A 72,089-nucleotide genomic window follows, 5' to 3' on the forward strand; every position below is an offset into this window, starting at 1 on the left:
GGTTAAACCCAGTTTTTATATTTCTTCCTTTTTAAAAAAGTAACTCATAAAGCAGGGGTGGGGAATTTTGTTCAGCCCGAGGGTCACATAACCTCATGGGCAACCTTCCAGGGGCCACATCCCATCGATGAACAGGTCCTAAGGAAACAGAGAGCAAAACAATGGATGTGACTCTTACATTTCAACCCCCCACAAAAACAGAGGGTTCAATACACACACACACCTTTCTCCATCTTCCGTTCAGGCAAGCGAGAGGCATTGCCACAGTTCGACACATTCTGGTCAGTAGAATCAATGAGAGGTGTGGCTTGGGGAGAGTAGTGGCGTGACTCCTGAGAGCCAGATAGAGCCGTGCTAAGGGTCACATTTGGCCCCCGGGATCCATGGTTCACCACCTTGCTGTAAAGGAGATGGAGAGACACAGCCCCCAATCAATTCTTCTCTCATTGACCTGATTCCCACAGTGGACACTGAATGCATTTTGAAGATGGAACACAGAAGCCAGCCTGTGTATGGAGCTCTCTCTATGGTCCTCTCTCTCTATGGAGTTCACCCCACCTAGTTTACACCTGCTACAGCAGAGCTTTTGTTCACATCTTGGATACTTAGCTTCTGAAAGGTGATAAGGAAATCAAGTAAACATGATAAACAACTGCAGGTTGAAAGAACTCTGAGAGCTGGTGGTAGCAAATTGCTGCTGCATTCAGTTCTCTTTTCCTCCCTGCTACGGCACAAAGGTAAAGAGCCTCCAACATACAATCATGTCTGTTTACTTACGAACTAATGTAAGTCAACTGGAAAATGGAGGAAAGCATCCTCAGCAATTGCAGGTAAAAGACATTTCTCATTTAGATGTATCCATAATGTTCTTTTCCAACAAATTGCTTGTCAGGCTTTCTTCAACATAATTAAGCTAAGCTAGTCAGACAAAGTTACTGTTATTTTTCAGAGTCTTTGTTGGTTGCCTACTCCTTGACTTAATTTTTCAGGATGGTTAAGCACAGTTGCCTGAGGCATCTGCTACAAGGAGTTTAACCCTGCTTGTCAAAACCTCTGAATTGCTCAGAGGTGGGTTCCACCCCCCACCCCACCCCAAAGCTATGTGCTGCTTATCATTTTTGACTAGGCAGAGCTGCCACAACATCAAAGGAATCCATTGGAAACCTTCACTACAGAACCTCTCTAATTGTGTTTATTTTTTTTTAAAAAAAATGGTCATGTGACCAGTTGAATCTTCCACTTCTCATAGATGAAGCTTAAAACAAGAACCTTTGTGGGAGCAGTGATTTAATCTGCCTGTGCTTGTTTTGCTTCCAACAGTTGCAGTGACACAGTGCATGTCTTTGTCCGTGCCAATCCATGTAGGTGGGTTGAGTATAATTACCCATACTGGAATCTGGCCAGGACATTGGTTTGAACATTCCTATTTTCACACACTTTACAGAGAGAGCTTGAATATATCAAAGCTGCCAAGGGTCCAATTTCACAGTTTATTCAAAACAGCCCCACCGGCACTAAACTTTCCACCACCACCATGTGACTGTATTGACTGGGATGGAAAAAGTGCTACTCCTGAATTGCCAATATGATTTTCAGTGGTAAAGTTTAACACTCTCTGTGTACAACCTATTGTATTCTATAATAGGGGCTGATCTCATCACATCTCAAAGCTGGATCTGTAGGAAATAAGGTAATTTTCTGAACAATTCATTACGAACCCGGTATATAGGTTAACCACGGTTGGTTAGCGTCTTCATTTACTGCTGTTCTTGCAATAAGTAGCAGAAGAAGAGGTGATGGATCTTATACCTCAGTCCTAAGTGATTTCAGTTTGCAATAAGCCTCTTTGAGTTTGCTGAAATTTATTTCTGTATAAGCAGATTTTAGTAGTGAAGACGAGCAATGGGGAGAATCTAGTGTACTTTCATTTGTCACAGGCCAGTTGGGCTAAAGATTGGTTCCCTAAGGCAGGTGTGTTTAAGTATGTACAGTTAAGATGACTTTATATGAATTAGTTACCCTTTAACATCCTTTATAGCCATCTTGTTATAGTCAAGAATGGTTTATTAATTAATTAATTAATTAATTTGTATCCCACCCTTTCTCTTAGCAGGAGCCCAGGGCGGCAAACAAAGCACTAAAAACACTTTAAAACATCGTAAAAACAAATCTTAAAATACATTAAAACAAAACAGTGTTAAAAACATTTTTTAAAAAAAAAAACTTTAAAAAAGGGTTAAATATTATTAAAAAACATATTAAGCAATTCTAACACAGACGCAGACTGGGATAGGTCTCAACCTAAAAGGCTTGTTGAAAGAGGAAAGTCTTCAAAAGGCGCCGAAAAGATAGCAAAGATGGCGCCTGCCTAATATTCAAAGGGAGGGAATTCCACAGGGTAGGTGCCGCCACACTAAAGGTCCATTTCCTATATTGTGCAGAATGAACCTCCTGATAAGATGGTATCTGCAGGAGGCCCTCACCTGCAGAGCGCAGTCATCGACTGGGCATATAAGGGGTAAGACGGTCTTTCTGGTATCCTGGTCCCGAGCTGTATAGGGCTTTGTACACCAAAACTAGATCCTTGAACTTGGCCCGGTAGCAAATGGGCAGCCAGGGTTGTGAAAGAGTACTTTGTCAATCTTCTGTGATTGTATGGAGACATGAATGAATGAACAAATCTTTATTTTTACCCCGCCCTTTTTCCAAAGCTGGAACTCAGGGCGGCTTACAGATAAAACAACATATGATTAAAAGCATACAAAAATATACAATTAAAATACAATTAAACTATTCACGACATGCAATAGTAGTACTTCCTCCAGCAGTCATGTGGTGATAATCCTCTATCAGTTCAAAGGTCAAGTAGGATATGAAATACCTTGGCCTGAGACCCTGGAGTGCTGCTGCCAGTCAGAGTAGACAATACTGGGCCAGATCTGGCCTGGTATAAGGCACATATACCTGGATCTGCTGCACTGTCTGCACAACAGCAGGTGGTGTGCCTATAGCTGCATTGATGGAAGCAACCTGATTTCCCCAGCTGGTAGGCGAGAGCACATTCTAGGCGGCATCCACATCACCCTCTTGTCTATTACCTGTTTGGAGGAGGGAGAAAAGTTGGACTATGACAATTAGTGTATAAGAGAGTAGTGTCACACAGACATACTTTACATCTGCAGTCCAGCAGCACTTCCAGTGAGCAGCAAAAGTGGATATTAATCTCCACCTTGTTTGCAGTACAGTAGTGATAGGATGTTTTCAGGCTTCTGGTAAGAGTAGTCACTGCTACTTATTTATTTATTTATTATTTGATTTATATCCCACCCTTCATCCCAGCAGGAGCTGGGACGTACCTGTTCATTTTAAGATAAAACACAGTTGAGGCTTAGAGGGCTGCCCTTAAGGTTGGTCTGGAAGCTGCAGCTAACACAGAATGTTGAGGCTAGGCTGTTATTAGGAGTGACCTACCGCCAGTATGTAATACTGTTTGTTAAGGGATATGCTACACTGTCTGCCAATTAGCTACTTGGCCAAGTTTAAGGTTTTAAAGTTCCTATATAAAGGCATAAACAGGCTAGACCAGTTTACCTAAAATTATTTCCCTTTATCATCCTGCCTGAATTTTTTGGTCATCAAGCGAGGCCTTCTTGTGGGTGCCACACACACGCTGGGAGTTTAAGGAGTCCTGGAACAGAACTTTTAGCGCAGTAGCATTCACACTTTGCACAGAACTATCTCAGGAGAGCTGGACAGGTGATGGACGCCTCCAACAATGCTTGTTGGTCAGTTGTAGCAATGGATTTGGAATGGAAAGGCCAGCTGTCTCCAGTTCAAAAGTCTGGTTCACACACACAAAAAAGAATGAAATAAAACAGAATGGTAGAAGAAGAGCTAACCTACATTTTTCTGCCATTTGCCTATCCTTGGAGTGATTTGGAGGAAATATACTACTTGTTCTTCCTGTGCCAGATGATTGGGTTTTGGTGGATGATCTACACATGCAGTCTATGGGCTCATCTGTTTTTCTTTAGTTTGCATTATGATGTTACGCTGTCCCTTACAGGCTTCTAGATGCTTGCCAAAATATCAGATGCATATAACTATGGATTCACTAATAGGCAAAAAAAACCTTGCAGTTTAAGAATGTACCTATAGCCAACAGATATTTCTATCAAACTTTAAAAAGCAGGGAAATGGGGCGGCTATAGTGAATGCACCAGGGAAGCAGGAGACCTGACCTCCTCTCTGAGATACTGCCCTACAAATTTGTAAAAATGAAAACACAATTGGGGTTGGTCTTTCACAGTCTAATCCACTTCCTGTGTAGCTTGGAAGAATTTGGTAATGTGCCTCTGAGCATATGGTGAGTGGTGGCAATCTGCCATCTCCAAAGATAGAGAATTACATTTTGTATGTTTGTTGGTGTTGCTTTGCTTGGTCTTACTTTGTTTGTTGGTCTTACTTTGCTTCTTTTCTGTGTTACGACAGTTTATACAGAAAATCTAACCTAGAAAAAATATTTCTCTCATTATTCAACCTGTGTCAAATTTATTTTTATTAATTTCAAAGCCTTTTTATTGGTCAATGTCATATGATGGTGAAAATAGCCTTTTGTTTTTCATACTGGAGGTTATATCCTATTTCTATTTTGGGTCCATTAACAATTGAATCTGAAATTGCAGTTTGATGTAAAATTAGACTGGTTATAATATGTTACTACTTATTTATTTATTATTTATTATTATATCCCGCCCTTCCTCCCAGCAGGATTCCAGGGCGGCAAACAGAAACGCTAAAAGCACTTTAAAACATCGTAGAAAGACATTAAAATGCATTAAAACAAAACAATGTTAAAAGCATTTTTAAAAAAGGTTTAAAAACATCTTTTTTAAAAAAAATGGTAATGACTCTAGCTGTTGGAAAAAACAAACTTGTCCTGCTCAAGATGCATGTTTTCAGATTGCTATGCTTAAACCACTCCATTTAAGGAAAGGCAGGCATGGTCAATTAAAAATATAGAGCATACCTAGAATTTTGCTAGAATATATTTCACCTCCCACTGTTTTATCTTGTGCAATCTGAGACACTCCTCATGTCCATTGGAAACTATTCTGCAAAATAGTCAGTGCCATTATTCCACAATTGTTTCTAGAGTTTTCTTAGTGTTGCCAAGTGTTGCTATACTTCACATATTCACAGAAACAGAAGCAAAAGAAAATGATTTCGTATAGGAAACTTCACTAACATTCCAAAGTAAATCAAACATATTTAAAGTGACTATCTGAACTATATCAACTGTCTTAATATTGTTGCTTCCTCCCTGCTAAAACAAGATCAGCACAGCACGTTTTGTTTCTGTTATTTGGGCTGATTGCAGATGTTGCACCATTCCCCATATTCTCAGAGGCACATGTTACCAAATTCTTCCAAGCTACACAGGAAATGGATTGGTCTGTGAAAGACCAACCCAAATTGTGTTTACATTTTGACAACTTTGTAGGGCAGTACAATATCTCAGAGAGGAGGTCATGTCTCCTGCTCCCCCAGTGCATTTACTATAGCTGCCCAATTTCCCTGCTTTTTAAAGTTTGATAGAAATATATGTTGGCTATAGGTACATTCCTAAGCAGTTAGGGTTTTTTTTTTGCCTATTACTGAATTTCTCTGCTTTTTAATCCAGGAAGTAAGAAATGGGATCCTGTGCAAGTTTGCTGAGAATGGATTGATCATTTGCATGCTTATTGAGTTCAGTGGGATTTACTCCTCTGCAATCATGCTTAGTATAGGTAACCATAAAACTGACCATGGGGGAGAGAAGAAAAGGGAGGGAGGACTGGAGTGGGCAGGGGAGGAGGAAGAAGGAAGAGGGGAGGAAAGGAAGAAGGGAGGAGGAAGGGAGAGGAGAGGGGAAGGAGGGGAAGGGCAGGTCTGATCATTCATTCATTCATTCATTCATTCATTCATTCATTCATTTATTGCATTTGTATACAGCCCCACAGCCGAAGCTCTCTGGGCAGTTTACAACAATTAAAAATATTAAAAACAAACATACAAATTTAAAAACACATTTTTTAAAAAGCAATTTAAAAACACATGCTAAAATGCCTGGGAGAAGAGGAAAGTCTTGACCTGGTGCTGAAAAGATAACAGTGTTGGCACCAGGCATACCTCGTCAGGGAGTTCATTCCATAATTTGGGGGTCACCACTGAGAAAGCCCTCTCCCTTGTGGCCATCCTACGAACTTCCCTCGGAGTAGGCACCCGGAGGAGGGCCTTGGATGTGGAGCGTAGTGTACGGGTGGGTTCATGTTGGGTGAGGCGGTCCATCAGGTATTGTGGTCCTGAGCGATGTAAGGCTTTATAGGTTAAAACCAGCACCTTGAATTGAGCTCGGAAACATACAAGCAGCCAATGCAAGTGGGCCAGAATCGGTTTTATAAGTTCAAACAATCTGGTCCCTGTTCCAATCAGGCCACTGCATTTTGCACAAGATGCAGCTTCCGAACCGTCTTCAAAGGCAGCCCCACATAGAGCGCATTGCAGTAATCTCACTTGGAGGTTACCAGAGCATGGACAATTGAAGCCAGGTTATCCCTGTTGAGATAGGGGCATAGCTGAGCCACCAAAGTTGGTAGAAGGCACTCCGTGCCACCGAGGCTACTTGAGCCTCAAGTGACAGAGATGGTTCTAGGATAAGCCCCAAGCTACGAACTTGCTCCTTCAGGGGGAGTGCAATCCCATCCAGGACAGGTTGGACATCCACCATTTGAATGCTTACTGAGTTTAGTGGGATTCATGATGGAGATTTTTTTATTTTCTCCTGTGGGATCTTTGCTGGGGGTCCTTTAAGTAAATTAAAGACACAGGCTTAAAGCAAAAAGGTAGGCCTTTATTTCTACATGCATATGCAGGGTCAGACCCCCTCCCCCCAGAAAGTCTGGAGAGGACTGCGAAGAGATACAGTCTGCATAGATCCTTTATACCTTATTGAATACACATGTGACATCAGTTTACCAATCCCCTAAGTTCTTCGTAACAGTTCTTCCCTCTTGAAATATTTGCAACAAACCAGATAGCTTTATTTTAATGAATTCATGGATATTCATAGTTTTACAGATACCTCCTATCTCACTGTGTTCACGTCTTGTTTAGATTGATGTTAATCTGTCCCCTTGACTGATATTGCCCCTATTCTACTGTCACATGTCATTACTGATGATCTTAAGAACATAAGAACATAAGAAGAGCCTGCTGGATCAGGCCAGTGGCCCATCTAGTCCAGCATCCTGTTCTCACAGTGGCCAACCAGGTGCCTGGGGGAAGCCCACAAGCAGGACCCGAGTGCAAGAACACTCTCCCCTCCTGAGTCTTCCGGCAACTGGTTTTCAGAAGCATGCTGCCTCTGACTAGGGTGGCGGAGCACAGCCATCATGGCTAGAAGCCATTGATAGCCCTGTCCTCCATGAATTTGTCTAATCTTCTTTTAAAGCCATCCAAGCTGGTGGCCATTACTAAATCTTATGGGAGCAAATTCCATAGTTTACCTATGCGCTGAGTAAAGAAGTACTTCCTTTTGTCTGTCCTGAATCTTCCAACATTCAGCTTCTTTGAATGTCCACGAGTTCTAGTATTATGAGAGAGGGAGAAGAACTTTTCTCTATCCACTTTCTCAACGCCATGCATAATTTTATACACTTCTATCATGTCTCCTCTGACCCGCCTTTTCTCTAAACTAAAAAGCCCCAAATGCTGCAACCTTTCCTCATAAGGGAGTCGCTCCATCCCCTTGATCATTCCGGTTGCCCTCTTCTGAACCTTTTCCAACTCCATAATATCCTTTTTGAGATGAGGCGACCAGAACTGTACACAGTATTCCAAATGTGGCCACACCATAGATTTATACAACGGCATTATGGTATCAGCTGTTTTATTTTCAATACCTTTCCTAATGATCTCTAGCATGGAATTTGCCTTTTTCACAGCTGCCGCACACTGGGTCGACATTTTCATCGTGCTGTCCACTACAACCCCAAGGTCTCTCTCCTGGTCGGTCACTGCCAGTTCAGACCCCATGAGCGTATATGTGAAATTAAGATTTTTTGCTCCAATAGGCATCATTTTACACTTGTTTATATTAAATTGCATTTGCCATTTTCCCTCCCATTCACTCAGTTTGGAGAGGTCCTTTTGGAGCTCTTCGCAATCCCTTTTTGTTTTAACAACCATGAACAATTTAGTGTCGTCAGCAAACTTGGCCACTTCACTGCTCACTCCTAATTCTAGGTCATTAATGAACAAGTTGAAAAGTACAGGTCCCAATACCGATCCTTGAGGGACTCCACTTTCTACAGCCCTCCATTGGGAGAACTGTCCATTTATTCCTACTCTCTGCTTTCTGCTTCTTAACCAATTCCTTATCCACAAGAGGACCTCTCCTCTTATTTCATGACTGCTAAGCTTCCTCAGAAGTCTTTGGTGAGGTACCTTGTCAAATGCTTTTTGAAAGTCTAAGTACACTATGTCCACTGGATCACCTCTATCTATATGCTTGCTGACACTCTCAAAGAATTCTAGTAGGTTACTGAGATGGGACTTTCCCTTGCAGAAGCCATGATGGCTCTGCTTCAGCAAGGCTTGTTCTTCTATGTGCTTAGTTAATCTAGCTTTAATCATACTTTCTACCAGTTTTCCAGGGAGAGAAGTTAAGCTAACTGGCCTGTAATTTCCAGGATCCCCCCTGGATCCCTTTTTGAAGATTGGCGTTACATTTGCCACTTTCCAGTCCTCAGGCACGGAGAAGGACCTGAGGGACAAGTTACATATTTTAGTTAGCAGATCAGCAATTTCACATTTGAGTTCTCTGAGAACTCTCGGGTGGATGCCATCCGGGCCCGGTGATTTGTCAGTTTTTATATTGTCTATTAAGCCTAGAACTTCCTCTCTCGTTACCACTATTTGTCTCAGTTCCTCAGAATCCCTTCCTGCAAATGTTCTATATCTTCCACTGTGAAGACAGATGCGAAAAATCAGTTAGCTTCTCTGCAATCTCCTGATCGTTCTTTAGTACACCTTTGACTCCCTTATCATCCAAGGGTCCAATTGTCTCCCTAGATGGTCTCCTGCTTTGAATGTATTTATAGAATTTTTTGTTGTTGGTTTTTATGTTCTTAGCAATGTGCTCCTCAAATTCTTTTTTAGCATCCCTTATTGTCTTCTTGCATTTCTTTTGCCAGATGCAAAGCAAAGATGCATCACTGAACACTAAAGTCAGGATCATTCAGACCATGGTATTCCCGATCTCTATGTATGGATGTGAAAGTTGGACAGTGAAAAAAGCGGATAAGAAAAATAAACTCATTTGAATTGTGGTGTTGGAGGAGAGCTTTGCGGATACCATGGACTGCGAAAAAGACCAATAATTGGTTGTTAGAACAAATTAAACCAGAACTATCACTAGAAGCTAAAATGATGAAACTGAGGTTATCCTACTTTGGACACATAATGCGAAGACATGATTTATTAGAAAAGATAATAATGCTGGGAAAAACAGAAGGGAGTAGAAAAAGCGGAAGGCCAAACAAGAGATGGCTTGATTCCTGCAAATGTTAGTTCAGGTTCAGGGATCTGCCCTATATCTTCTACTGTAAAGACAGATGCAAAGAATTCATTTAGCTTCTCTGCAATCTCCTGATCGTTCTTTAGTACACCTTTGACTCCCTTATCATCCAAGGGTCCAATCGCCTCCCTAGATGGTCTCCTGCTTTGAATGTATTGATAGATTTTTTTGTTGTTGGTTTTTATGTTCTTAGCAATGTGCTCCTCAAATTCTTTTTTAGCATCCCTTATTGTCTTCTTGAATTTCTTTTGCCAGAGTTTGTGTTCCTTTTTACTTTCTTCATTCGGACAAGATTTCCATTTTCTGAAGGAAGACTTTTTGCCTGTAAGAGCTTCCTTGACTTTGCTCGTTAACCATGCTGGCATCTTCTTGGCCCTGGTGGCACCTTTTCTGATTTGCAGTATGCACTCCAGTTGAGTTTCTAATATAGTGTTTTTAAATAACTTCCAAGCATTTTCGAGTTATGTGACCCTCTGGACTTTGTTTTTCAGCTTTCTTTTTACCAATCCCCTCATTTTTGTGAAGTTTCCTCTTTTGAAGTCAAATGTGACAAAACAAATCTTGTACTGTTTGAAACCAATGTATACCATACATTCAATTCTATCACAGCTCCTGACCAGTCAAGCTGGTCAAGAACATCTCTAGAATGTTACAACATGTTCCTTTTGAGTGATACCATGAGGCCAGGCCAAGTTTTTGGTTCACATAGAATGACTGGAAGTTTCCATGTGAAATTCTGCTTGCAACTACTTTGCTATAGAGAAAGATTAATTTTAAATCACTAGACTATAGCTGAAAGCCACACAATATAAAGGATGATTAGGGAACACAGTAAAGAGAAAGGGGTCATTCTGAGCCAGCCACTCTCCATTAAACACAGAGGGATAAGGAGGTGGCCCACACACTTATTACATTTATGGAATAAAATTATACATATCATGCTATTATAAAAATCAGTATCAAGCTAAAATTTTATCTCATTTCCACTTTGATTCTATTATGAAGACTTTTCCCATACGAAACCAGGACTCTCTAATAATCTGCTTTCCCAAGATCAAATAATAAAAAAGTATATTAATCAAGAGATTGTACGCATTGGCTTAACAATACCAAATTAATGTTCTGTGGTCATGCATTAACCATTCTTGGCACGGAAAGATGCTCAGGAATTTGTAGCAAGGTGGGCTTGACCTTTTTCTGTTTTCCCTACACACAGGCTTGCTTTAATGCCTGTTGTGTATGAATGAGGGGAAATAAATCAATTTTTCCATCATTTTTCAAGGGGCCAATTTGTTTGGAGCCAGGGTGCTTAAGGGGTCCTCCATCATTTACTCCTGTGCAATCAGTGCAACTTACTCCTGTGCAATTTACTCCTGGGCTCCTGGTGGGACAAAGAGTGGAATATAAATAAATAATAAATAAATAAATAAAATCATGGTTAGGATAGGTAAAACTGACCATGGGAGGAGGGGAGAGGGAAGGGGTGAAAGAAGGGGGTTGGAAGGGGCAAAAGGGAGGTGATGGGAGGAGGTGGGGAGGGAAGGTTTGATTATGTGCATGCTTATTGAGTTAAGTGGGATTTACTCCCATGTAATCATGCTTGATAGGTAAAACTGACCATGGGGGAGGAGGAGGGGGAGGAAGGAGGAGGAGGAGAAGGAGGGGATTGGAAGGGGATAGGGGAGGGTGAAGGAAGGGCAAAGGAAGGGAGAGAGAAGGGGCAAGAGGGAGGGGATAGGAGGGAGGAAGGGAGGGCAAGTTTGATCATTTGCATACTTTCTGAGTTCAATGGGAATGACTCCTGTGCAATCATGTTTAGGATAGGTGAAACTGACCTGCGGGAGGGGCAGGGAGGGGAGGAGGAGGGCGGAAAGGGAGAGGGAGAGGGATTGGGTGGGTGGGTACTGGGCAGAGGGGAAGCCCCTTAACTTTCCAAAACATTGTGAACAGTATCATTGTTTTTCAGGATTTCCCCAACCTTTTTATTCTACAGCAGGCACATGTAGTCTCCCACCCAAATTTAAACCAAAGCTGTCACTGGCCACATCCACACCAGACCTTTATTTCATTTTAGTCAGCCATGGCTTCTCCCAAAGAATCCTGGGAAGTGTAGTTAGTGAAGGGTGATGAAAGATGGTAGGATATTGCTCTGTTCACCTCACAGAGCTCCAGTGAGAGAGGCTGATGGTTCAACCCCTCTGGCCACTGGAGCTCTGTCATGTATGCACATGCATGTACAGGACACCTGCAAGGATAGATAAATGTTATGAATGGACCTTGGACTTCCTCATGAGCATAGCTCACTAGAAATTCAAGTTCCCCGATTGTGAGAGCAGCAAAACCTTTTAGGGGAGTCACCTGCACATCACCCCTAAAGCATATATATCTCTACCCTTAACCCAATAACACACAAATAAAGTAAAATAGTTGTTTTATTAAGAGAGAAAACAAGGAAAAATATTGCAGTTTACAATTACAATTAACAATGAGCAGCATTCTAACTATTATTCATTCATTCAGCAACACTAGATAGACTAAAGCGAAGAGACTAGCCCTATGAACTCTTTCAGAATTCAGTTCACCCACACAGAGAGAAAAAGGAAAGAAAGGAGCCCCAAAGTTTGTGTATACATTTCCTGAAGAGTTGCTGCGAGTCTAAGGCTGAGAGAGAGACTTTCATATCTAGCCCAATGAGCCAGAGCTCCGCCCTTTTATAACCACCACTAGATTTGAAATATCTCACCCAGATCCTTAGCTCTGAAGCTCAGTGGTTTGTCCCAATGATGCTAGAGTACTTTGATAAGTAAGGCGGCCATTGGAGCCCTCCAAAGAGAGGAACTGTTGACCCCTTCAAACCCCTCATGATTTATACCTTTTCTAACTGAACTATCCCCAATGTAATTGTGACCAGGAAGCTGCGGATGTGACAAATAAGAACAATGAAAGAATTTAGGATCACTGGTCAAGGAATCTAGTTTTTTTCAGAAACCATTCCTCGATGAATTCCCAGATAATGACTGCAATCTCCCTATTGTGAATTCTTGATGTTTCAGATAATCACTATTCTGTCGCATCCTAAAGGTTTAGATTATCATAAACATTATGCAGACTATTTCCTTGTTTGAAAGGAGTGCCTGCTTCTTACTGGGTGACATTCCCCAAATCTTCATAAGAGTCAGGAAGTCGGTATCCTCAGGCTTTCAAGATATTTAGCTACTCAGAGGTCACAGAGAGACTGTTTTTCCAGGAATCTTTGCAGCTTTTTCCAAACTCTGGTTCACTGAGGTGAATCAAAGATTAAAGATCCCAAATATTTTATTCCTCATTACAGAAGTTCCTAGCATATTGCAATAGAAACTTTATAAGGGAAAATATTAATATTCCTCCTTCATTAAACAGCTTATATGCAGTAGTAATAAAACTTGTGTGTGCTTGCGTGGTATTTTACAACTATGACCAAAGGAAGAGGCTGATGGATCAGCCCAATGGCCCCTCTAGTCCAGCATCTCACAGTGGCCAACCAGATGCCCATGGGAAGCCCTCAAGCAAGGCCTGAGCTGCAACAGCATCCTCTTTTTGATTGCACACAAACCAACACTTCCTATGTTTACACTGCAGTGAATGGTCCTTACGTGACTCCTAAACTATCTGCCTAATATTTTTCTCACTTGATTTCATTTCCTTCCTCTCCTTTATTGATTTTTACATCCATATAACCATTCCATTTGAGTTCTTCTTTCTTATTATCCTTAACTATGAGGTTAAAGTCCTATCATTAACCTTTAGTTTTCATCATCAGAAATCTGCATAGCTCCCTCAGCAAGTAATTTTAGACTTTGAACTTACAGTCTTTTTACAATCCTTTCTTATTATATGGCAATGTATATTACTTCATTCAATTCCAATGTGGCAAGCCAGTCCTGCTACATTTGGGGGCCTCTGCTACTCATTCTGGACTTCCACCCCAAAGTCCTGCCCCAATAGCACCACTGTCCATTGCCACACCATACATCCTTAGGTATTGCTGGCTTCTTTGCATTCCATTCTCTTCACTCTTCATAGAAACCGTTTGTTACTGAGTAACTGATAATATGAGGCAGTATGTTAAAAAAACTCCTCCATTGAGAATCAGATTCAACAGAGTGAGCGAAGATCAATTTATCATGCCAACTTAAGGGCTACAATCCTGTTGACACTTCTCTGGAAGAAAGTCCTATTTAGTGGCCCAGACTGTACATAACACTAGGCCAAACCATGGTTTAGTATAAATGCATGAGTGTGCGGACTCCTGAATAAGAGATCGTGGCCATTTTGCTCCTCCTCTGGTCCTGCTGCTGCTACAATGCTGTGAGCTAACCCATGTTTTGGCTTAGCATGTCATCCAAACCCTGGGCTCATGGGTTTTTTTTCCGGACAAGCCACAAACTGTAAACTAAGAACAAACCTTGGTTACAGCTCATGGTTTGTCTGGAGCTCACAGTAGCCCAGCAGGTTTGGTGGATCCTTGGGGTGAGAATGGTAGGCACTTGATGGCATCTGGCTCAGAGGCTGAAGTCTTTGTGGATCTCAATTCAGGGGTCTCTATTTCAGAGGTCCCTGGGCCCAGTATTAGGCTCAGTATCATGAACCTGATGCTCATAAAGTAGCCTTTACTACTGTCCTTACTTCCTCTGATTTAGTGTCCATGTTGCTGCTGGTAGTGGGTCAACATGACAACAAATGCATGATGACTGCAACATCAAGTGATGATTTTCATGTGTTACTGAGCATCACAGATAAAAGACCAAAGATGGAGCAGTCAAGTTGCTTCATATAACTTTCATATCTATTCACATGTGAATAAGCCATCACACAATGCTTTTCAGTGGAATTAGTTCACAGGAATTAGTTCACATGTTTATTGATTTGATTATTCATTTACAGTGCAATCCTTTGCATGTCTGCTCAGAAGTTCAATGAGTCTTGCTCCTAGGTAAGTGTGCAGGTAATACTGCAGCCTATACATATTTTTACCCCACCTTCCAATGGTGTGGTCTATGAGATAGCTTGTTTGAAACAACGTTGTCATAAAAACAAAATAGTCAACCTTAAATAGAAGCCTATAAACACAGTATGATTAAAAATAGCATAAAACATAGCACAACAGGAGGCAGGACAAATTAATCAAATGCCTTTAAAAGCTTGGTCAAAAAAATTATTATTTTTTACCTGGTGCATGAATGCAGGTGCCTGACACATAAAGGGAAAAGATATGGGGTCCATACCATTGTCATGCATCTTCCCAGCTGTGAATGAAAAACCAGCTTGTGTAGGGTTGTTTTGAGCTGGAAAATGACAGGAGGATAAAGGGTTAAGCAGCTTCTTGTGCTTAGTCACAGCCTGGCTATTTTGGGTTCAAATAAATACAAAGGAAAGAATCATGGAACACTACTTAGTGTGCGGTTTTCATGAGCTTCGCTTGTCAGTCATCATTAAGTTTATAGTACCCAAGTGTGGAGATGTCAACCCATTTACATTTAAGAAAGCAATTAGAAGTTAGAATATTTGAGTTGTTTCCATGAAGAGGAATTTTCCTCAAAGAAGCCAAGCATTCCCTTCTGTTTGTTTGGGCCACAAAGAGTGGAAGAAATTTGTTAGTTTATATAAGCTGCCCTTTTAGCTCAAGGAAAAGCAGGATCAAAATGAAGACAAAAAATAAATTTGATTTTATTGAGGTCCTGATCATTTGAGTTATCAGAACGAAGATGGAGGAGGATTCTTCGGGGGATATTCGGATTCCCGGGGGCAGCCGTTTTCTCTGTATAATTCTGTATAATTCCCTCCCCCCCCCGGAACGACAGAACATCATCAAGCCTCGTCACTCCCAGGGTGACTTGCTCTGTGTTCATTCAGTATGTGTGGTGGCAAGAAACCCTGTGTACTAGCTGCTCAGGTTGGGGAGTGGGGCTGGATACATGATTTCGGTTTAAAGGGAAAAATGGGTGGTGGTGGAGGCAGAGTCCAACTCTTGGACCATTTCATAAGTTCTTCTCAATGTATCTTTATAACATGTGTTTCTGGGTGGATTTTTAAGGATTTCCCCTTAAAAACCTGCCTGGAAACACAATAGGACAGACCTCTGAGAACTGGGATGGGGTAGACTCCAATGGGTACGTCTGCTCCTACATCAGGAGAGTTCCTTGCCCATTGTAAGAAAATAATCGGAAGCTATTTGCTTCACAATTTATAGGGCAGCCCAGATACAGCAGTGACCCAGCAGAAGTTGCTATGATGAAAACACATGGAATACCAAGTCGAGATGCATATCCCCAAAATTTGGAAACATGCACTAACCTGAGGAATCATGATTTGCCATGGCTCCCTGTTATGTGACTACTACACCCTTGGACTTTGGGGTCTCTTTCTCACATTCTGTCTGAATGCTGCTAGTGAAATAAAGGTACACCTAGGCTTGGACACAGTGTGAAAAGGCTTTTAACAGCAACATGCCACTAATTTTAAAAACATATTACTCAGTGGTATATATCAATAATATTGTAACCGCTCCATGTCCTAGTGAGTACTGGGCCTGGCAATTTCAGGATCCTCTTCTTCCAAATACTAATAAAACAGCAGTTAATATAGGTACCCTCTGTACTCCAGAAGAAAAACATGAAACTCCACAATAACAAATATGCAACAGCCCCATAGCAGCCTTGACATTTGACAAAAATGCTGTAAAATATCCAGATTCTGGTAGATGTAGTATTTAAGTGATTCTCTCCACCCTTGTTCTCTGGTTCTTGCCCTTTCCCCAGGCAGCCTGCCCAGCCATTTCTAATCTGCTTGGACATTGTGGCCCTAGCATGCACTCCAAATATTGGTAAAACATTGTTTCCCAACAATGATGTCACTATTATCTGGAGTTGCTGGGAAACAAGGATAACTATGGGCCAAATGGCATGTGACACTAAATGCATTACTTTCAAGTTGCATTATCAACATCATGATCATCATGATCAAGATCATCATGATCAAGATCATCATATTCAATTCTAAATAGCATGTGTGTGCATGCTGCATGCACATGTGTGCATGAAGAATCTGCATTGGGACAGTGGCATGCAGGAAAGGATTGGGGTAAACTGTTTTCTCTCCTCACCATAGTCCTTATGAAAATCTCCCTTCCTGAGTCTGCTACTGGTCTCAGGAGGGAAGATCTCAGTATTGGCGTTCCTTCTGAGGCTAATAGCATCTTGGTGAGGGAAATGCAGGTGGGCCATTTTCATTCTGGCCATGATAGGGGAGGAAAGGGGTGAAAAACCCCTCCCTGTCTGCTATGGTCCTCATCCTGATGGGCTTGCTATTTAAGAGCAGGGGGGGGAAATAGAACTTGAAATGGCATAACAGATGCATTTACTTGTAAGTAAAGAAGTAAACTTTTATTATAGCCGTCCAACAGGACAAACTCAGCAGCTAGGAAAGAGCAGAATCTAGTTCAGGTGGTCTTACGATGCAAGGGAGTAGCAACAATACTATAAATCCAGTCTGAGAGCAAAGGCCAAGGTCAAGAGTAGCAAGAGTTCCAAGGCTGCACGGGAGCTGAGAAGTTGTTCCAACAATTTTCCCTGCCTACCCATCAAGCTTTTAAGTACAGGCATATAAGGCTCAGGTACTTGTGAGAATCTCTGTCCCTGCAGGAATTCCTGGCCTGAAGGTGACATTTTTTCTCAGGGGTATGAGTCTCCTCCTTTCATTATGGAATACAAAGCTACAAAAGCCACAGATTGAAACAGTCTTTCACACATTTTAAGAGGCTTAACTTGAGGTAATTGAATCACAGTAGATCCCAGCTCCTGGACCTCTATGAGAGCTGGGATTTGAAGTTTTCCTGCACTTGGGTCTTTTCCAACTTGGATGGGCATGTTTTAACCAGATGCCCCGCCTTCCTGAATATAGGCACAGTCCTTCCTTCCAACAGTTCTCTTTCTCCGCCTCTGACCATGCCCCCCCCAGCTGCATGGGCTCCATCCCTGGCAGCATTGAGGTTCCCACTACGGGGGTGATGTGGGTGTGGGGGAGAAACATGAAAGGCAAGGTTCGAGCCACCTCAGGTTTACGCTCCTGGCAACAACCTTCAAGTCTGCTGTCTATCTGCAGGCACAGCTAGACTAGCTCTGGGAAAGTATTCGGCTGTGAGGTGTGTGCCAACTCATCCAGGACTTCTCCACTGAGACCACTGTGATATATGTACATTAAACTTAACTCATTAAAGTCCATCTCCTGGGCCAGGGTACAAAAGGTGTTTTTGTAAGTCACCACAGAGTTCTTCCCTTGCTTCAGGTTTCCCAGTTGACAGGAGACAGTGTCCTTTCTCTGGGGGTCTCAAAAGATTTTTGCCACGGCTTCAATGAAGTAGGTACACTGGGTCAACATGGGGTCATTCCAGAGCAACAACAGGGTGGCCCATTGGGCAGCCTCACTCTCTAGGAGGCTGATCACAAAGGCCACCTTCAACGAGTTGTTAGGGAATTCTGATTGCTACACTTGTATGTAGAGCTCGCACTGGGCTATGAACGTGGCAAACTGCTCTAACTTCCCACCATAGCAGACTGCCATCCCACTGGCGTCTTGACTCAGGGCGTGGCCATGGGAAGGACAGGGCCTTGACCTCGCTGGATAGTATTCATCTGAGCTCTCAACTGAGTCACTTGGCGATGCAAGGTCTGGTACTCAGTCCGAAGGACTGGGTTTTGGTTTGAAGGCTCTGTAGTTCCATTAACAAGGACTCAAACCTCTCTAGTAGCCCTCCTCTGCTCTGTCGCTCACTTCCACTCCTTCCAACATTGGGGTGTCGGTTGGAAGAGGTGGTGGCTGAGTCAAACTGTCCTGCCTGAAGTTGAGAGACTCAGACTCAACAGTGTTTTTTTTTTAATTAAAGTAATAGACAGCTACAATGCAGAGCGCCTCATGAAACTAGCTACTCTTTCTAGGAACTTAGCTTCTAACACTAGCTAAGCATGACTTTGTGACTACAAATGTTGACTCAGCAACTTGGTTCCCTCCCCCCCTCCCCCCGAGTCTGCTGATCCTCTTTAGTTGAGTCTGTTGAATTTCCCACTTCGAGCGTCTTTGAGAGCGGGGCAAAAGTGGAGCCTTGGCCAATTTATCATCTTCCTCCTCCAACGGAGGGGGCTGCTAACTGTCAGTTCAGGCATGGCAGATGGAGGTATTCCCAGCTAGGAAGCATCAGACAGGCCTGGCTGAGCTTCTGCACGGGGGTCTGGAGTTGCGGGAGCTGTGGAGTCCAAGTCCGTTCCACTGCCAGCCCCCTCCCCAAGTGATTTGTCCCAGTCCGCGTCCTCATCCTCTGACTTGCCCCTGCCCGACCACTCTCGCCCGGTGGGGGTCATAACATAGCCCTCCCCCCATTTGTCACCAGTCAGATATCCCCATCCTCCATGGGTCACAAGCCTTCTTTTCCTCCCTCCCTCCATGGCTCACCACCCAGCTCTCTCCCCCTGGGTCCTGTGTTCCTCCTCCCCTCCTACCATGGGTTCCCCTCCCTCCAGCTCACAGGCCCCCCTCCCTCCCATAGACCTCTCCCCTCACTCACGGGTCTCCTCCATGGGTTCCCCTTCCTCCCTCTCTCCCACTGACCAACCCACCAAGGGCCAGGGCCAGCTACCACAAGGCAGCTCACTTATCTCTGTCAATGCCCTACTAGCTCCCTGACCTGCTCACTGTTGCAGCTGCTGCCACCACTGGCCACCCTGGGTGTCGCTGCCACTGGGCGGTGGGTGCCAGGTGCCAGACACCTCCTGCACCACTGTTGCTGCTGCCATTAGGCACCTCACATGACTCATGCACCAGCTCCAGCAGGTACCTAGTGCGATTGGCATGCTGCCACCACCGCTGAGTGCCTCAAGCGAGCAGTGGCACCATCGCTGCCCCACCTTGCAGCATCATGCTATGTGTGAACGCTTATGAAACTATTACATAGGAAGAAATGTTTGTTGTCTGTGTTTTTTATTCAGTTCTCATTGCTAAGAATTATGATTAAAACTTGTGAGCATATTTAGCCACAGAATTCTGAATTCAGTATTATTACCATTATTCCACCTGCTACTCACAAACAATAATAAGCAAACTGCTTGTGTGGTTATACTTTACAATTACAATTTTTACTATTATTATTAGCCAGCCCACCCAACCATGTGTGCGCATTAGCCAGCATTCTGAGTTATGAATTATTATTATTATTATTTCCAACTGCTAACCACATTAAACATTAATGCTCTAACTTCCCACCTAACTTTGCCACGCCCTGAGTCAAGACGCCAGTGGGATGCCAGTCTGCTATGGTGGGAAGTTAGAGCACATTAACATTAAATAATATTTTATTTTTCCCTCCCTCATTACTGCTGTTGGCAATCTGCCCCCTATATGACAGGGTCTTTTTAAAAAAAACATTTCCTGGAAAAAGCAAATTTTAAAAGTGGCTGGCATAAAAACTCCTGGCGCTACATACCTGAAACAAAACTATTATGTCTGTTTTAATTTTAAAGTTTTTTAAAGGTGATTAGCATGAAAACCTCTGGAGGCATCCACCTGCAACATGGCAGCTTCAATTCCCAGTATAGTAGGCATCATGTCTCCAAATTTCATGTCTCTAGGTCAAATACTAAGAAAATTATGGCCATTTTGGTTTGGTAAGTCAATGGGATTTTCAGAGATTTGTAATATCTGGATTGTGATCTGGATTTAGATCTGAATCAGGTCTGAATCTATCCAGACTGGATTGGGCCTGAAAAGAGCGGGGGTGGGGGGTGGGGGGAATATATGCACAGCCCTAAAGAACAATCATACATCAAGATTCAACAGTAAGTCAGACAATACTATAAGCTTGGTATTAAAGGCTGGTAAATGCCTGATGTGTCATGGTCCTGGACCAGGACTCCTCAGGGGTAGAATCCTCTGGCAGCTGTGGCTCTGAGGAGGATATTGGTCCACTTCCTGATCTAACACATGCAGGTCTGTCATCATGGGTACTGCCTCCCCTCCCTTGAGCCCTGAGGAGAGATCCCCACAGCTGGAAACCCCAATACCCTAAAGGAGCCTGTTGCAGATGAGGGCACCAGCCTTTTAACTGGCCAGGAGGCAGTATTCAGGAGGTGGGGCCTCCAGTCAATGATGATCTGTCTCTGCTACAAAACTCAGGCCATATTCCAGGACCTTGCTGAGACAATTTTATATTTGGCCTCAGCTGCAGGAGTACTGAGTGTGGTCCTGAACCTACTGCTGCAATTTATAGGGCAGGGAGAGAGAAAAAGGACAGATATAAAGGCAATGCAATTAGGAAAGCGAAGAATTAAAGTGATGGAACCGATTCCTAGAGAGCAGAAACTAACCACATAGAAGGAAATGGTTCAAACAATTAATACAGACCATAACTAGTCAGAATAGCAGTGCAATAGGCTATCTGCACCTGGGGAAAGTTTACAGCTATTTTTCAGAGATAAAAAGTAGGATTTTCTGAGCATTGCAGAGAGGTTAAAAAAAGGATGTTGAATAGGGAAAATGTGGGAGGAAGATGTTTTGTTCACAAAACATCATTCAGATGCCCCATAAAAATGATTGAACAAAGCATGGGGATTCCAAAATAAATGCAGAAGCAGCCACAGTGAGCATTTTTTTTTAACCACCCCACCCCTGAAAAATAAATAAATAAAAAAATCAGGCAGTGCAGTCGTCACATTTCAAGTTTTTACTCAAAAAATACTAGCGAATGGTGCAGAGATAAACAAATACCTGAGCCATTTTTTCCTGGTCATTTCCCCCGCTGCTGCTCATGGTATCATTGATCAGACATCACAGTTCCCTCACTTTACTATCCATAACATTTTGAATAACCTGGTACTTTTTAATTGCTTTTCCCCTCTTCCCTTTTTCATTCCCTTTATACTATTTCAGTGCATGCCTCCTACCATAAAAACTAAACAGGATCACGTCATTTCCTCCTCACAGTATCCATCTGAGGTAAGTCACCTGAAGAGCATTTTTTAAGTTGTAAATTGAAAGGTGCAGTGAAGGTTAGGTTAGGCCTACAACAAAGGTTTCTTGAAAATGAAAGCTGTGTCCAATCCAGACTGAAGCTGTGAGCAGTTCACCAGGAAGAAGCCTCAGTCCCCCCAGCCACAAACATGCTCTCTTCACTTTGGTTCCATTAATCATGTTACAAGCATGACTGCTAAAGGCCATCGCTGAAGTTCATTGCAGAGCAAGAATTTGAACCCTAGTCTCTCCAGTCTAAATTCTATTCACTGTAGCAGAACTGGGTAATGTTTAATGATTCTTACAAGTTCCTAAATTTTCTCTGTACAAAGGCAGAATTTTGCTATAAACGATCAGAGCAAACAAACTCAGCTGGAAATTAGATAATTTACCTGGGCAATTTCCTTTGAGCTCTGTAACATGGGGTGGAGGTGGGGAAACAATGCAGTAGCTTGCTTTTATCTCATTAAAACATTTCCACTTATGGTTAATGGCCACCATTAATTAACCTTCAAGCAAGAACCTTTTATCTTAGATACATGTTAGGATTCTGCCAAAAGAACAAGTTGTGTTTTAGTGTTCTCCTGTTGGCTCTTGGTCAAAAAAGACAAGGAAAATACTTCAAATGGCAAAATTAAGAGAGAGCAAACTAGCTGCTGCAAATGGGAATTGTCTTCCATTACCATTTTGCAAAAGACTGTATTTCAGATTTCAACAGATTTCAAAATAGCAAGGCAAGTAATGAACTGAAAACTCATTTGTGCAGAAAACACTACGAGTAGTTTTTCATGTTAAATTATTTTGAACAAGGTGGGTCAATAAGCAGAGGCCTAGGACACAGTTTTTTCTTATTGCTTGATTTTACACAATTATTTTTAGAGCTCGTAAATATCCAAGTTGCTTACACGATCATAGAATTAGGGCGCGATCCAATTGCTATTCACATCAGGCTGGGGGGAGTTGGATGTGGTAGATGTCTGGCTGAACTGGCTGAGTCCTGGCTCAGCCAGGCTATGCTGGCAGAAGTCTCTCATCCCATCCCTGCTGTGGCTGAGATGGGACAAGGCCAGCTCAGCTGGAGATCCTCCAGAGAAACCCAGCTTGGTGTAAGGGAAGCTGGCGTAAGGCCCCAAAAAAGGGCATTCTAGGAGAGTTTGGGGGGACTTACGTTATATCCATGTCCTGTTCAGCTCCCTCTCCTGGCAGATGGTATGCCAGGAAAAGGGGTGGTGCAAGGAAACATGCATTTCCAATGCACTCTGCTGGCATAGCCAGCATCCTGCCCTCTCAGTAGCTCCTGGATGGCACTTGGATGTGGTAGCCCCTTCTGCCACCTCTGCTTCTGCCAGCTCCGCTTTGACTGGCCTCCCCGGAACTGGATTATTCTGCCCATCTATGGTTAAAATGACTTATTGTAAGCAAAGATCCTCTTAATAATTTGGGGACCTCAGCTTGCTTATCTTGACTTACTTTGATGTAAATGACCACATTATTGACAGTACCTTCATTGTAACAAGAGGGATGGCATATGAAAGGGCAGAATATCAGAGAAAGTAAGAAGATTTTGTCATTATTCCCTGGGCCGGTGCCAGGCATGCCAGGACCCTTGGGCACCAGCCTGCCCTGGCCCTGGCACCCACACACATGTCCCACCTACCTACCTTTCCCTTGGTTAATGCTGCCCGCACTGTACACACGACTGCCATCAACCGAGATGGCGGCAGGGGCATTAGTCCCTTTGGGAAACCTCTGCCGCCATCTTGGTTGATGGCAGGCTTGTGCCCACTGCACAACCAGCATTTATGTCAAGGTAGAGGTAGGTGGGGCATGCAGGTGGGTGCTGTGGGCCTGTGTGGCAGTCGGGGTGCCTGGGAGCTCCCTCTCGTGATTCGTGGCAGGGTTGGGAGCCAATGCTGCTGCAGACCACAGAAGGGAGTGCTACCCACCCACCCTAAGGAGGGAACTTTCAGGGGGGCCTTAGGGCCCAGGGGCCCTCGGCTAGGGCCTGACCTGGCCACCCTCTGGCACTGGTCCTGATTATTCCCATTCCCTACACTAGAATTCCTTTATCCATGCAACTGTCAGGTATTGTTGATTTAGCATGAAAATAATGAACTTTTAGTGTGGTTAGACAAAAAAAGCAAACATTTTCATCAAAATACCATAATCATTTACATTTCTTCATTCTAAAATCATTTAATTGAAAGCTAGTTCACATAAGTATGAGACCGGGCACATGGCATTCACAAAACAGTACATTATCAGTACCAGCTAAAGATCTGAATTATGTCTTTACATTTACTGTTTTTGCTTAAAGAATATAAAATTGCTCAGCATTTTATAAATCTTTTATGTTCCCATTAAGGCATTAAAATCTCAGAAAGCTTGCAATTTAAATTTACAGTATATTGTTAACTTGCATTTCCTTTTTTTATTTTTTAAGTTGATCTTAAAACAGGTTTGGTGATCTGCTGCAAATGGCACACAATGAAGAATACTTTGTGAATGTCACTCTATATTTCTAGATATCATTGATAGGAAGCCGTATAAGACATAGGGATGTTTTCTTAGTTTTAAGAAAAACAATAAACTTTTTCAGTTTAAGTCAAAATAAGCCTAGAGTATACTTCAACAAACCTAGCCAGACAACCAGTCAAACACTGAGAACAGCTATCCTCCTTTTGTCAGTTACATAGTCTTTAGTTAGTACTATGTGCTAACAAGGGCAATGGAAGAAAAGTGCCATTATATTGTTGCAATAATTTCAGATTCACCCAACAAGTCCATGTGTTGAGTTGGTTTGCTTGATTGTGCTACACCCTTATTGCCTACACATGTCACTCCCAGAACCAAGAAACTGATTAGCTTCATATTCATCAGCTCTAATCAAGGCTTGTGACTCAGTGAGGGTAATAATATACATGGAAACCTTGTTCTCAAACACGGAAAAAAATAAGATATAAATAGAACGGTGGTAGTTTGTAGTTGCTTAACATTGGGAGAGTATAAAAACTCTTCTGTTGGCAGAATTACAAGAGAAAATACACACATATGCAAAGAATGGGAAACTTCAGTGAATTATAATGCTTTCAATATGAACTGGTAAAATATGCACTTTATTGGATTAAATTAGGCAGGATGGAAAAGAAAGAGGTTAACAGAACTATTGGCAATACATTTGATAAAGAAACAAGTTGTACACATATTGATATAGCTCCAAAGCCCAAGGTCTCCATCCAGTCCTTTCTGTTCTTCAACTTTGCATGCGGAACATTATCAGTAATGGAGGTCTGAACATTAAATCTGTAAAGCATTTTATGAAACACGGGTATATAGCATTTACTGTTATGGAATTGCAGGCCAATCCTGCAATGTAAGCAAAAACAAAATGTGTGGTCAAGCTATGTCCAGATGACAGGATGTTTAATTTCACTGGTCATTTCTGCTGCTTGGTAATGCAGCCATATAGAACTGCTTTTCAAAAGGCTGATGTAATATTCCAATGAAATAGTATTTAATGATTACTATTTGCTGAATAGCGACAGGGTGAATTCTAAAATATAAGAGTTCAGACATCAGATTTTGGGTGTCAATCCCAGAAACCATAATCTGGCCCAGAAATGAATTTGATATCTAATCCAACCTATAAGTGGACTACTACTTGTCATTTTCCGCTGTTATGAGTGGCAGGTAAGGTCTTTATTTGGTCAGATGGCTGCTGCAGGGCTGGATTTTTTTTTTACAGAGTCTATTACTTTTTCCTTTTAAAAAAGTATTGCTGTAAAAACTACATGTGTACAAATGAGTAGGAAAGAACCCAAAAGATTTTAAAAGTGTATCAAAGAACAGAAAAATAAAAGTATTACAATTCAGAAAAGTGAATATGGGTCATTATCACACAAACGTTTAATAAATATGTTGGGGTGTATTCAATTAAGTCCTATGCAGAGTAGGCCCACTGAAAGTCCTCATGAAAATTCATCAGCATTTTACTGCAAATTTCTCTTAATATACACATTTTTGCAAAGCAAAACTAAACAATGGCCCACAGACTGGAAGCGTTCCATATACATCCCAATTCCAAAGAAAGGGGATCCCAGGGAATGCAGTAATTATCAAACTATTGCCTTAATATCCCATGCAAGTAAAGTAATGCTCAAGATTCTACAACAAAGGCTCTTACCATATATGGAGCGAGAAATGCCAGATGTCCAAGCTGGATTTAGAAAGGGAAGAGGCACCAGAGATCATATCGCAAACATATATTGGATAATGGAATGGAGCAAGGAATTTCAGAAGAAAATCACAGAAAGATTACAACAAAGCCTTTGACTGTGTAGATCATGAAAAACTATGGAATGCTTTAAAAGAAATGGGGGTGCCACAGCATCTGATTGTCCTGATGTGCAACTGTAAGGCTACTGTAAGGACAGAATATGGAAAAACTGATTGGTTCCCCATTGGAAAGGGTGTGAGACAGGGGTGTATTTTATCACCCTATTTATTTAATCTATACGCAGAACATATCATGCGGAAAGCAGGATTGGACCAAGATGAAGGTGGTGTGAAAACTGGAGGGAGAAATATCAATAATTTAAGATATGCAGATGATACCATACTACTAGCAGAAACCAGTAATGATTTGAAATGAATGCTGATGAAAGTTCAAGAGGAAAGCACAAAAGCAGGACTACAGCTGAACGTCAAAAAGACTAAAGTAATGACAACAGAAGATTTATGTAACTTTAAAGTTGACAATGAGGACATTGAACTTGTCAAGGATTATCAATACCTTGGCACAGTCCTTAACCAAAATGGAGACAATAGTCAAGAAATCAGAAGAAGGCTAGGACTGGGGAGGGCAGCTGTTCTGAGAGAACTAGAAAAGGTCCTCAAATGTAAAGATGTATCACTGAACACTAAAGCCAGGATCATTCAGACCATGGTATTTCCGATCTCTATGTATGGATGTGAAAGTAGGACATTGAAAAAAGTGGGTAAGAGAAAAATCAACTCATTTGAAATGTGGTGTTGGAGGAGAGCTTTGGGGATACCATGGACTACGAAAAAGACAAATAATTGGGTGTTAGAACAAATTAAACCAGAACTATCACTAGAAGCTAAAATGATGAAACTGAGGTTATCATACTTTGAACACATAATGAGAAGACAGGATTCACTAGAAAAGACAATCATGCTGGGAAAAACAGAAGGGAGTAGAAAAAGAGGAAGGCCAAACAAGAGATGGCTTGATTCCATAAAGGAAGCCACAGACCTGAACTTACAAGATCTGAACAGGGTGGTTTGTGACAGATGCTCTTGGAGATTGCTGATTCATAGGGCCGCCATAAGTTGTAGTCGACTTGGAGGCACATAACAAATTCCCCAATATAATGCATGCTTGTACGATATTTTCACTGATATATGCATGTATATGAACACCTCAGTATATTGCACAATTTGGAGAAATGTGAATTTTAAAGAATGACTTTGTTTCCCTTCACATCTTCTTTCAGAAAGTGAGAATTAGGTAGGTTGACCTTTAAATGCAAACTGAACTGAATTTCTCTCACATCTCTAAGTACAGCCCTCTAATCCCTCTAAGTACAGCCCTCTAAAGTCTGTTTTTATGATATTTTAGAGTATTTTTAGTGCTTTTGTTTGCCACCTGGGCTTCTGCTGGGAGGAAGGGTGGGATATAAATCAAATTATAAATAAATAATCCATACGAACTTGGCCTTCTCAATATTTTTGTCTGTCCTTATCTTCATAACAATGCCCTCTAGAGGCTTCAGGGCCCCTGTGTCTCCAGCATCCTACAAGCCAATTGGCATGAAAGGGGAGTGTGTTGGCCACTGAGAAGAGGCTTCTAACATGCTTCCTTGTCCTTTTCTGCTGACTGGAGCCAAGCAGAGTGAAAGGAGGTAAGTCAGCCACTGAGAAGACTCTTTTCAGTAGCTAACACTCTCCCCTTTCATGATTATGGGCTCCTAGGAACATCTGTTGTTGTGGGAGAAGACATTAACAAGGATCTCATTCTCAACGCAGCAACAACAAAAAAGAATGTGTATCTGTGACTGTCATGAAAGGACCCTGAACTTCTGAATTTGCCGCTATACTGCCCCAAACACAGCAAAATTGGCTCATGGAAACAAAGAATGAGGAACTCTAAGGACAAATGTTCCTCCTGTAAAAGAGATTATTACAAAGACTAGCTTTGTCTTGAATGTGCAGGCTTTCAAAAAGGTATAAACAAGACTTAGATATCAGAGATAGCAGTGATTTCCCTTGGCATCCATCCTAAATATGAGCTCTTGACTATTTCCTTTTTCTGTAAGCATAACATTCAACGTGGGTCTTGCAGAACAATCTGAAATAGGAGAGAGTGTTGTTGAACAGGAACAGGTTCTTTCTTGTATGATAATGTTAAAAAGCATGCAAGAGATAGAGTTGCTGCTTTGTGTGAAGACTAAACAAGGATTTTATGTTTAAAAAACTCCAAGCATTTAATTTAACATGCAACTGCTGCTTTGTGAGAGCTGGCTAGGCCTGATTTTCGCCTGCCTAAAACCACCAGATTTGTGATACTTAGTTCATCGGATATTCATATACTTGCATACTCCTGTGAAAAACTCCACCAAGAAACTTAGGTCTGATTATTCAGATCACCCAGCAGGATTGGAGTCAAGAGCCCATTCTTCTTATCTCCTACTTGGATAACAGGGCACATTTTTAGCTCCCATCTTGCTAGACTTCCATGTAGGATTTATACTAAACACTTAACTGTGCTCTACCCTTCTTGAAACTGATCCCAAGACTCACTCTACTACTAGAACTTTGTGAGATGTACTAGGCACAATGCCGAATGCCACAAAGTATGTTATGGCATGTTGCAGCAACAGACAGTACATGTATGCCAAAACTATAGGCAAATATGTTGTCACAAATGTATGAGTCAAGATTCTAAGCTTTAAATCTACCATATGCGGCTACTTAAATTAATGAGCCCCACCAATCCCACTTCTCCCCTCAAAATATACAGCAGCTACATTGTTTTTTAAAAAATGTACCCTGTCTTTTATAAATGGCATTTTAATTTGACTTCCATGTTTAAAATGGTACATCATATGCCATACATCACAGTCAAGAAGAATAACAGTTATCATTATCCATATATAGGGTTGTCTTCAACTAAGGTTTACTCAGAGTAGACCCATTGAAATGAATGAAGCTCAGTTACAGCACAATCCTATGCATGCCTGCTCATAAGTAAGTCCTATTGAGTTCAATGAGGTTTACTCCTTGGTAAGTAGATATAGAGAGCCAGTGTGGTGTAGTGGTTAAGGTGTTGGACTATGACCTGGGAGACCAGGGTTCGAATCCCCACAGAGCCATGACGCTCACTGGGTGACCTTGGGCCAGTCACTGCCTCTTAGCCTCAGAGGAAGGCAATGGTAAACTCCCTCTGAATACTGCTTACCATGAAAACACTATTCCTAGCGTCACCATAAGTTGGAATTGACTTGAAGGCAGTCCATTGAGATTGAAGTAGATATAAGACTGGATTACTAGTTATGTCTATTAAAATAAATGGCTCTGCTCTGAGTAGGGCTAGCACTGAAAACCATCCATAGTCCCAAATGGATATTCTTAAAAATTCAGAATTTCATATTTCAGTTCATTGTTTTTAACAATAAGATAAAAATAACAATATAAATTATATTTAAATCATTTTATAAAAGAAAAATAGCAGCAGCATATAAAACAGAAATAATAAAATCAATAAAAGTTCACATAGCTCAGTTCTAAGTCATTTGTCCTAAACCCAAGAGCCAGAATGTGCTTTTCTCTTCTGAAAGTTGGTCAAAAGTTGCATCTATACATATAAATTAGTACATGCAAATTTGCACCACAGGCCTTGTGTCATTAGGTTCATTTAAGCACTTACCAGAGCTCCTGCCTGCAATGCTAACCACGGATTCCTCCAGGGCAGGAAGAAGTATAAGAGGACTTCCTGTGTAGGTGGTATTTTGTCTTTCTTGTTCTAGGATCCTGCCTTTCAGTTTGCTTTCCAGTCCTAGTTACTCTCCAGCCATGACTCCTAACTTCTTCTCCAGTCCTGCCTCTTCTCTCCTCCCTTGCTTAGGATGAGGTTTTCCATGTGGACTACCTTTCAACAGGTTCCTCACAATAAAACAAATTTACCTATATGAGATACAACTGTGCTCTGGTTGTGCTTTTATATATGATGGAAGGGCCATAGTTCAGTGGTAGAGCATCTGCTTTGTGTGCAGAAGGTCCCATGTTCAGTCCCTGGCATCTTCAGGTATTGGAAGTCAGCAGAGTTATACAGCTGTTGCAAAAAATCAGTCCGTGTCTGTGTCATTCTCTTGCCAATTGGGCTATCACCTAACTTGTGGTACGATTCAAATTAAATGAGTTGAAAGGATGCCCAGTAAAGCTCAGTTATCTGTCAGAGCTGCTTCCTGCTAGCTCATTTACCAGCATCTTATTTGTTCCTGCTTATGAACTGTGAAAAGAACATCATGGTACAGCCTTCAGCACAGGACATTATGAATCTCCTTTGATCTGCAGGTAGGTCTGAAATAAAGTCAACAGTAAAAAATTGTGTTGGTAGGCTATCTGAGCAGATTTTGAGGTTATATATACAAGTCTGACCATTTGAGGCTTGTATTTCCAAAACAACATCTGAAAACTAGTTTGGAGATCAGTATTTTCCTTCAAAATTGGCATCTGGCCTTCAAAATTGGTACCTGTAATTTCAACAAAACAGCCGATGAGAGTATGCAGTCTCTGTGAAATTGCCCCTTCTTTTTCCTGTGATTTTTTTTTACTGTATCACACAAAATTCAATAAAAATAAAAATAAAATCAACTAACCAGTGTTGTAATGTGCCATGATGCAAGGTATGAAAACAGCCACTAGGGAGTTTCTGTACTGTCAGCCCTAGTTTGTCCCTCTGATGTTTATGTAGGGGCTTGTTGGTTAGTCAGCAAACAACTACAAAAAAGTTCCATTCTGTAACCAGACAATAAAGCCTGTTCCCTGTTCTGTGTGAAATCCTGTGTTTCTACGATATTACACAGAGTTTAAACTAACCTCAGTTTGGCTGTGTTGCAGTTAATTTAAACCCAGAAACTGATATTTCCACTGTCCTCCTCATTTGGATACTACTAAACTATGATTCAGTGTTATGTCTGAATAGGGCCACTTGGTTGCTTTGCCATACAAACCTGAAACTGCCTCATTATGTCAGGATCCTGTCTGACGCAGACCATGGAGAGACCTCTTCAGGAGAAGATGCTTGGAAGCCCGTGGAGACCCCCTTACAAATGAGTACCTGAAGAAACCCACAGTAGTCCAACGGCAGCCTGACACTATCTCTGCCAGTGAAGGTAGAATACAGCCATTATTAGCCTCATCCTTCATGAATTTGTCTAATTCACTTTCAAAGCCACCCAAGTTGGTGGCCATCACGGCATCTTATGGGAGTGAAACCCATAGTTTAACTATGCCCTGTGTGAAGAAGTATTTTCTGTTGTCTCTCCTGAATCATCCAGCCCTCAGCTTTCTTTGGTTTCGATCCCAACTACTATCTGTCTTCCATGGTTCTTAGTTCCTGGCTTGCTTCAGACTGTTACCCATGGCTCAGCCCTAACAACTTCTATTCTATTCATCCTATTATTTTGATGAATAACTATTGCAGATTCATTTGCCAAATGATTTATCGTCTATGGAGACCAGTAAACAGCCCAGTTTGCATTACCAAAATCTACAATGGTGGGACCAAACTTCAATGACAATAACTGAAATGTTCTTGAATTGTGCTGATGTTTTCTATTGGCCATACAGATGAAAAGGCTTTAGCTAATTCAAACTAATTCAAATATGCAGTCACATAAAATACCACCATAATGAGTTACCAAAATAAACAAATACATCAGTTTTATAATGGATCTATTATATGGTGAAGGTGGGAGTTCTTATCTATATACATTCCACTCAGAATATGAAGCATAAAGATATGTACTTTCAAATAACAACTTCCAAACAACTTTATTTCTCATTATAAAACCATCCCAAGCTCCTTGGCATGGAGTTAGTGGCTTGATCTTGCATTGGGAACATAAGTAGCGGCAAAGGAGAGAAACACTTCCCCTCAGGCCACATTTCACCACAGAGCCTTTACTATAATTTTAGGCAGAACGCATTGTGATGCCTGTAGCTGAGATTATATGTCTTCGTTCCCACTCTGACAAATCTGACAAACTGTTTGGTTTTAAATCTGTGCATGGAGCCTCAGATATAGGCAGCATTTTTGTTTTGGAAAATCGGAAACAAGCCAGAGCAGCCTGAAAACAGAACTAGAAGAATAGTAGTTCCGTAGGGGTTTTTTGCTAGTGTTAAAACGTAAAGAAGAAATTCGGTAATTGATTAGAGGACAGCAACACAAAGATGATTAGGGCTAAGTTACTTTATTTAGAGATTTGTATACCTCCCTTTACCAAAAATGGTCACAGGGCAATTTACAAAAAACAAGGTAATATAAAAAACAATACATAATAAACAAAAACATTAAAATAGTTTTCATAAATTACATAAATAGTATAATTAAAAATACCATAAAATGATCTAACCCATCAGCTGCTAAAAGCCCAATGAATATAATTGTTTACCTGGCATCTGAAAGACACATTCAGGGGAGAAGTTCTACTGATGCCGAGCCACACTGAAAAGGCTGTTCCATGCACCCCAACACTGCACACCTCATTTAACAGTAGAATCACTAGGTTCTATCTGAATCTGAACCGTCAGAGATCTGATTTTAATACATGGGCAGGTTGATATGAGAAAAGGCATCCTTTCAGCTGTTTGGACCACAGGTGCTTTAAATATCAATACAAACACGTTGAATTGGGCCCAGAAGATAACTGGCAACAATGCAGCTGTTTGTGAATAGGAATTATATGAAACCAGCCCACTGCTCTGATCAACACCTGGGCCACCACATCCCTCATGAGTTGTTAGACTCCGAGGGAAGGCAGGAACAGGGAGCCAGGAGTTGTGCTGGGAAGGGTGTTCAAAGCTGGAAAACATTCAGAAACACACCAGAACCCAGAAGTATATTGTTGTTCAGGCACAGGTTCAGCCCAGACAAGAAGCCTTCTGGAGCCCTTCCTGTCTGGTATATTTCACTCCTGGTACCATATGTTGTCTTCAACACAAAGTTTCAGATTCAATGCAGTAATTTAGAACAGGTATTTTATTAACAAGCAAACACCCATATATGTACAGCATCCACCAAATGAACTTAATCTTCTCTATCTGAACAAGCTAACTGATAGGATTGTTCTTAAGATTCTATTAACATTAAAGAAACAGTAACATACTGTATATCATCACAAGGTGAGTGTGCAAATGGGGGGGAGGCATGGAAATGAGGTGGTCTGTGTGCAAGGGGGAGTTGAGAAAAGGAAGCAGAAAGAGGAGGAGGAGGGGAAAAGGGGTGAAGGTGAAAATTAGGGTGCAAAGGGGGTTGCAAAAAAGAAGGGAATAGGAGGCATGGGAAGGAGGGTGAAGATGAAAATGGGATATGAAAGGGGCTTCAGAATAGGAGGGGATAGTGGCTTCATAATTGGGTGAAAAGAGTGTTTAATAGTTGCAATGTATGGAAGAAGGAAGATGCAGGAGGTTACCATGGGAATGGTCTGTGTGTGCAACAGAGAGTTGCACAAAAGAAGGGGGAGGAGAAGGTGGCATGGACATGAGAGTAAAGATGAAAACGGGCAAAGTGGGGCTGCAGAAGAGAAGACAGCTTCAGCAATAGGGTTGGGAAGCTGAAAGGGGAGTGTATTAGTTCTATGGGTTGAGAATGGAAAGCTCTAGGGAGTTAAAGTGGGGGTGGGGTAGGGTTGGCGAATGGAGCAAGCAGGGGATCAGCCCCTTGTAAAAGACAATAAGCCTACAGTACAGCCATTCTGGCATTAGGCAACATTTTGAAATGCATTTGTTTTACACACTTGCAGGCACAATTGGATAAATCACAAGCATCTTCTGTTATTTTAGCCCACACATTTCTGTAGGCTGAGACCACTTGTCTGACAAATGCCTGCGTGGAAGCTATTCAGATGCCTAACCATGTAACTGAGTGGCCTGACATCTCTTTTTCCCTCAGTGACATTTAAGATTTCCAAGCCGCTATTCTTCTCAGTTTATTCAAAAAAGTCATATGGGAAAATGAAAGCAGCCACTATGGATGAAACTTGGATTCCACTAAACGCAGTGGGAATTTAGTACATTAAATTCCCAGTCACTTGGCCAATCACGTTTCAGAACACTTTTCAACTTTGACGTGGTTTCATTCCATGTGTGTTAGGTCCCAGCTGGGGGGACTCCTCGTCAGAGGAAGATCAGGAGGCCTTTGTCTTAGACCCAGCCTTGGGTCAGGCTCCATCTGGGTGTGAGGAGGCAGGGCCCTGCAATGAGGCCAAGGAAGGACCATCTGCATCCAGGGTGAGTTTGGCCTCTGACAGCAAGGCTGAATGGGTCCCAAGTGCAATGGAGAGGTGTCGGCTAAAATGCCAGTTGGAGACCTGGCCCATCCAGAGGAGTGCCCTACTGTAGGCCAGAACTCCTTGGGAGTAAAGTTCTGGTTGAAGGCAGGTGATAGGAGTTAGCTGAGGTTTGGAATGTGGTTCCAGCAGCTCCAGCTCAAAACCCCCAGTGTAATGTCTATTCACCAGCTCTGCACCTGACTTGTCTGCTGATGTCCTGTTGACTCCAGACCTGACATGGACTAGCCTGGACCTGCCTCTTGCCTTGCCCTTTGTTTGCCTTGCCCTTTGTTTGCCTTGCCCACAGACTGCTTGGATCTTGACACTGGATTGCTCTGACCTTGCCTGACCTCTTTGTTGGTTTGGAAATCTCTCTGGTTTTGAACTCTCTTGATTTTGAACTGGTCTTGGATACTGCCTTGGTGTTGCCCTCATTTGTGTTATTGCTGGGTAGCCTCTTGCCTCTTCAGGTGCCTGGTGAGAACAGGATAACATGTCTGGAAAAAGATTTTCATACTTTGGGAACTGCCTTTCAAACTAATTAACCCCTAACTAAATTTACCTGCCATTGCATATAGGGTGCATTTATTTTCATGATTTACCTTATACCAGAAGTGGCTGGTAGCTCCAAAAAAATGAGGGCACTCAACATCCCACCCACCTTGCTAAGCCACTCCTGTTGCATCTTCTCTAAGCTCAAGGATGGGGAACATGTGAGCCTCCAGATGTTAGATTACAACTCTCATCATTCCTGCCTGGGTTGGGCTGATGAGAATTGGAGTCCACAGTGTCCCCTTTCTTGCCTTAGCTCCAAACACCCAAAGATCCTCCTATCTGCTCCAACTCAGTCCTATCAGCTGTGATAGATAAAGGGAGTTACTGTTTCAGAGACCGTGTATCTCTGAATACCAGATGTTTGAAAGAACAGGGACTGCTTGTAAACCACTGCTTGACTTCATGGAAACATGTAACTTTCTAAAGAGTACAAGCAGAGTACACAGCGCATGTGAGGGTTGAGCTCCAAACCACTTCTTTGATCCCACTTTGACTGTTGCAATATCCATTTTACAGAAGACAAACTGGTGAGACTGAGAAACAAGTGACTTCTCCAAAGCCACAAGCTGAGCAGGAGGTAGCGGTGGGACCGGAGCCCAAACCTCAATCCCTGCATCATTTCTGTTTTTGGAAATGGCTACCCTTTGGCCCATTTTCTGCTGTACAATGGTATTCTATGCTCTGAAGTGTGCTTTCTCCCTACACCCATGACTTCCCGTGTTTTCAGATGCAAAAGGAAAAACAAATTCAGGCAGCCTCAGAAAGTAATACTACCAATTTTACCTCTCCATAGAATGGACATTTAGCTTGTGGAATTCAGTGCCACAAGGTATGCTGATGGCTACTAGCTTAGATGGCTTTAAAGAAAGCTCTTGATAGACAACATATAAGTCATGATAACTAAATGGAACCTTAAATATCAAGTGATTCTAGAGCTGAACAACATCAGAATATTTTCACCAGGGTTTTTAGCCTTTAAGGTGGCTGTTCAGTGCTCTGTTCATACTGAACGAAAATGCACAGAGCTTTATACTCTCCCAACCCATTTTCATACTATCATATATCAATATTGGAAAAAATACAAGGACATTTCCTTTGTTGCTTATTGCTGGAAAATTCCAACCTCTTCTGATGTTTTATAAAAATTGCTTCACTTCATATTCCAAATAATTACAACAAGGTGCTCTTCATTATAGAACAGATACCAGACTGGTATTTTAACATTAATATGTTTGAATCTGAAATAATAAATATATAATTGTATGCAATTAGACCTTAGAAGGCAGCTGCTATGATAGCAACAGTATCATTACCATTTGATAGCAGCTTGGAATATCCCAACTTGGAATGATTCTAATTTATATCATGGCATCAGCCAGGGAAGGGGAATCTGTGATCCTTCAGTTCCCATAAGCCCCAACAATTATGGGCAACGGTAAAAAATGATGGGTATTGTAGTTCAACAACATCTGGCAGGCTCCAAGTTCCCCATATCTGGCATAAGTTTTTATGGACTTTTAAACACACATGCATGATCACTCATATATCCATTGTCTACATCTGTCATTAACAGAAGCATCATTTCGAAGACCTTATGCTTAGAGCAGCCTTCCTCAACCTCAGATCCCCAAATGTTGTTGGACTGCAGTCAACATGGCTACACTTCTGGAAACTAATCTATAACATAATTACCAGGAAGCTGCTTCTGGAACAAATGGAGCCAAAAGTAAAATGCTGGAGAGGCAGGATAATAATTCAGTGGGCAAGTTAATATTCCGTTGCATGCATACCTGAAATGAGAATGTGACATCACCTGTTCAAACATCTGTGGTACAACTTGTTTAGTAAGCATGTAGGAGAGGGAGAATAGTCTGTCAGAGCATGCTTCAACAGACTTGGATACAGGACTCAAGAAGAGATTGATACCCATGAGTAAAATGTTATTTAATACAGAGTTTTGCAATCCTGCTCCGTCATGTGTTAGAAAGATTATTTTTCTTGTATGTTGTAGGAAGCTTGGAAAAAAACCTGTTCAATGCATTGTCAGGGATCTGAGTCAACTTTGGTCCAAGTTCTGGTACAATCCCTTTATCTTTTCCCTGTAACTAGTAGATGCCTCTTTATCGAGAAACATTATAATAGAGAGATATGCAATGTGATAAGAAATCACTCCATTCACTGCTGACCAGAGGCTTTCCCTTAGTCTTCTCTTCTCTTCAGCCTCCCAATCTTGTAGACTGGTCAGACAGCCAGGCTCTTCCGAGCTTGCTAGTTCACCAGTCCAAACCCAATTCTTAATATTAAGAAGTTCCTTTGAGATACAGGAAAACAAAATGGCATGGGGATCCAAATGACAGCATAAAAACAAACAAAAAGATTCGCATCCTCTAAAGTTTAGATCAAGGGTGGCTACTCTGATTCTAGTCCCTTAGTTCAGAAAAGTGTTCTCTCTTTCAGGGGGAAAATCTTTCTGTCCCTGTAAGGGACTTTTAAAGCAAGTTTCTTGGGGCCAGATGATAGCTTACATGTGCTCCCTACATAACAAGCAAGCTGGTCTCTTATGGCACTGAAAAAGTACCCCAAAGTTAAAATGAAGTAATAGGAAGAAGAGAAGGATTATGTCTAAACGAAGGGCTTTTCTTGACAAGCATATGTAAATTTCAGTGACTAAATACTTATCAAAATTTGAATGTACACAACTAAAATACTAATTCTGTAGCAGTTTTGCTGGAGCAGACTGCTTTTGTTTTTAAGTGTATTATCAGTCTCAGAAGCAAAAGGAATTCAGGCTTCATGAAAAGAGAAATAGGGAGATTCAGAGTATTTTTTCTTTTCTATTCTCTTGCTTTTCGGGTTGTTGGCATATAATCTTCTTTTCCATTATGCTCTGCAACAATTATTGTACATGTTCATGTATATATTAAAAAAAAACACTTTGAACCATGTAAGGGTACACTAATTTTGTAATTGTTACTGAGTTGATGAACAGGGTCCAGATTATTTCATAAAGGCTTCACTACTGTTGCAGAGATATTGCATGAACTACATGTTATATGAAAAAGGGAGACAACACATCTGTAAGACGGGAAAGGTAATGGGGAGATGGTGAGCAGCACTAATGTGCTCTGGGTCTTTCCAGGTGGGAATTGGCAGCACCATTCAAGAATAGTCCTATGGACACAGGCAAAGTCTTGCAGTCAGAGCTTGGAAGATTACTTTAAAAAAATAATAAATTACAGTTACAGTTTCATGGTCCAAAAAGTAGTAATTACCATTACAATTACAATTGCTCTGAAAGTAACTGATTACTTTTTCTCAAAAGTAATCACTACAGTTACATTTCAGTTACTAAGGTGCTGGCCTTAGCTGCTGCACATCTAAGTAGCCTAAAACAACATTAAAAATAAACACACACATGCAGAGGTAGTAGAATAATTCTTTTTATCCATAAGGTAGCAATGGTGGTCTCTCCGCTGGTAAGGGAGGTGGGGAGGGAGGCAGAGGCCACTACTCAGATCTTTGCACATCAAACCAAGTGCAACTCCCCCCCCCTCAGCCAGCAAGCATAATCTCTCTCATTTAACCACCTCCCAGACCCTGCCCCGCCACCAACTAAGGGTTACTCACTCAAGCAAACATTTTCCCCTTAGATGCAAAAAAGTTAAAATACTGCAAATGTAGCACAGTAGCCAGAGAGGGTGGTGGAGGCCACTTTGTGTGCCAAGTGCAAACACAAACACACACACACATGTTGTCATGCTTCACCCCCACAGTTCTTTATCTCCATTCTGCTGCTGCCTCCTTCTCCTCCTTTACCATGTTCTTGCCCTCTGGCTCCTTTCTCCCTCCACTCCATTCTTCACTACTGTCAATTTTTTAAAGCAATTGTTTTCTCCACTCCACCCCTGTCTCGCTCTTCACCTTCTCCCTTGTCACATCCTACCCACTCACAAAGTATGAGGGAAGAGCGATGCTGCACAGAAGCCCATTTTGAGCCACATGATTTTCATCCAGAAATCAGAGGAGCAGAAGACTTCCCCTGCTCCCCCCCCAAGTAATGCCCAAAAGTAATGTTGGAAACATTACAATTACTCCACAAAAGTAGTAAAATTACTCCTAGTTCTATTACAATCAAAATGTAACGGAATTACCCACTAGTTCTTATAAAAAAAGAATTACAAGTAATTTGTTACTTGTAACTAATTACTTCCAAGCTCTGCTTGCAGCCATATTACCAACACATTTACATACATGCCAAATTTCTACACCAACCGATAATACAAATCTTCTCAAGAAGTTATATACAATAAAACAATTAGAGAAGTTAAAATATGTTACTAAAATAATTTTAAAAAGCAATAAAAACACAGTTTCAGTTAAATCTCAAATGTTTCTGAAATGAGACCAAGGCAGAGCACAAATGGGACTCCTGAGAAAGCATATTGTTGCGCGCCTCCCCAATCTCCGAGCAGTGAGATTCCAGGGGTCCCTGCACTCCTCCTGGGCTTGGTTTCCTTGGGAAGAAGGTCAGTGGAGACTATGGTGTCTTTATGAAATATGGTTTATTTATTTACACACATTCCAACCTGTGCTTAGGATGGAGGGGTTCAAGGCATCATCAGTCCAATATCCAGCTTTCCCATCAGTGTTATAGGAGGCATCCTAAAGCCATGGTGCATAGAGACAGCATCTCTGCCTGCCTCCATTTCCCAGTCATTCTCTACACACACTCTACGCACACTAAAAACACAAACCTCTCCTAGCTGCCAGGAGTTGGGGGTAAGGCTCTCCTGAATAGTTTCAATGACAAAAGGATCTTCCTGGCCCATTCACCATTTACTGGGCACCTGATAGACCCATTAACAACTTAATCCTCAGTGGGGACCGGGACCTGGTGCGAGATGTAAGTGTTGTTGAACCGATTGGGAGCAGTGACCACAGTGCTATTAAATTAAACATACATGTAACTGGCCAATTGCCAAGAAAATCCAACACGGTCACATTTGACTTCAAAAGAGGAAACTTCACAAAAATGAGGGGATTGGTAAAAAGAAAGCTGAAAAACAAAGTCCAGAGGGTCACATCACTCGAAAATGCTTGGAAGATGTTTAAAAACACTTTATTAGAAGCTCAACTGGAGTGCATACCGCAGATCAGAAAAGGTACCACCAGGGCCAAAAAGATGCCAGCATGGTTAACGAGCAAAGTCAAGGAAGCTCTTAGAGGCAAAAAGTCTTCCTTCACAAAATGGAAGTCTTGTCCAAATGAAGAAAATAAAAAAGAACACAAACTCTGGCAAAAGAAATGCAAGAAGACAATAAGGGATGCTAAAAAAGAATTTGAGGAGCACATTGCTAAGAACATAAAAACCAACAACAAAAAATTCTATCAATACATTCAAAGCAGGAGACCATCTAGGGAGGCGATTGGACCCTTGGATGATAAGGGAGTCAAAGGTGTACTAAAGAACGATCAGGAGATTGCAGAGAAGCTAAATGAATTCTTTGCATCTGTCTTTACAGTAGAAGATATAGGGCAGATCCCTGAACCTGAACTAACATTTGCAGGAAGGGATTCTGAGGAAATGAGACAAATAGTGGTAACGAGAGAGGAAGTTCTAGGCTTAATGGACAATATAAAAACTGACAAATCACCGGGCCCGGATGGCATCCACCCGAGAGTTCTCAAAGAATTCAAATGTGAAATTGCTGATCTGCTAACTAAAATATGTACTTGTCCCTCAGGTCCTCCTCCATGCCTGAGGACTGGAAAGTGGCAAATGTAACGCCAATCTTCAAAAAGGGATCCAGGGGGGATCCCGGAAATTACAGGCCAGTAACTTCTGTCCCTGGAAAACTGGTAGAAAGTATGATTAAAGCTAGATTAACTAAGCACATAGAAGAACAAGCCTTGCTGAAGCAGAGCCAGCATGGCTTCTGCAAGGGAAAGTCCCATCTCAGTAACCTATTAGAATTCTTTGAGAGTGTCAACAAGCATATAGATAGAGGTGATTCAGTGGACACAGTGTACTTAGACTTTCAAAAAGCATTTGACAAGGTACCTCACCAAAGGCTTCTGAGGAAGATTAGCAGTCATGCAATAAGAGGAGAGGTCCTCTTGCGGATAAGGAATTGGTTAAGAAGCAGAAAGCAGAGAGTAGGAATAAACGGACAGTTCTCCCAATGGAGGGCTGTAGAAAGTGGAGTCCCTCAAGGATCGGTATTGGGACCTGTACTTTTCAACTTGTTCATTAATGACCTAGAATTAGGAGTGAGCTGTGAAGTGGCCAAGTTTGCTGACGACACTAAATTGTTCAGGGTTGTTAAAACAAAAAGGGATTGCGAAGAGCTCCAAAAAGACCTCTCCAAACTGAGTGAATGGGCAGAAAAATGGCAAATGCAATTCGATATAAAGAAGTGTAAAATTATGCATATTGGAGCAAAAAATCTTAATTTCACATGTACGCTCATGGGGTCTGAACTGGTGGTGACCGACCAGGAGAGAGACCTGGGGGTTGTAGTGGACAGCACGATGAAAATGTCGACCCAGTGTGCGGCAGCTGTGAAAAAGGCAAATTCCATGCTAGCGATGATGTTGTGATCCAGTCTACTCAGAAAGGAAAGGAAGGGGGGAGGTACGAGTTTCGGGCGCCTCAGCAGTCAGAGGAGGCAGGGCTGGAGAATGTTGCGTCTGAGCAGGAACGAGCAGGAGGGGGGCAGCCAGCTCCCCAGCCAATTCCCATGAGTAATGCCCTTCCTGAGGAGCTGGGCGCACCTCCCCCGGCTGAGGCAGAGAGCCCGTGGGGGGAAGCTTCAGAGTCAGCACCAGACCCTCCTTTCCCAAGCGGTTCTCAGGAGGAATCCAGTTTAGCACCTCCCTCTGACCTCGAGGCTGTTGCTCGTGAGCAGATGTCTTCCGATGAGCAGTTAGAAGCGCGCCCCCTGTCCCTGCGTTCCCGCCGGTGGGAGAAATGGTCAGGGCAAAGACAGGACTCATGAAGGAGCCAAAGATTACGTTCAAAAACCGCTCCTATATAAACCTGTTGCGCCCGGAGGGAGGCCGTTGCGTCAACTTCCTTCATACGTTGCAGAGCATGTCTAAGTATAGTTAGGGACTTTAGTGAGTTAGCATAGGGGTCTAATGAAGCGCAATTCTTTTGATGTATCCATTACTTTAATAAAACAAGATTTACTCGCACACACACTCCAGCCTCATTCTTTCGTCTCTGGACGGGACAGATTGACGCAACCCACACCATCCCTACTCAAACCAGTTCCCATGGCAGACGACATGGATCAGAACGGAGCAAGAGGGGGAGTACCTATCACCATGGAAGCCTTGCATGCCGAGATCCAGAACCTCCGAGTGACTACACCAGCCCTACAAGCCCAGAACCAAGCCCTCAGAGCCACAACGCAAGCCTTGCAAGTGGATAACCAGAATCTCCATGCCTTGGTCGCCCAAGTTCAGGCTGCGCCTCCTGGGGCGGCAGCTCCTGTGAAATCTCCAGTGGGGCTCCCCGTGCGATACGGGGGCCAGAGTGAACAGTTTGCCACGTTTCTAGCCCAATGTGAGTTGTACATTCAAGTATGCAGAGCTGAGTTCCCGACGGGTGATGCGAAGGTGGCGTTCGTCATCAGTTTGTTGGAAGGGGAAGCGGCAAAATGGGCCACCCCGTATTTGATTCGCAACGACCAGATATTGCGCCAGTTTGACGCCTTCAAGAATGCGATGGGGGAGATGTTCCGAGACCCCCAGAGGAAGGAGACGGTTGCCCGTCAGTTAGGGACCCTGAGACAAGGAAAGGGGTCCGTAGGGCAATACACAAATGCCTTTCGTGTTTTGTCTCAAGAGACGGAGTACAATGACCCAGCCTTGATGTACTTCTACAGGAATGGACTGAGTCCAGAAGTGTTGGATGAACTGGCGCACTCCACACACCCCGACTCACTGAGGGGTTTGATTCAACTGAGTTTGCAAATAGACAGTCGCTTAGAGGGAAGAAAGTTGGAGCGAAGAATGGAGGCTCCATGGAATCAGGTTGCTGCTCCGCCACCCCGCGCGCGCCCCGTGCCCAATCATGGCATCCCTACTGTTTTGGGAGAGGAGCCCATGCAGATTGGGGGAGCTAGACCGAGATTGACAGAGGAGGAGAGGGAAAGACGACGGAGGGAAGGACTGTGTCTATATTGTGGGAAGTCGGGGCACCTCGCCAGAAATTGTGCCGCTAAAACCGGCAGACCACAGCTGCCGGAAAACTTCACATCCCAGCTCTCGTAGAGGCTAGAGAGTTGGGAGGTGCTACAGACACTGAGCCTCCATTATGAACCCTTCCATCCCAAGGGGCCCTTCTGATGCCCGTTCGCATCACCCTATCCTCAGGGGAGAGCTTCTCAGCCAAGGCTATGATAGACAGTGGAGCATCCTCTTGTTTCATAGACCGAGAGTTGGCGCTACACCACGCTATTCCCACAAGAGAACTGAGCCTCCTGTTGGCAGTGGAAACCATAGATGGCCGGTCTCTGAAGTCTGGGGGGGTGACTCGGGTGACTGAGTCAGTGGAAGTGGAGGTCCCTGGGCATCGGGAAGACCTGTTGTTCTGTGTGGCGTCTTTGCCGCGTTTCCTGGTGGTGTTGGGTATGCCTTGGCTGGTGAGGCACAATCCCACAATCTTTTGGGATGAAGCGGTGGTGGTGTTTACCTCCAACCACTGCCATCAACATTGCAGACCTAAAGAAGAGTCACAGGTGTTGGCAGGGACGTCTTCCCCTGGGGAAATAACTTTGCCCGCCAAGTATGGGAGTTTTCGGGATGTCTTTGATAAAAAAGAAGCGGAGCAACTCCCTCCTCACCGACCCTATGATTGTGCCATCCATTTGATGCCTGGAGCAAACATCCCCGCCGGGAGGATCTACTCTCTGTCTGAACCAGAATTGGCGGCGTTAAGGGAGTTTCAAGACACTAATTTGAAGAAAGGCTTCATTCGCCCTTCGCAGTCCCCAGCTGGCGCACCCCTGCTGTTTGTGAAGAAGAAAGGAGGAGAGCTCCGTCCCTGTAATGATTATCGAGCCCTAAACCAGATCACTATCCCCAATAGCTACCCACTGCCTCTCATTAGAAAAATGTTGGAGAGGTTGCGTTCCGCCAAAATTTTCATGAAACTGGACCTGAGAGAAGCTTACAACTTGGTGAGGATTAAGGCGGGTCATGAATGGAAAACGGCTTTTCAGACCCATTACGGCCACTATGAGTATTTAGTAATGCCCTATGGGCTGTCGGGGGCACCTGGAGTCTTCCAAAATTTCATGAATGACATCTTCAGAGACTTTGTGGACCGTTTCATGATAGTTTATCTGGATGATATTTTGATCTACTCAAATACTCTGGAAGAACACGATTCCCACGTACGTGCCGTGCTGCAGAAGTTAAGGGAGCACCGCCTTTACGCAAAGCTGGAGAAGTGCGGATTTGACCTAACCACGTTGGACTTTCTGGGGTATAGGATCTCTCCATCAGGGGTAGAAATGGACCCAGAAAAAGTTTGTTGTGTGCTCATGTGGCAACTCCCCAAGACCAAGAAAGATTTGCAACGCTTCTTGGGCTTCGCAAATTACTACCGTCGCTTCATAGCCAACTACTCTCATCAGACAGCACCGCTTACGGATTGCCTGAAGGGCTCAGGGCCATTTAAATGGACAGAAGCTGCACAAGAGGCTTTTGAGAGTCTGAAGCTAAAGTTTGCTACCGAACCCATCTTACAGCACGCCGACCCGGCGCTTCCTTTTGTGCTCGAATCGGATGCATCGGACGTAGCTATCGGATTGGTTCTGTTGCAGCCTGCCCAAAAAGGGGGAGGGCTGATGCCTTGTGCCTACTTTTCCAGAAAGTTAAATGACTCTGAACGAAACTACACTGTGTGGGAAAAGGAGTTATTAGCTATTAGAGATGCCTTTGAAGCCTGGAGACACCATCTGGAAGGGGCGCAGCATGAAATTGAGGTGCGCACGGACCATTGTAATCTAGAGAGTCTTCACACCGCCCGTAAACTCAATCAGCGGCAAGTGCGCTGGGCACAGTTCTTCGCACGGTTCCATTTCAAAATTCATTACATTCCCCAAGCACAGAATAAGAGGGCGGATGCTCTCTCAAGGAAGCCCGAATTTCTGACAGATCCCACCCCAAGACAGTTACAGTACACCATCCCACCCGAGCGGGGAGTAGTAGGGGCTTGTCAAGAGTCTTGGGAAGCTGAAGTGCGTGAGGCGCAACAGCAGGACCCTTTCGTGCAGGAGCAGCGGGTCGAAGAAGGCGCGTCTCCCTTAGCAGAACAGAAAGACTTTATATGGAAGGGGGGCCTACTGTACCATCAGGAAGCTGTTTATGTGCCCCCGGGAGAACTGCGAGCCAGGGTACTACGCCAGTGCCATGACGCCCCTACGGCAGGCCACTTCGGGGTTTTTAAGACCATTCAAGCTGTCACTCGGGAGTTCTGGTGGCCCAAGGTAAAGAAGGACGTAGAGCATTATGTTCGCTCTTGCCCCACTTGCATGAGGGCTAAACATGCCACTGGGAAGCCACCAGGACTCTTAGAGCCCCTCCCCACCCCCGGAGGCCCTTGGAGAATGATCACAATGGACTTTATAACAGACCTTCCACCATCGCAAGGGAAAACCACAGTTTTGGTGGTCGTGGCTGCCTTCTCGAAAATGGCTCACTTCATTCCGTGTGCAGGACTCCCAAATGCTCAAGAAACGGCTAGGTTGTACGTGCAAAATGTGTATCGGCTGCACGGCCTGCCAGATAGTCTGGTTTCCGATCGAGGCACACAATTCACCTCCCGCTTTTGGCAAGCTTTGTGGAAATTACTACAAGGGGAGCTAAGACTGTCTTCTGCCCATCATCCTCAAATGGATGGGCAGTCCGAGAGAGTTAACGCAGTGTTGCAACAATATTTACGTTGTTTTGTGGGATATCAGCAAGACAACTGGATGTCCTATCTACATTTAGCAGAATTCGCCTACAATAATGCGGTGCATTCGCACACGCAACAGACTCCTTTCTTCGCCAATTTCGGCTATCACCCCCGAGCTTTCCCTGCTCCAAAAGACAGTTTCTCAGTCCCAGCCGCTGAGGATTACTTGCAGGAACTTCACGCCACGCAAAAACTACTCCAGGAGCAACTAGAGCAAGCCAAGTTGGATTACAAACGCACAGCTGATCAGCATCGGAGAGAAGGAGAACCCATACGAATTGGAGATCAGGTCTGGGTCTCCACCCGTTTCCTAGCTATGCCTGGCTGATGTCGTAAGCTGCAAGATCGGCGTGTAGGGCCCTTTGAGGTGGAGGCTCAGATTAACCCCGTGACTTATAGACTAAAATTGCCACCCACCTACAAGATGCACCCAGTCTTTCACAGGGCTCTATTGACCAAGGACGTTGGCCCTGACCCTTACCGTCCGCAAGTGGAGCCCGTGCCTCCATTGTTGGTGGAGGGGCAGGAGGAATACGAAGTAGAACAGATTTTGGATTCGCGTAAACGCAGAGGGCGTCTTCAGTACCTGATTCATTGGAAAGGGTACGATTCAATTCGTTCCTGGGAAACAGAGGAAAACGTGCACACTCCGACTTTGGTGAGAGAATTCCGTGAAGCCTATCCAGAGAAACCTAGACCTCAGGGGTGGGAAGGGTTAAAGCATGGAAGGGGGGATGATGTTGTGATCCAGTCTACTCAGAAAGGAAAGGAAGGGGGGAGGTACGAGTTTCGGGCGCCTCAGCAGTCAGAGGAGGCAGGGCTGGAGAATGTTGTGTCTGAGCAGGAACGAGCGGGAGGGGGGCATCCAGCTCCCCAGCCAGTTCCCATGAATAATGCCCTTCCTGAGGAGCCGGGCGCACCGCCCCCGGCTGAGGCAGAGAGCCCGTGGGGGGAAGCTTCAGAGTCAGCGCCAGACCCTCCTTTCCCAAGCGGTTCTCAGGAGGAATCCAGTTTAGCACCTCCCTCTGACCTCGAGGCTGTTGCTCGTGAGCAGATGTCTTCCGATGAACAGTTGGAAGCGCGCCCCCTGTCCCTGCGTTCCCGCCGGTGGGAGAAATGGTCAGGGCAAAGACAGGACTTACGAAGGAGCCAAAGATTACGTTCAAAAACCGCTCCTATATAAACCTGTTGCGCCCGGAGGGAGGTCGTTGCGTCAACTTCCTTCATACATTGCAGAGCATGTCTAAGTATAGTTAGGGACTTTAGTGAGTTAGCATAGGGGTCTAATGAAGCGCAATTCTTTTGATGTATCCATTACTTTAATAAAACAAGATTTACTCGCACACACACTCCAGCCTCATTCTTTCGACTCTGGACGGGACAGATAATTAGGAAAGGTATTGAAAATAAAACAGCCGATATCATAATGCCGTTGTATAAATCTATGGTGCGGTCACACTTGGAATACTGTGTACAGTTCTGGTCACCTCATCTCAAAAAGGATATTATAGAGTTGGAAAAGGTTCAGAAGAGGGCAACTAGAATGCTCAAGGGGATGGAGCGACTCCCTTATGAGGAAAGGTTGCAGCATTTGGGGCTTTTTAGTTTAGAGAAAAGGCGGGTCAGAGGAGACATGATAGAAGTGTATAAAATTATGCATGGCATTGAGAAAGTGGATAGAGAAAAGTTTTTCTCCCTCTCTCATAATACTAGAACTCGTGGACATTCAAAGAAGCTGAATGTTGGAAGATTCAGGACAGACAAAAGGAAGTACTTCTTTACTCAGTGCATAGTTAAACTATGGAATTTGCTCCCACAAGATGCAGTAACGGCCACCAGCTTGGATGGCTTTAAAAGAAGATTAGACAAATTCATGGAGGACAGGGCTATCAATGATGGCTGTGCTCTGCCACCCTAGTCAGAGGCAGCATGCTTCTGAAAACCAGTTGCCGGAAGCCTCAGGAGGGGAGAGTTTAGATAGTTTGGTAGACAGTGCTGGGAAGGAGTCAGTGGTCGTGGTGCACGTTGGCACCAACGACATGGGGAAATGCAGCCGTGAGGTCCTGGAAGCAAAATTTAGGTTGCTAGGTAGGATGCTGAAAGCCAGGACCTCCAAGGTGGCTTTCTCTGAAATGCTACCGGTTCCACGCGCAGGACCAGCCAGACAGGCCCAGCTTCGCAGTCTCAATGCGTGGATGAGACGATGGTGTCGGGTGGAAGGGTTTGGATTTGTTAGGCACTGGGGAACATTTTGGGACAAGCCGGGCCTGTACAAAAGGGACGGGCTCCACTTGAACCAGAATGGAACCAGACTGCTGGCACTTAAAATGAAAAAGGTGGCAGAGCAGCTTTTAAACTGACTGAGGGGGGAAACCCGACAGGAGCTGAGAAAGGTCCGGTTCGGAATAAACCTCCCCCCTGGGATAAAAACCAAAGAAATGATGAAATTTTAAAAGGGGTAGGCCTAGAAGTAGGCATTGTGAGAGCAGGGGCACAGGATATAAATTCAGAAGAGCAAAATTACCACAGGCCTAACCACAAGTGCCAAAGACACTTGAAGAGAGACACTGCTTACAAGTGCCTGTACGCTAATGCTAGGAGCCTGCGAACCAAGATGGGAGAACTGGAGTGCTTGGTCTTAGAGGAGAGCATTGATATAGTGAGCATAACGGAGACCTGGTGGAATGGAGAAAACCAGTGGGATACGGTTATCCCTGGATATAAACTATATCGGAAGGACAGGGAAGGACGTATTGGTGGCGGAGTCGCTCTATACGTGAAAGAAGGCATTGAATCCAGCAAGCTCGAAACCCCAAAAGAGGCAGACTCCTCCACAGAATCGTTGTGGGTGGTGATACCATGCCCCAGGAGGGACTTAATACTGGGAATGATCTATCGTCCCCCTGATCAAAATGCTCAGGGAGACCTGGAGATGAGATATGAAATTGAGGAAGCATCCAAACTAGGAAATGTGGTAGTAATGGGTGACTTCAACTACCCGGACATAGACTGGCTGCATATGTGTTCCAGTCATGACAAAGAAGCAAAGTTTCTAGATATTCTAAATGACTATTCCCTAGACCAGTTGGTCATGGAACCGACCAGAGGGACGGCAACCCTGGACTTAATCCTCAGTGGGGACCGGGACCTGGTGCGAGATGTAAGTGTTGTTGAACCGATTGGGAGCAGTGACCACAGTGCTATTAAATTAAACATACATGTAACTGGCCAATTGCCAAGAAAATCCAACACGGTCACATTTGACTTCAAAAGAGGAAACTTCACAAAAATGAGGGGATTGGTAAAAAGAAAGCTGAAAAACAAAGTCCAGAGGGTCACATCACTCGAAAATGCTTGGAAGTTGTTTAAAAACACTATATTAGAAGCTCAACTGGAGTGCATACCGCAGATCAGAAAAGGTACCGCCAGGGCCAAGAAGATGCCAGCATGGTTAACAAGCAAAGTCAAGGAAGCTCTCAGAGGCAAAAAGTCTTCCTTCAAAAAATGGAAGTCTTGTCCAAATGAAGAAAATAAAAAAGAACACAAACTCTGGCAAAAGAAATGCAAGAAGACAATAAGGGATGCTAAAAAAGAATTTGAGGAGCACATTGCTAAGAACATAAAAACCAACAACAAAAAATTCTATAAATACATTCAAAGCAGGAGACCATCTAGGGAGACAATTGGACCCTTGGATGATAAGGGAGTCAAAGGTGTACTAAAGAACGATCAGGAGATTGCAGAGAAGCTAAATGAATTCTTTGCATCTGTCTTCACAGTGGAAGATATAGGGCAGATCCCTGAACCTGAACTAACATTTGCAGGAAGGGATTCTGAGGAACTGAGACAAATAGTGGTAACGAGAGAGGAAGTTCTAAGCTTAATGGACAATATAAAAACTGACAAATCACCGGGCCCGGATGGCATCCACCCGAGAGTTCTCAAAGAACTCAAAGGTGAAATTGCTGATCTGCTAACTAAAATATGTAACTTGTCCCTCAGGTCCTCCTCCGTGCCTGAGGACTGGAAAGTGGCAAATGTAACGCCAATCTTCAAAAAGGGATCCAGAGGGGATCCCGGAAATTACAGGCCAGTTAGCTTAACTTCTGTCCCTGGAAAACTGGTAGAAAGTATGATTAAAGCTAGATTAACTAAGCACATAGAACAAGCCTTGCTGAAGCGGAGCCAGCATGGCTTCTGCAAAGGAAAGTCCTGTCTCAGTAACCTATTAGAATTCTTTAAGAGTGTCAACAAGCATATAGATAGAGGTGATCCAGTGGACATAGTGTACTTAGACTTTCAAAAAGCGTTTGACAAGGTACCTCACCAAAGGCTTCTGAGGAAGCTTAGCAGTCATGCAATAAGAGGAGAGGTCCTCTTGTGGATAAGAAATTGGTTAAGAAGCAGAAAGCAGAGAGTAGGAATAAACGGACAGTTCTCCCAATGGAGGGCTGTAGAAAGTGGAGTCCCTCAAGGATCGGTATTGGGACCTGTACTTTTCAACTTGTTCATTAATGACCTAGAATTAGGAGTGAGCAGTGAAGTGGCCAAGTTTGCTGACGACACTAAATTGTTCAGGGTTGTTAAAACTAAAAGGGATTGCGAAGAGCTCCAAAAAGACCTCTCCAAACTGAGTGAATGGGCAGAAAAATGGCAAATGCAATTCAATATAAACAAGTGTAAAATTATGCATATTGGAGCAAAAAATCTTAATTTCACATATACGCTCATGGGGTCTGAACTGGCGGTGACCGACCAGGAGAGAGACCTGGGGGTTGTAGTGGACAGCACGATGAAAATGTCGACCCAGTGTGCGGCAGCTGTGAAAAAGGCAAATTCCATGCTAGGGATAATTAGGAAAGGTATTGAAAATAAAACAGCCGATATCATAATGCCATTGTATAAATCTATGGTGCGGCCGCATTTGGAATACTGTGTACAGTTCTGGTCGCCTCATCTCAAAAAGGATATTATAGAGTTGGAAAAGGTTCAGAAGAGGGCAACCAGAATGATCAAGGGGATGGAGCGACTCCCTTACGAGGAAAGGTTGCAGCATTTGGGGCTTTTTAGTTTAGAGAAAAGGCGGGTCAGAGGAGACATGATAGAAGTGTATAAAATTATGCATGGCATTGAGAAAGTGGATAGAGAAAAGTTCTTCTCCTTCTCTCATAATACTAGAACTCGTGGACATTCAAAGAAGCTGAATGTTGGAAGATTCAGGACAGACAAAAGGAAGTACTTCTTTACTCAGCGCATAGTTAAACTATGGAATTTGCTCCCACAAGATGCAGTAATGGCCACCAGCTTGGACGGCTTTAAAAGAAGATTAGACAAATTCATGGAGGACAGGGCTATCAGTGGCTACTAGCCGTGATGGCTGTGCTCTGCCACCCTAGTCAGAGGCAGCATGCTTCTGAAAACCAGTTGCCAGAAGCCTCAGGAGGGGAGAGTGTTCTTGCACTTGGGTCCTGCTTGTGGGCTTCCCCCAGGCACCTGGTTGGCCACTGTGAGAACAGGATGCTGGACTAGATGGGCCACTGGCCTGATCCAGCAGGCTCTTCTTATGTTCTTATGTTCTTATGAGTGTTCTTGCACTCAGGTCCTGCTTGCGGGCTTCCCCCAGGCACCTGGCTGGCCACTGTGAGAACAGGATGCTGGACTAGATGGGCCACTGGCTTGATCCAGCAGGCTCTTCTTATGTTCTTAGAGGCTGGAAGGGGACCCACAGGAATAATCCATTCCAACCCCCAAACTCACAATATTTTATAGGTCTGAAGCTACAGATGAAAAGGTTCTGCTCCTAATACACACTAATCTCAACTCCTGGAAAGGTGGCAGTTACACTAGAGCCGTGTTAACAGATCCTAAATCCCCAGTGGTCTCATATGAGAGAAAGCATTTCCCAGAACTTTGAATCAGCTTTGGAAGCAAATCAGGAACCAGTGCAGATAGTTTCAGAACTGTTCTCATTAGGGCTGCTAAACTAATAAGTTCTCAGGTGAGAAATGCGAGGGATGTATGCAAAGCGAACACCAGTTTGGTGATTTTTTTCCTGAGGGGACAGTCTAGCAACTTTTTGGGAGAGCAAATTCTTGTGGAGGAAGCAACCCTCTTTTTTCCTCTTTAAAAACAGGTGGCAGTAGCAGATGCTATCTCCCTGGCTACTTCCTGGCAGCTCCCATTTACCCCCAGAATGCCACAGGCACCCTAAAACCATAGTGGTATCATATGGAAAAAGACATTTTTTCTCAGAACCTTCTGGGAGACTCTCCACCAGTAGCTGCTTTGCCATTCTCCCTCAAATTGCTAAAATGTTTCAAAATTCACTTCCTGAGAATAAGGTTGCATATTGAGGGAGGATTTTTTGACTCAGTTGTAGTTCTTGCCATCTCATATTTCATATGTTAAAAAGGGAGCCGTAGTATTCAATACCAGCGTAAGTTACTAGACTATTTCCAAAGGCAGCCCACATAAAATGAAATAAAGCAGACCAATATGGAGATCACCAAAATATGGATTACATACAGTAACTTACTCTTTTTATTATTTATTAATTACTTGATTTATATCACACCCTTCCTCCCAGCAGGAGCCCAGGGTGGCAAACATATAAAATAAATAAATATATTTTTTATTTATTTAAGGCATTTATATGCTACCATATTATTAGCATTTCTAAGCAGCGAACATAAAAAGGAACCATGCAGAGAGTAAAACAATAAAAAGTCATCAGGTTTCTCTGTTCTAGCAGTCAGTGCAGCTGGAGAAGCTGTTGAAAGGCATTTCAGAGCACAGGCACCTGAGAATCTACAAGTAATGCTGGGTTCAAGAAGGTTTGAGCTTGAAGGTGTTTCGAGAAGAAACAGTCATTAGCCCTACTGATGTGGCTTTTCTGTCAAGATATCATCACATAGTCATGGGATTACGATCCGGGTAGAGGCTCCCAGTCCCGCACCACCCATTAATTATCTCCCACTTGGTAGATGCAGGAACAAGTTGTAGTATACTGGCGGAGGAAGAGGTGGTCCTCCAGACTCCAGCTCCCATGAGCCTCAGCCAGCATGGGCAAAAGCCAGGAATGATAGGAGTTGTAGTCCAAGCAATATCTGAGCGCCTAAGGTTCCCCTTCCCTGCTGCAGCGTGACACACGGACAGAAACAGCCGTCAGGAAAAACTGTTTACCTACACCTTCATATTGCAGGCAGGCACGTGTTCAGCAGTAGCTTCACAAGCAACCCCAGGAAGTTAAAATACAAATGTGTATGAAAGTGTAGTATATTCTGATACTAGTGTAAACATTTTTTTATTCAGTATGACCAACACTATTCTGAATTTGATAAAAAGTATGCGGGGCAAAATCCTCGCCTTTGTTTATTCAGTACTAGTCTTCAGATGGCTTCCCTGAATATTTTCATATCAACCTTCCAGTTCTCCTTTTATGACTCTGGGCTCCTAAATAAACACCTCCAAAAGTCAGAGACATCCAAGAGCAGCAGTTCCACCGAGCTGAGGGTCGGAGAAGTAAAGGGCTCCAGTGGTCAAGGCTCCACTTCGTGCTCAGTATAATAACGGATCTGACCGTTAGCTCCCGCGTCGTGGGCGGCAATGACCGGCGACAGCAGAGATCCGTCAATATCTAGGGAGCCGGAAGAAAGTCCTATCCATCGGGGATTACTAGACCTGCTTGACTTCAAGTACAACGCCGAGAAACCAGAGTGAAAGCAGAACAGCGGGGACGGTCTAACACGCATGCGTGCCACCAGAGCTTTACCGCTGCTGCCTCTCTGACTATGAAACCTACGTTCCGCCGGCATGGAGATTTCACATGAGTCCTCTGTCATTGGCTGTCTCGCATCCAGCACGCGCGTCTACGCCGCACCCCCTTGGCTCTCTAGTTTCCCTTGGAGGCATCGAGAACTGATGCCTCGCGCCCCTCCCCGGCTAGCGCGCCCTCGTTACTCCTAGTTCCTCAGCTCGGATTACTTCTTCCCCTCCCTTCAGCTTTTGGTGCGCGCGCTAGAGCGAGTTTGCGCGCGCCGTTCCCCCCCTTCCGCGCCTTGTCAGTGTCTCGCGCTCCTCCAGTCTGTTGGGGGCTCCGTTAAACGTCGGTGGGTTCCTGTTTCCGTCTTTTCATCACTCCCCCCTCACTCGCTTCCATCGCCGTCTCTCGTCGCTTGCCTCCGCCTCTTCTACAGAGCCGGCACTTCAGGAGCGCCGGCGTTGAGAGCAGAGGTGACCAGAACCCAAACCGAGCCTTCGGGTGGGCAACACTGGCAACACGTTCGGGTAAGGCGAGGCCGGGGTGGGGGCGAGGCCGGGGTGGGGGCGAGGCTCTGTGAGGGTCGCTCCAGGAACTTGAAGGATGCTCGGCTGGGAGCTGAGCTTCTCTCGCTTCAGCTCATCCTTCCTTATGGGCCTGGCGCAGCAGCAGCCGCGGTTACTGATGAGGAGGGAGGCGGCGGCGGGAAGCTGTGCTCAGCGAACAAGGGGAAGGACAGGGGGACCTTCTGCCAAGGCTTCCCGGCTCTTGGGGTTTCTCCGCCTCGCCCGGGACAAAATCCTAAGGGAAGGAGGAAGGGATGTCATCCTGGCTCGGGCCTGGGTTCCCGGGGAAAACAGCGAATGCCTCAGGCCAAGGGTGTAGGTAGGAGGGAGCTCGCTGGTTGGGGCAGCAACGTTGCTATGTGGGTGCTAGGAAGGAACGCGGCGGCGGCAGCAGCAAAAGCGACAGTGATGCGAAAAGGAGGGGCTGAGAATATGCACAAGCTAAAGCCCCGAGCATCGTGCACGGAAGCCCCCGCGAAAGACTCGGAAAGCTGTACAAATGCAGCAGGAACAGTCGGCAGCCAATGTACAAGAAGCTGTGGGTGGGGTTGCCATCTGGGGAATAGGCGGGGGTGGAAAATCGGGAGGGCTAGGATGTTCAGAAAGCGTGCGACAAGAAGAGCTGCGGGACTGGTCTGCTTTCCTCGCACCCCGGCCTCCGCTTTAGAGGTGGTGGCTTTTAAACTTCACTTCTGAGTCAGGAAGTGCATCTGGTAGCTTGCGAAGGTGTACACTTCTTTCTCTCAGAGTGACGTGCTAAGTAAATCATAGTTGATACCAGATCTCTGCTGTTTCATCGCCTCATTAACAAGCATTTGCACTTGGCCATCAACTGTTCCCAGAGAGTGGTTATTACCTTGACTTAAACGTTGTTAATGTATCTGTTCTAGGCAGCAATCCAATACATGTGTACTCAGAAGTAAATTCTGTTGGGTTTAATGGGACTTTCTCTCAGGTAAGTGTGTGTTGGATTGCAGCTTTAGTCAACATGCTTACCAAAACAATATGTTTTTGTGTTTTAAGCTGTTTGGCCTTGAATACCTTTCATTTTAGTTCTTTGGATTTTTTTTTTTAAGCTTGTGCTTCCTTGAGAGAGAGAATCAAAACAGGTTGAATAGTGAATATTTCAATAAAACTGGCTCTTACATACTTTTCAAATGTTCAAGGACAATCCCTATTGAAAAGATTAAGAAGACTTGAGAAAGCACAGACAATACATAAGGACCCCAGCATACAAGATCACTTTGTTTCTTTCTGCCCTTATCCTGGTGGCCTGTGGACACATACATACTTACTTTAGAAGGGCATTTGGTATTGTACAGTTTCTGTAATTTGTTCTTGGCCTTAAGTCTGCAAATATTTACATGCATTCTGAACTTGACTACTGACAGTTTAACTTTTGGGAGTAGTCCTTTCAGCGGGGCTATTGATAGCAATAAAACTGATGGTAAGTGTTTGAGAATCAGATCCTAGCATGAGTACAAATATTGGCATTAACATTGACATGCCTTGTTAAGCTACAGGCTAAATCAACAACATTCTAAGCTCAAGCTATATGGAAATTTTGAACCCTTAATGCCAATATTGTTGCTAGTACCTATCGTCTCACTTCCACAAATGTTAATACATATTCAGGCAATCAGCATCATCTCTTAAAACTGTGTAAAGGTAGAAAGAACTACACTTAGCCATTCATCAAAGATGTGCCTTAGAGTCTTTTCACCATTCTTTTCTGAAATTACTCAGTTTTAAAAGATTAAAATGTCAGGAAGTTAATATTTTATTATAATCTATTATGAAATAGATATTTGCAGATTACTTGCCTAGTTACTGGTAAAGGACTTCTTTATAGAAAGAAACTTGGTACAGTATATAAGTTCTTTATTAATAGATGTGGGTTACCTTTGAGTAATGGCTTTGCTGGTCATGCATCCTTTAGATGTGCGCTAATTTGGTACTTGCTTGCATCCTGCAGATGTACATTCTTATGTAATACAAAAGCAGAATGAATGCCATCTTGCAGTGCAATCCTATTCCTGTCTGCTCAGAAGTAAATTCAGTGGGATTTATTCCCAGGTAAGTGTGTACAGGATTGCAGCCTTCTGTTGTATTTTGGGAGGACCTCATTGTTTTATATTTAACTGCACAGACTTGTTTCATACATTGTATAGTGTAATTATTTTGAATTATTAAGGAGTTGGGTGCTTAAGCTTTGCTAAAACAGTGCTTATTTCAGAAATGTGGACTGCTGAGGGTCAGAGCCGTTAATAGTTTATAAAAGCAGAGGCTTAGTTTTTTGGTGAGATTTCTTATAGTTTTTTTATTTGGTTAGACTGCTGCTTCAGAGAAGTGAAGGAAATATAGCAAGGCTGAATGATAGACTAGTATTCTCTGCTCAGTAGCCAGGTAGGATATTTAATAACAGCAATTCAGGAGTAATAAACTGTGTGGAGAGTTATTTGACTTCTCAATTTCATTTTAAATAGGATATGTTTGCATTTAAGGCTACAGATGAGCATGTTAGTATGTGTAAAGTAAAGCTGGGTAGGGATTTCTTCAGTCTGAAAGCAGTGGGTTTACTGTTAGAACAAAATTATGAGTGTCAGTACTGTTCCAAATAGTATTGTTTTATAGATAAGGACCATACAAATAACTTCAGTTTTAAAAAAAGTCTTTGTCATCAGTTTTAGAGACTGGCTGCATGTCATTTGAAGATGTGAAAGACTGTTTCAATCTGTGGCTTTTTTGTAGCTTTGTATTCCATAATGAAAAAAGTAATTACAGTGCAAAGTTGGTCTGGAGGGGGAGCTAGTGCTAAAGCAAAACAAAATTTAAATTTATACTAGAATCTTTCAAACCTTACAGGACTGCTTCCAGATTCATCATGGTGTGTTCGCATTACTGTTATAATTGCTTAAAATATTTGAAGGGAAAATATAATTATTTTTATTGTAATGTTGTACTCTAATGGCTATTAAGCTAAATATGTTTTTAAAGTTCACATATCAGTGTTGTCCACAAACAGTACATGAAATATTGGCCTGGAACTTATGTTTGTAGACATGTTATAAATCAAATACTTTATTTTGAACTGTATGTCCTGTATTATGACTGTCTATTTCAGTGTAAAAGTTGTTCTTAGTGTAAATATACTTTTCTTGCACTTGTTTTGCACCCTGGTTCATAACCTAGCTAATTTACATTACTTTGGGGTTAAGTTGAAATGGGTGCAGTCATAAGCCTACTAAGGAGTAAGCCCCTTTGAAACCAACAAGACTGTGTTATTAGTGTCATTAAACTCAATGGAACAAATCTGCTTAAATCAAAGTACTTGCTGACTGGTTTACAGTATAGGAATCTTCTTAACCATTTAGACATTTTTGAAATATTAAGTGGTTTATAAATGCTTTTAAATAAAACGAAGGCTACAGTCCTTTGTGCATTTACTCTGGAGTAAACACTGTTGAATACAGTGGGACTTACTTTTGGGTAAGCATGCATAGAATATGAAGAGATCATACTGGAACCCTGAGAAGATAAAATCTAGGGCTGAGCCAAAATTACTCCCTGCTTTTGTTTTTATTCCAGGCTTCCTTGTAAACAGGCTTCTTGTTTTGTTGGAGAATGGGGAATTTTCAGTGGTTCTTGTAGGTTTTCATTGCAGTACAGTGATATCATGACTATGTTTGTATAGTGGCATATCTATATTGGTAATTTGTGTCATTTGCTGTGCAGCTCTATATGACTTTGTTGCAACACTTAGTGACATCAGCACCTCTGATGTTGTCATGCAGTAGCATAGTTGATAGCAGACTGTTGCTCAGTGGTGGTTGCACTATTGGCAGCTCTGGTTCTCATGTGTCTCGGTTGACTTCTAAGTCTAAGTTACATGTGCATACCTGTTACATTATGAGAAATGCTATTCTAAAAGCTGTCCTAAAATCTTTTTGGATGAAAGTATTATTTTTAATCAAGGGAGACCTCATTTTCAGGAAATAATTCTGCTCTTTGCATAGGGCATTTTCTAGGTTGAACATTGTGAAAGTTTGGTACAGCCTAGTACTTGCCTTGTCTTGGAAATCTTAAATCACAGACTTTGAAAATGCAGTACTAAATTCTGAAATAATCTTATCTGTGTCTCAGATAAGGTCCTGTTACTAAGAGAACTGTTCTGCTGTTATATTCTGCTCTTTGCAGAAATCTTAGAACAGGGATAGGTGGTGTTAAATGTGTGTATTGTAGCAGTCTTGTCAAGGCTTTTTCTTATGGTGTGGTGGCTTGCCCCGTTGTTTTGCTATTCTGTGGAAAACGCCTTAGGCTAGGTGGTAGTATTGCACAGTTCTACTTTCAAAGAATGATTCTTCACTAATGATGTCTTTTTTGTGATTGACTTGCAGGCAGGCACTTCTTGTGTTTCTCTAACCAATCTGTATCTTTGCATGACACCACAAGGAACTACATACCGAGATGAAGTGTGGGGAAGTATAGTAGGAAGTGCTGGAACACAACTAGCTATTAAGGAAAGCAGATGATAGAGTACTGGGCACTTACTGCTGTGTGAATTAGATTGACTTTCAACCACTTTTCTAATTTCTTTCCCTCTGCCCCCTGCCACCTCTGCCAAAAATCAGGGAACCCTAAAACGATAGATTTTATAATACGTTTCCACATGGCTCTAAAATGTGTTTCCACTTAGAAGGTGCTGCCTGCAGTGTAATCTTAAAAGGTTCTATGTTCCTCGATGCCTTTTTTCAAAAAGAGAAGAGAAAACGTTCCTTTTGTGTGTATGTATCTGAAATAATAGCACTCCATGTGTTAACAACGTGAAGGGACTCTATGTGCACAAATGGCCCATGAAGCTGCTACTGAAGTTACATGTCTCTGTTTGGCTCCACCCGTCATGCATCGATGTCTGATTAGAATCTAGATGAAGCCTGTGTGTGAAGGCTTCCACATGAGTTGGAGTTCTCTGCAATCAGGGATGCACCTTCCTGGGAAGCCTATGTGTGTAGGTTTTACCTAAGCAGATGGTTGCACTCAGTGTATATATGGAGCCCTTTCATGCAATCGACACTAGTTAGAAACACAGTTAGGAATCATTACTTTTGAAAGTTGATCAGCTGTAGTAGCCCTGCAACAGTTCAGTGGTTTTCAAGTGTCCCTGCAGAGAATAGTAATTGAATTACTATTTAAAAAGTGAAAACTTCCTTGGTCCCTTAGAAAAATTCAAAACCCAGATTCAGGGAAATATTTTGGGGTTTTAATGGTTGGATTATTACTTTTATATTACTTTTTATTAGTAAGCTTTTTTTAAAAAAACTTAACTTAGTAAATAATTATACTGCTTTTCAAGAATAATTTTTTCCCTAAGCTGGTTCATATAATGTATCAAAGTGCAACAATAAAATATAATAAATACTTAAAAGTGTCTGCCATTTCAATATAACACAGTCCTATATTTAAATCAACTGCAGTCCAATGCTAAAAAAATCCACCATGGTACAGCCACCAAGATCCAATCCCCACAGCCATAATTAGTTATGATAAGCCAAGGTAAAGTATCAAGGGATGGGGCCTTCCTAATTTCATGTGGCATCCTATTTGATAATTGTGAGACCAACCACTGAAAAATGCTTGGCCTGTGTGCCCACTAGCTTAACTTCTTTTGCGGCAGGCATCTCAACAGAGCTTCAGACACAGGTCTACTTTTCTCTGAGCAGACTTTGGGGGGGGAAGTAGGATATAAATTTTAAAAAACAGATAAATTTGAACCTAGCAAAATGTCACATAACTGTGAGCAAATTTCAAGTTCTGTTGTCACTTAGGTTTCAAAACTTAGTTATCTTAATGTTGTGTGGAACAAACAAGGGATGGGGAACCTGTGGCACTTAACACCCATCAGCCCCAGCTAGTGTGGTCAATGGTCAGAGATGATGTGAATGGTTGTCTAACACATTTGGAGGCTGCAGGTTCCCCATCCCTGTTTTAAAGGCAACGTTTGAAGCAACCTTAAATGCAGCTGTCATAGATGAGGGGACATGTTATATTAGTCAACATTTTTAAAAAGTGTGCAAGTTTAAAAAAAACATGCAAAGTCAATGACTGCCAAAGCATGGAAGGAGAATGCAGCACCACTAATTTTGGATTGGTTTGAGAAAAATTGGAATACAGCATTATTGTTGAATGTTTTGTATTCTAGGAAAAAAACCAGGTAAATAGATTTGAGTGATGGTCATTAGTTATTATGTCCTGGAATAACAAGATACAGGGAATATATACCTATACACTTTGTTTACATTGATGCGATAAGAGACGGACATGGTTAGGTTTATTTTCATATATTAGTTCATTATTATAATATGTATATAATATTTTTCTTTTATCTATAATATTGTAAAGCATATCTTTTAAATTATATCTTATTATTTAGTGTAATAGGAACTTGTTATTACATATGAATATAAATAAAGGCCATTAAAAACTAAAAAAAGAAAGAAAAAAAAGAAAGAAAAGCACCCATGTGGGCAGGACTAATCACATGGGTCCTTCTCAACTCACTGTTCCCTTCTGCTTTCCATCTGACACACTTCCCATAAGAAACAAAGCCTCAGTGCATGGAATTAAATTTATGAACATTTTCCCCATGTTAGATTTGTTAATAGGATACTTTTTGTTGTAGAGATATGAGGTAGTAATAATTAACTGATGGGATGGAAGAAGGAAAAAGCATCCACATTTTCAGTTTCAGAGATCGCATACCATTCTAACTGGTTTCCAGCTAATTAGGGAAATCAGGAAATGAATATAGGCAACCAGCTTACCCTAAGAAGTTTGTTGATTTCTTCAGTGTGTGCTGAAATGCTGCAATGCAAATACTTAGTTCTGTAGTATGGTGGTGGTTGCTTAACCACTAGTTACTGACTCATTCTGTTGCTGTGAAGTAAGGATGGTCTATCTATCCTTTCATACGTTGCTTTAGCATTATGTCACTCTTTCCTGTTTTTTTTGTTTACAGAAGTAGATAATTTAGTTAGTTCTTGCTGTGCTAAAAGGGAACTCCTTCTGATAAAAGTGGTGTTTCATTGGTTTCCAACTATATGAAATGTTTTATTTTTCTTGTCTTGTTTGAGAAATTATTTTTTAAGTATAGCTTGAAAACACTTGTGGCTTAAAACCATTATTTAATAAATAACATTGCCTACATACCTGTGAAGTGGTTGGGGAGGGGGAGAGATAAAAGCAAAGCCCTATTGTGCATAATTGGAATTACTCATGCATTTTCTGCATGTATTGGGGAGAGGACTGGATTTTGACTCAGCTTTTATTCCTTTAAAAATATTGTTGGTCTGCATAGGCACAGATATGCACAAAACCATTCTTGTAAATATGCCAACAAAATTTACTAGTCTGCTAGCAAAAGAGAGATAGAGATCTCTGTTTTTTCTCCCTGGATGTGGAGGAAGGATGGTGTGTTGCACTTGTTTGAATGCAATTCCTAGTCTTCTACGGCTCTGTGCAAGTGCTTAAATACAGGGCTGCATTAAAAATGTAAACAGTCACTGCATATTAACTGTACACACTGAGAGCAAGATTATTTTATACTCCCAACTCCTCATCGTACATGCACGTACACAAACTTTTCAGAGAAAGAAACTACAGTTGCTCCGTCTTCCCTCCACCGTGTCCCTTGTACACCAAAAATTTAAAGATTTCAAATACTGAATGCAAATGGAAAACATTTAGGTAATTGCAGATAATAAAGAACAGTTGAAAAGTGAAATCTAAAAAATGGGGGAAAACATGGAAGATGAGCCATTCCTAAAGGATAGCTCTAGCCATGGACCTCTGTAGTGCATGGGATAAATACCTTTCCTACACAACAGTGTGAGCCACAGATTGCTAATAATTTCTGCCATCCAACCCCATGACAAATATGTGCAAGTCTTACCATTTTGGTAACTCCACTACTCATCAGAATGCATGACAGATAAAATTGACACCTTGTGTGTAGTAATGCACAGCCAAGCATCACATGGTAAGCTGGTAATTGGTATTCACATAAAACGGATATATTTTTAAGACCTGTCAGAAGCAGGCTTATCACTTCAGAACACCTACAGCATGTTGATTGATAAATGGTCATGATGGTGTTGGGTGGAGCAAAAAGAAAACCTTTATTTAGGGCTAATCATAAAAGCTAATCATCCCTCTGGTATCACTGAAACTACTGACCAACGGACAACCTGTTCAACACTTCTAATTCCTTATAAATGAGATTTCTTCTTGTTGGCAAGGTAGTTTATTCCTAATAATAAAGGAAGGCAGTTGTGATAGGCCAGCGAAGATGAGTTTAACGTTTCCAAGGAAGGGTTAATCTCTTCCTTTGCCACCAGATTTTGGTGACTGCACCATGAAGTGGGTAGTGTTTATTCTGGTCTGTTGGTTTTACTTCAACTTATTTTGTTGTAATATGCATCCTGACCCCTTGGGATGTGGTTGGTTAAAATGTAAATAAAATACAGCCTCTTCTGTTTCTGTTCACCATGTGTCTGCTTCCTCTGAAGAACCACAGCAGCAGCAGCTGGCATATATTATTTATTTATTACTATTTATTTATTTTCTTATTTAATTTATATCCTGCCCTTCCTTCCAGAAGGAGCCCAGGGCGGCAAACTAACAACACTCAAAAACATCCTAAAAATGAAAGACTTTAAAACATATTAAAATGAAGCATCTTTGAAAACATCTTTTTAAAAAAACCTTTAAAAACATCTAAAACAGTAATTCCAACATAGAGGCAGACTAGGATAAAGTCTCTAATTTAAAGGCTTGTTGAAAGAGGAAGGTCTTCAGTAGGTGCCTAAAAAATAATAATAGAGATGGTGCCTATAGAATATTTAAGGGAAAGGAATCCCAAAGGGCAGGTGCCACAACACTAAAGGTCTGCTTCCTATGTTGTATGGAATGGACCTCCTGATAAGATGGTATCTGCAGGAGGCCCTCACCTGCAGAGTGCAGTGATTGATTGGGTATGTAAGGGGTAAGACGATTCTTCAGGTATCCTTGTCCCAAGCTGCATAGGGCTTTGTACACCAAAACCAGAACCTTGAACTTGGCCCGGTACCTAATGGGCAACCATATAAATAATCTGAACTGCCTTCCATTACCATCAGAAGGGGATACTACACTGTCTTTATCCCTTTGGGAATATTTACTCTTGAGAGGAGAGGATCAGTTAACATTTTTTAAGAGAGTAGAATTTTGCTGCTACGATTGAGTTCCCTATTCTGTTGTGTGGAAATTGCCATGGCTACTTGCTATCTCCTTAATCAGGTTACACTGATCAATGTTCTGAGGGCAGTGGCATTGTCTCCATGTGACTGGTTATCTGTTCCTCTATGTCCTTGGAGACTAGCAGCTGATCAGAAGGGAACCAAGTTCAACACAGCTCTATAAATGAACTGAAAAACAACCTTGTTGGCTTCTGATGTGAGGAAATAGGTTTTGTCCCATCTGATAGTATTTTTAAAGATGTCTTCTATATGTGTGCTCATTTTCTCTGAAATCTTTTCATGTTTGTGGAAAGTTGTAAGTGAATTAGTAGATTTAACTTGTGTGGTTTCCTAAGCTTTGCAGTCAAACACTTGCTTGTGTGAAGCTGGCACAAGTGAATTGTGGTGGAGAACTTAACTTTGATGTGTAGTTGCTAAGGGTTGTATTCAATATTGTGTGCATGGAATGACTTCTGCTTGAGCAAGGGAACTTGCCCTTCCCCTTCTCTCCTTCCACCCTCCCTACAAATCTGCTCTGGAGGGTTGGGAGAACCCATAGAGCTGATTGAGGGGAGAAGAAGAAGAAGTTATGTTATGCTTAGGGAAGTCATTCCCATATGCAATTATTTTGTTGAATACAACCCTAAGGCTACAATTCCATATACACTACCCTGAGAATAAGTTCCATTGGTCTTATTGGGGCTTACTTCTGAGTAGACATTCCTAGGATCAGATTGCAGATAATGGAATGGTCAAGTTTGACAACAGTTAGAGCTTTTTGTGGTGGCAATGCATATATGCTCAGAAGTTTTCTAGTACAGTAATACCTCAGTTAACAAAGTAGATGCTTTCCTGGACATTACTTCTTTAACAGAAACTTTGGTACCAGAATGGGGATAGGTTCCTCTATCTGCTCATAGATGGCAGGAGGCTTTAAAGGATACCTACCTGGCACTCACCCACTCCCTTACCTTCTCCTGCCCTGAATCCTATTAGATCCTTCTCTTCCCCACCATGGGAAAAAGCAAGAGGTCTCTTTAGTGCAAAGCAAACACACATGCGTGTCAGTTTCAATCTAGCAAGGCAAAGGCATAGGCTTATCAGTATTGATAGCAAAGCAAAGACAAAGGCAAGTCAGTTTCACCTTAAACCAAAGGCACAGGTTTGAATGTTTATCCATACACTGCAAAGCTGGTCAGTTGCACCTTAAAAAAAATTCTTAATTAAAAGAAGCTTCTTCCTGGAGGATTTGTTAACTGAGGTATTACTGTATCTAACTATCTGTGGGCTGATTGCCAAAATACAGTGAGAGGCAAGGGTGAGGGAGAAGGAATGAAACTACTCTGGGGTGGTGGTATTACTATTATTATTTATCAATTTCTGTCCCACTCTTCCTCTCAAAGTATGCCAGGGCAGCAAACTACAAAACAGCAAAAAAAAAAAACAATTCAAATTTCTATTTTTTTTTTTAAAAAAGCTATCCTCATAGCTAAATGAGTTCAAGATTGCCAGAAGCAAAGTATTCAGTGGCCTTTGAGTTGATGCTAGGTCTCTGGAATTTGAAATATTTCTCAGCCAATTACCCAACAAAGATCGAAGGCTTCAGATATGCTGTATCTTGTTAATTTTTCAAAAGAGTGTGCTAAGAGAGTTTTCATTTTCATCTGACCTTAGTAAAAGGCCTGAAATACGCTGTAGCATATAAGCATGGGATGAAAAAGAAAGTAAATACATAAGATGTCTTGAGAGAGAAGTTGCTTTGGAAAACCCAACTACAGATGCAAAAAGATCCTTATGTGTCGCTTCATATTATTTCATGTAGTCAGTAATCCAATGCATAAATAACATCAAAAGCTGTGATCTACCTCATTAAAATAAAATGACCAATAACAAAAGTTGAAATAAAGCCACTTGTTTTCAGTAAAAAACCTTTTATAATAATGTAGCAAAAATCCCCTTAAATTGAATAACACAAAATTAGCAAAGGACCCAAGAGAACAGAAACTGTTGACATCAAAAGGCTTTATCCTTCCAGTTCAGCATCCTTGGGTGCTCTTGGTTCCATCACTGTACCTCTGCAGTGATAGCCAGGAACCAAATTCCCATCTACAGAGAGATACTTTAGTGCCTAGAATTGTTCTAGGAGCATGAAATAGTTGCTCTTTTCCTTTGCTGTGAAAGAATTAATTTCTTCCAGAAATGCTAATGATTAAGCAGATATAAATGCTTTAAACGCATTCCCATCATCATCATCATCATCATCCTAGTGATTAGCGGTAATGTGGGTTTTCTGGAAATTTTTCAGTTGCATTGGAAAATGTTCAGATGCTCTAGACTCGGAGTGATCAAATTCAGCATATTTAAGCAGAGCTTAAAAACGGAAAAAGCCAGGTTTGTCTATTATTGTATATGCAGTTGGTGTCTGTTCATTGTTACTAATGAACTTATAAGATGGATAATTTTCCCAGGAAAAATAAAACACTGGAAAATTTTATGCCCCACATCACTAATGATTGCAACTGTTTGGCACTAGATTATCCATGAAAGGTCACATTGAAGGTGTCCTAGCTACTACCTGTCAGGTATGCTTTAACTTAGATTCCTGCATTGAGCAGGAGGTTCCACTCGATGGCCTTGAAGGCCTCTTCCAGTTGTGTGATGATTCTGTGATACCCCCTGCATCCTTTCTCAGCAACTTGATTGAAAATACTGCAAGTTGGAGTATCCGGAGTGGGTTCTTCTCCACTTTCCTATCCTTGAACATTTAACCCCAGCTGCTCAGATATAATCTTCCTTACAGGACAAGGCCAAAATGCATGGATTTTTTTTAAAGTTTAGAAAAAAGACAACTAAGGGGAGGGCATGGTTGAGATTTATAAAATTGTGTGGTGTGGAGAAATCTGGATTTTTTCTTGCTTTCATACAATACTAGTACTTGAGCTCCCAACTTGACTGTCAGGACAGGAAAACAAAGTATAAGATGTTCCTTAAGGGATTTGTTGCTCCAGGATGTGGTGATGCCCATTGGCATAGATGGCTTTAAAATGGGTTTACACAGATTCATTGAAGGTTATTATTGTTAGCTATCATGGCTAAATGATGCTTCCAAGCTATGTGTTTCTGAATACTAGCTGCTGGGGGGAACTATAGGGGGCAGGCTATTGCTTTGTCCCCTGCTTGTGGCTTCTTGGAAACATCTGAATGATCTCTGTTGCAAACAGTATGATTGACTAGACTAAGTTCTGGTCTGATCTGTAGGTGTCATCTGCAAACTTGCCTGTAATATTAAATGTATTCATCTAATGTTATAGAACATGTTGCTCAGATGTGATCATTAAGTGCTTGTCTGAATGGAAATATCATATTCTTGAAGATGTTCTGGCTTAGATAGATAGTAGAATAGTAATCATGATTGGTTTCGAATCCGCCATCTCCAGTCTAAAATTAGCTTTGTTGCTATCCTTTGGCTGATATACTGTTAATAAGTAATTAAAACATTAAAACAAGTAGGTATCTGTTCAAATAAGCTGGCTCGCACAGGTATATGTGCTGGCTAAATTGATCTTGAACTTACTTTGTCAGCCTCCATGACTTCTCAATTTTGAAATTCGCTGTAAATGAATTGAACTTTAACCTTTTGGAGCTCTTTGAGAGTGTCAATAAGCACGTGGATGGGATGAAATGGTAGAGAATTCATTGTAACTGAACTGAACTCTAGCCTTTTAGAGTTCTTTGAGAGTGTCAACAAGCATGTGGATGGGGTGAAATAGAGAATGTTTGGATTTTCAAAAAGCTCAATAAACTTTAGACATGGAATAAATGGATGGGCCCTGTTATAGATCAGCTGCTGGTGAAAGAATGGGAAGCAGGGTACAAATGGACAGTTCTTGGGATGGAGGGAATAAGAAGTGGTGTTTCCCCAAGGATCTGTCTTGGAGAAGCAGTGTCTCTTAATTTTTTTTTTGTACACGATCTAAAGTAAAGGGTTACTAGTGAGATGATTGATTTTGCAGATGACGCTAAATTATTCAGTGTGGTGAAAACCAAAGTAGACTGTGAAGAGCTCCAGAAGGACATCTCTGGACTGGCTCAACGGGAATTAAAATGGCAAAAGTGTTCACTGTATGCAAGTGTAGTGCAAAAAAATGAGGCAAAAAAAAATCCTAATTACAAATATACAGTAATAAGGTGCTGATCAGGAAAGGAATCTTGGTGTTTTGGTGAAGAACTCAATGAAAACGCAATTTTGGTGTGTCCCAGCTGTGATGAAGGGCAAATTCAATGCTAAGGATCATTAGGCAATGGACTGTAAATAAAGCTGCCAATGTTGTAATATCCTCATACAAATATATGGTGCAGTCACACTTGGAATATGATATAAAGTTCTTGTTGCTGCATCTCAAAAAAGGATATTGTAGTGCTGAAAAATGTACCAAAAAAGGACCACTAGAATTATGGTCCTGGAGCACCTTGATGTGGAAAGTGTGGATACAGAGGTTTTTCCCACTCTCTCTCATAATACTAGGATCATCACATGAATCTGACAGTTTTCACACAATGCATAATTAATTCATGAAATTTGCAGCTACAAGATGTGGCCTCTAACGTAGATGGCTTTAAAAGGGGATTAGACAGATCCATGGAGGATGATCGATGACTATTAGCCATGATGGCTTTGTGAAATCCCCAGAGACAGAAGCAGTGTGGTACTGAAAACCAAGAGGCAGGAGCTGTGATGGAGAGGAGTATTGCACTGATCTGTTTGTGGGCTTCCTAGTGCCATCTATTGGGAATTGTGGCAAACAGGATGTTGGAGTCGATGAATTGTTGGTTTGATATATCAGGCTGCTCTTGTATTCCTAGTAGCTGTTCAAAATTTCAAACTCTTGATATTTATTAATATTGTTCTCCTTGGGATATGTGCGTATTCCAAACCCTTCTCTACTGCAGGGTGTAGAGGAAAGGGAACAGTACTAAAACCAGCAGTGCTAATGGGCAACCCACCTACTTTAGCCTGCAGTAGTTCTGCCCTTCAGTAGACATTGGGAAGGGAGATGCAAGGTGTCTGGTTCTTTTTTCAGGAGGCAAAAACAATGGCTGAGGGGAAGTGGTAGACACGTGAAGCCTAGTCCCATATGCTTTAAATCTGTGATCAATAGTCCCACTTCCTTTACTGAAAGAGAATTAGCTAACTTCAGACTGGGAACACATTATGCATAACCGATTGGTTTGCAATCGGGTGTGAGATGGATGTATTTTATCACCCTATTTGTTTAATCTATATGCAGAACATATAATATACGAAATATGGAAAGCGGAATTGGATCAAGATGAATTGAAAATTGGAGGGAGAAATATCAGTAATTTAAGATATGCAGATGACACCATACTACCAGCAGAAACCAGTAATGATTTGAAACGAATGCTGTTGAAAGTTAAAGAGGAAAGCGCAAAAGTAGGACTACAAATGAACATCAAGAAGACTAAAGTAATGACAACAGAAGATTTATGTAACTTCAGAGTTGACAATGAGGACACTGAACTTGTCAAGGATTATCAATACCTTGGGACAGTCATTAACCAAAATGGAGACAATAGTCAAGAAATCAGAAGAAGGCTAGGACTGGGGAGGGCAGCTATGAGAACACTAGAAAAGGTCCTCAAATGCAAAGATGTATCATTGAACACTAAAGTCAGGTTCATTCAGACCATGGTATTCCCGATCTCTATGTATGGATGTGAAAGTTGGACCATGAAAAATCAACTCATTTGAAATGTGGTGCTGGAAGAGAGCTTTGCAGATACCATGGGCTGCGAAAAAGACAAATAATTGGGTGTTAAACCAGAACTATCACTAGAAGTTAAAGTGATGAAACTGAGGTTATCATACTTTGGACACATAGTGAGAAGACAGGATTCACTAGAGAAGACCATAATGCTGGGAAAAACAAGGGAGTAGAAAAAGAGGAAGGCCAAACAAGAGATGGATTGATTCCATAAAGGAAGCGACAGACCTGAACTTACAAGATCTGAACAGGGTGGTTCATGGTAGATGCTCTTGGAGGTCGCTGATTCATAGGGTCGCCATAAGTCGTAATCGACTTGAAGGCGCATAACAACCAACAACAACTGATACCAAACAAAAACACAATTTTAAAGTAGTCAAGGGGGCATGTGCTTTTTAGTCACAGTAGCTCTGAAATTGTCTGCTAGGGGTGATGCTGTTTTTCAAGCCCTGCTCTTCTAGATTAGCACTTTTACATGAAACCACATGCAGGATTTTAGACTGGTGCTGTCACATTGGTGATGGAAACATAATCTCACTGTCAACCCTTTCATCTTTAGTATGAAGTAGATTTTGTTACAGTTTTCAGTTTATTTTTGCTAATTCTTAGCTGTGTCATAAAGATGTTGTAGATGAGTAAAACATTCATTCATTAAGTAATTCAAGAATTGGAAGGAGTCCAGTGAATCATCCATTCTAGCCGTCTACCTTAACATAGATTTTCCTATGCTTGGAATCTAGATTTATCAATGAGCTATACTGTGGAAACTGCAGGATACTGGTTGCATGCCCTTCTGTTTTCCCCCTTCATAGCTGCTGTCTTCTCTCCATATACTGCAGACTTGCCAGCCCCCTTTTCATTGCCACATAGGTAAGTAAAGGAAGGAACGTCACCAGCTATGATGTATAGCTGCTGTTAACTGTCTCTGGTCAGTTAGGGGTGGGATGGTGTGGGACAGAGGGAAGGGGTGTTTAGGCTTGCTAGGTTGTTCACAGCATAATGTGAGAAAAAGATTGCTCTGTCCTTGTTCAGTAAGGAAACAATGCAGACAAATTAATAGCATCAAATAAACCAATTACTCAATAGTCAGAGCTATCTGATCTCTGATATCCTGATATCCAAGAAGCTGCTGTATTGAGGTTACAATTGCAAAAACAGGAAAATGAAAGTGGCGTATCTGAACTTCTGGATGGCTAATATTTTTATTATCATCCAAAGTTAAAGTGCCTGTCTTCTGTAAAAAGTATATGATTTGGATTTTTTTGGGGGAAGGGGCAGTTCTTTCTCTTGGTACTATTCTGCCTGTGAAGAAGTGACTTTAACTTGAAAGTTTAACTCCAACAAGGTATCTTTTTAGTTTTGGCAGTAGAAGTCAGCATCTATAGAGACACTGGATTATCATATTTATATTTATTTAAACTTGTTCAAAAAGAATAGAAGGAATAGAAAGGGAAGCACAGTTGCATTATGTTAAAAATATATATCACTGCAGAGAAATACAGGAGGATGAATTTAATAACCCCACCAAGAGAATATGGATTAAAATATATGGGTCAAGGAATAAAAGGAACTTGGTGGTTGGAGTCTACTACCGAGCACTCAATCAAAGAGAAGACAAGGATGAAACGTTTGAAAAGCAAATTGCCAATGTTTCAAGGAGCCATGATGTAGTAGTAATGGGTGACTTAAATTACCCAATTATTTGTTGGGAGACAAATTCTGCTAAACACAGCCCTTCGAAGAAATTTCTGACTTGTCTTGCTGATACATTTCTCCTGTAGAAAGCAGAGGAAGGGGCTAGACAGCGATTCCCAACATGGGCGGTAGCGCCCCCCTGGGGGGGCGTTACAGCCCTTCAGGGGAGGTTGGCGTGTCTACAAACTTTAGGGGGGCATTTGGGTTCATTAGGGGGCATTGACATTTGGCGGTCTGATGCGACAGTTGAAGCATTTAAGTTTAATTTTATTTAATACACAAATCATTAATTTTTAAACTGTTTTGTCCCCAGTTAGAATATATTTAATAGTCTTTGATAAGCTGGGTGTATTGGTGGAGGGCGCATTCTTCCAACGGATGAGTGCCGTGTGCGAACGGGTGATGCAGACAGTCAGTTATTCGCTGGTTTTCTTCAGGATTGGGACATACTTGCTACCCGTTGTTTCTGTGATGTTTAAATGAACTTGTTTAACGAAACAATGCCGGTAAACTGAATGAGTTTGTTGTTAAGTATATTAAGTATAATAGGAAGCATTGGCATATACTTAATCTGAGGGGGGTGTTGGGCACAAAAAGATTTTGCAAAGGGGTGTTGGGTCGAAAAAGGTTGGGTAACACTGAGCTAGAAGATCAGCTATCTTTGATTTCATTCTAACCAATAGAGATAATTTAGTGGCAGTTACGGGCACTCTGGGGGAAAGTGTCCATGTTCTACTTGAGTTTTTTATTTTAAAGGAAGCAAAAGCTGAAAGTAGCCATATGCATATCCTGGACATCAGGAAAGTTGATTTTAATAAACTCAGAAGAATGATAACTAAGGTCCCACGGCAAGTGACCCTGATGAGAAAAGGAGCCCAAGACAGGTGGGTGCTTCTAAAAAAGGAAATTCTAAAGGCAGAATTGCAAACTATTCTAACAAGGAAAAAAGGTGGAAGACAGTAGAATATGGCTTCACAGAAAGCTTAGGGATGACCTGAAAACAACAAGGGACACATACAAGAAGTGGAAGGAAGGCCAGGCCACAAAGGAAGAGTACAGACAGGTAGCACAGTATTGTAGGGATAGCGTCAGGAAGGCTAAAGCTGAGAATGAGCTGAGGTTAGCAAGAGATGCTAAAAGCAACAAAAATGCTTTCTTCAGGTACATCCATAGTAAAATACAGAGAAAAGAAATGGTTGTTCAGCTACTCGGTGAGGATGGCAAAAAGATAACATGACTTTGGCTCAGTCTTCTCCT

The 72,089-nt window shown here is 42.3% G+C and overlaps 1 protein-coding gene and 2 long non-coding RNA genes across 8 annotated transcripts in view; 2 read left to right on the forward strand and 1 right to left on the reverse strand.

Moving 5' to 3' along the window:
• Positions 1-2,739: 2,739 nt before the first annotated feature.
• Positions 2,740-32,437, reverse strand: LOC133378344 (uncharacterized). The gene is made up of 4 exons (XR_009760968.1): positions 32,350-32,437; positions 29,601-30,253; positions 14,828-14,943; positions 2,740-3,098 (listed from the first exon to the last, which is right to left on the reverse strand). It is a non-coding gene; the product is annotated as an uncharacterized LOC133378344 (long non-coding RNA).
• A 210-nt stretch (positions 32,438-32,647) lies between these two features.
• Positions 32,648-37,725, forward strand: LOC133378346 (uncharacterized). The gene is made up of 3 exons (XR_009760969.1): positions 32,648-33,079; positions 34,050-34,186; positions 36,356-37,725. It is a non-coding gene; the product is annotated as an uncharacterized LOC133378346 (long non-coding RNA).
• Positions 37,726-53,950: 16,225 nt separating this feature from the next.
• FUT8 (fucosyltransferase 8) overlaps positions 53,951-72,089 on the forward strand; it is a 169,681-nt gene continuing 151,542 nt past the window's right edge. Inside the window, exon 1 of one of the 6 annotated variants that reach the window (XM_061611003.1) lies at positions 53,951-54,040. The gene's annotated coding sequence lies outside the window, so the exon portion shown is untranslated. Of the gene's footprint in view, positions 54,041-56,085; positions 56,156-56,251; positions 56,379-56,407; positions 56,486-72,089 lie in introns of those variants that run through there. The other 5 variants (XM_061611005.1, XM_061611006.1, XM_061611002.1 and 2 more) reach the window with 5 other exon arrangements.

Source organism: Rhineura floridana, chromosome 2, assembly GCF_030035675.1.
Source record: "Rhineura floridana isolate rRhiFlo1 chromosome 2, rRhiFlo1.hap2, whole genome shotgun sequence".
Lineage (NCBI taxonomy): Eukaryota > Metazoa > Chordata > Lepidosauria > Squamata > Rhineuridae > Rhineura > Rhineura floridana.